This window comes from Chrysochloris asiatica, unplaced genomic scaffold, assembly GCF_000296735.1.
Source record: "Chrysochloris asiatica unplaced genomic scaffold, ChrAsi1.0 scaffold00014, whole genome shotgun sequence".
Classification (NCBI taxonomy): Eukaryota; Metazoa; Chordata; class Mammalia; order Afrosoricida; family Chrysochloridae; genus Chrysochloris; species Chrysochloris asiatica.
Genome location: NW_006408532.1, coordinates 15076702 through 15148790, shown reverse-complemented (window position 1 = coordinate 15148790; position 72089 = coordinate 15076702). Strand labels below are relative to the sequence as shown.

The 72089-nt window shown below is 43.2% G+C and overlaps 1 protein-coding gene across 1 annotated transcript; it reads left to right on the top strand.

The window, feature by feature from the left end:
- Positions 1-17370: 17370 nt before the first annotated feature.
- Positions 17371-55281, top strand: KLF9 (Kruppel-like factor 9). The gene is made up of 2 exons (XM_006834914.1): positions 17371-19054; positions 51761-55281. The coding sequence occupies exons 1-2, from the start codon at positions 18550-18552 to the stop codon at positions 51988-51990; spliced, it is 735 nt and encodes a 244-aa protein (XP_006834977.1). The 5' UTR covers positions 17371-18549; the 3' UTR covers positions 51991-55281.
- The last annotated feature ends 16808 nt before the right edge of the window (positions 55282-72089 follow it).

Here is a 72089-nt window from a genome sequence, read left to right as displayed (position 1 = left end):
AAACTGTCTTTATTCAGAGATGGAAGAAGTAGAAAATAAAATCAACATTTGGAAATGAAACAACTGGGTATTATTTGAGAAAAAAAAATTAAATTAGGAAATATCTCAAAAATACCCCAGAAAAAACTTGTCAATGAAATCATAAAGGCACTCAAAGAAATCACGAGACAATTATTTTACAATCTGAATGTAGAAGGTCTTTTTAACTATGATACAAAATCTTTTAGTATTTAAAAAAAAGACTAACAAAGACAAAAAATTCTGCATAATAATCAAAGTTAAATGACAAATGAGGAAAAATACTTGATTCGTATCTCAGATAAAGAGTTAATACTGTAATGTACAGAAACACTATAGCAAAAAAGCCAATAGTCCAAAAGAAAATGAGCCCAGGATCCAGATAAAAGCTTTCAAACATATAAAAAGATTCTCAACCTCATCCAATAAGAGAATTAAAATTAAAAGCACACTGAAATATCATTTTTTTATCATTTGGCAAATATGAAGCACATTTTTAACATACTTTTGAATTGTTGTTATTAAATGCTGTGGATTCAGTTTCAACTCATAGTAACCTTGTATAAGACTTTTGAGACTGTAAATCCTTTTTGCAGCAACAGAAAGCCTTACGGGTCCCCCAAGGAGCAGTTGGTGGGCTTGAACTGCCAACCTTGTGGTTCGCAGTCCAGTTTTTATCATATGGAGCCACTACGCTTCCTTGCTTATGGATGCAGATGTGCAAAAATGGGCACTTTTATGCATTACTAGTGGGTGTGTAAGCATGTAAAAGTTAGACAATGAATAAAGAAGACAGTAGAAGAATTGAAGCATTTGAGTTATAGTGCTGGAGGAGAATATTGAAAGTACCTTGGACTGCCAAACACACAAACAAATCTGTGTTGGAAGAAGTATAGCCAGAGTGCTCCTCAGAAGCCAGGATGGCCAGAACTGGTCTCTCATACTTCAGACATGTTATCAGGAGGGATAACTAATCCCTGGAGAAGGATGACATGTTTGGTAAAGTGTAAGGTCTGTGAAAAAGAGGATGATCCCCAGTGAGATGGACTGGCACAGTGGCAGCAGCAATCGGCTTAAGCGTAGCAACAATTGTGAGATTGGCACAAGACCGGGCAGTGTTTCATTCTGTTGTGCATAAAGCAGTAATGATTCACTAGCACCTAGCAAGAAAGTGAGTGTATAAATTGATGCAATCTCTAGGGAAGACAATTTGGCAAACTCTACCAAAATCACAAACAACAAACACATATACTCTTTATCCCAGCATTTACCTTTCAAGAACTTTATCCTCGAGGTGTACTGCTTTGAAGTAAAAGAAGCTTATTTAATGCAATATTGTTTGAAGATTCAAAAGATCCAAAGTATCCTAAATGTCAAGCAGTTAGGGACTTGTTAAACAAATTAAGGTACATGTATCCTGGAATTCTATGGCAGTCCTTAAACATGAGGAAGCTCTATATTGATACACAATGATCTTCAAGATATATGTGTTACTAAGTTAATAAACTCAGGTGAAGAGGACAGCTATAAAACACTAAATATTCGGGTAAAAATGGGGGGGGGGATATATTCATTTGTTTGGTATAGATAAAATACCTCTGGACAGATGCACAGAAAAATAAATAGATAAAAATTATAAATATGTGAGATAAATATGTTTTTGGGAGAGGTAACTGGATAACTGAGGGAAAGGATTGGGAAGATATTTATTATTACCTATCCTTTTTTTAATTTAACCATGTGAATGTGTAGTACTTACTCAAAAAATTATTTTGAGCATTATTTTTGAATGCTCCTAACTTTATAAGAAAGTTGCTATAGTTAGGTGTAGTCAAGTCAGTCTCAACTAACAGTGATTTCATGTGACAGAGTCCAACTGCCCTGTAGAATAGTCCTACAGAAGCAAAACACCAGTTATTTCTCCTACAGAGCTGGTGGGGGGGGTTCAAACAGCCAACCTTCTAGTTAACAGTTGAGCACTTAGCCATTGTGCTACCAGGACTACTTAAATAATAAGGCAAAGGTAACTGTTGTTCAGCACTGCCGACTCATAAAGATCCTATACAGGGTTTCCAAGTCTATAAATTTCTGCAAGAGCAGAAAGCAGCTGGTGAGCTCAAACTGCCGACCTTGAGGTTCTCAGTCCAGTGTTTATTGTACAGAGCCACCACACTAAGGTAAAGGTAAAAGAATGTAAAACAATATGGAGAGTGTTCATAGAAAATTATTAGCTGAGAAAGACAAATGATAAAAAATACATACAGCCTTATCTCATTTTTCATTTTAAAAAATGTATGTATATGCATAAAAAGGACAAAATCAATGCATACCAGAATATTAATCATAGTTACCTCTGGATTTATGGGATATGACTGATTTTTACTCATTTTCTTTTTGCTTACCTGTATTTTAAATTTTTCAACAATGAAAATGTATTCATTTTATAACAAGAACTAATGAAAACTTATTAAGAAAGCCCCACAAATGCATGGTTTCCTGTCTCAGCTGGAAATAGGCAGTCATGACTGTTTCACACTCTATTACCCACGGTGAGTCAATCTTTCTTCAAGCGGACTGTACCTGCCACCTGCCAGGCATAGCTCAGGGAGGTATAAATAAGGCCACTCATTGTGATGACAGGTATTCTAAACCTTTGCCACTTTCCTCTGGCCCTCTGTCACATTCTCAGTCACCTCACAGACTATGGTGCTTCTACCTCACAAAGAAAATAGATGCTACTAGGTGTGAACTCCCAGCCCTTCCCTCCCTTTTGTCTCATAACTTTGTATTTTTGCCCAGGTGGACATCTTTCTTTCAGCTTCAACGGGAGATGTGGCTTTCCTTCTGACCTCTTGAGACTCTGTTCCCTTTTGTACCTTGTAACGTAATACAATATAATGTACTGTAATTAAGTTCCAGAATGCAATCTGATGTCATTAATCAATCAATTCACTGAGGCTATACTAGGAGTTCTGGTGTGACTCCATTGGATAAGCATTGAACCGCAAGGTCAGTTTGAACTGTAAGGTGGTTGGTTCAAACGCCTCAGCTTTTCCTCAGAAACCCTATACAGAGTCACTATGAGTCAGAATCAACTCAATAGCACTTAACAACAACAATTTACTCAATGTTGTTGTTGTTAGGAGTCGGTTCCGACCCACATTGACCCTGTATACAACAGAATGAACTGCTGCCCAATCATCCTGTGTCATCCTCACAATAGCCACTCAATATTCAACAAAACTTACTGGGTGTTTAGTATCTGCCAGGCAATGTTCTAAGCATTAAGAATACATCAGTGAACAAAACAGCTTATACACTAGCAAGAGGAAACAGACAATAAACAAAATGCATAAGTCAGCTGTATCATATGCTAGAAAATGACAAGTGCTATCAAAAAAAGAAAACTAGAACAGGTTAAGGAGGGTTGCGGGGTGGGGGGGGGGGGGGGGGGCTACAGGATTTGTGATTATAAATGGGGCAGCCAGAGCAAAGGCTTGGGGAAGGCGAAGGGATGAGCTTTGCAGAGATCTCAAAGAGGTTTCCAAGTAGAGGGAACAGATATTGCAAATGTTCTAATGCAGGGGTGTGGCTGATAAGTTCTAGATAAGCAAGGTAGCTAAAGTGGAATAAGGAATGGGCATGGTCAGTGGACTTATTTCCCAGGGCTTCCGTAACAAATAACCACAAACTCAGTGGTTTAAAACAACAGAAGTTCATTTGCTCACAGTTCTGAAAGCTAGAAGTCCAAAATCAAGGTCTCAGCAGGGTCATGCTCTTGCTTAAGGCTCTAGCAGAGAATCCTTCCTCGCCTTGTGCTAGCTTCTGGTGGTTGCCGAACATCCTTGGCATTCCTTGGTTTGCAGCTGCATCGCTCTGACATTTGCCTCTGCCTTCACATGGCCATCTTCCCTTTGTGTGTGTTTTTGGGCATTCTTTCCTCATCTTATAAGAATACCAGTCATATTGGATTTGGGGGCCCACCTTAATTCCATATGATCCCATTTTAACTAATTACAACTGCAAAGACTTGCTTTTTAAATAAATCATGTTCTGAGGTTCCAGTTGGACTTGAAATTTGAGGGTACACTATTCAACTCAGTACAGTGGGAGACGAGGTCAGAGAGCTGGGTGGGTGGGCAGTCAGTACAGGACCAACAAGGACTTAGTGAGTTTTGCTCTGAGATGGAAGGCACTGCAGTAGCTTCAGCAGAGGAGTCACATGGCCTTGCATGTATCTTAAAAAGAGTAGCTAGCAGTTATATTGAGAAGACAACCAAGGGCCAGGGGTGGAAGCAGGGAGACTAAGCTTAGGAATGCCTTCATCTAAAATAGGGAAGGCTGAGAGCAGAGTCAGTTTGGGGAAAATGATCAGTGGTTCAGTTTTGATAATGTAAAGTTTGAAATACCTATTAGACACCCAAGTGGAGAAGATGAACAGGTGGTTGGATAGTCAAGTGTGAAGTTCAGGAGTGAGGTCTAGACTAGAGTTAAAATGTGAATGTCATTGGCACGGAGAAGACATTGATGTCTTGAGGCTGGATGAAATCACTGAGAAATGAGTAAAGATGTAGAAAAAAAACAAGGACAGGGCCCTGAGACTCCCCAACAGTCATAGAGCCAGGAGAAGCATTGAAAACAGCAAAGGAGGCTGACAAGGTGGGAACCTCCTTCGTTGAAACATGTTCTTCACTTGGCGTCTAGGACAGCAGAGTCTTCCATGTTCCTCTTACTTCCCTGAGCACTCCTTCTTAGCTCTCTTTGCTAGGTCCAGTTTTGCTGTAAAGTTGTTGTTGTTAAGTGCTATCGAGTCAATTTTGACACACAGAGACCCTGTATAGAGTTTCTGAGGCTGTAAATCTTTGCGGGAGCAGAAAGTTTCATCTTTCTCCTGAGGGATAGCTGGTAGGCTTAAACCACCAACCTTGTGATTTGCAGTCCAGTGCGTATTCTGCAGGGCCACCGCGCTGCAAGGTTGGATGAGTGAAATAACTTTCTAATAGATGTAGTGTGATGAAAGTCATTTGTGATCAGGACAAGAGCAGTTTTGGTGGAGTAATGGAAGCAGAAGTTTGATTGACTTGAGATCAAGGGCGACTAGGCCGTGACTAATTGTGACTGTCACAACTGTAGAGTAGAAGTTTTGTAACATAAAGGGGGAAGTAGTTAATCTTACAGTCCAGGATAAGAGAACCCTAGGGCCATCAAGGGAGAAGAGCACAAGCGGAATGTGGGACCCCGTTCAGAGAAGCAGCGACACTAGAGATGGAGGCAGAGATGATGACACAGAGAGTAGGAGCAGCTGAGGGCTTTAGACTCATGGAAAGAGAGAGAAAGGCTGTATGCTAGCAGTCAGGAGGCAGGCTTGCAGAATGTGCCCTTTTGATTGTTTAAATGATTATGTATTCCTGAGTGTTTTTGTGTGCTTCTCCCTACCCTCCACCCCCCCAAAAAACACCAGAGGGAATAGAAGCAAATACTGTTGAATAATGATGCACAGAGGAGATTGTAATCATTGCAATGAAATGATAAGTGTAAAACCGATATTCTCCCATGTAAACTATCACTCAATTCACAATAAAAACTTAAAAATAAAAAAAGGCAAAGGCAACAACAACAACAACAAAAAAAAGAGTAACACTAAGAGGTGTAGAAGGAAAGAAAATGAGTCCAGGTTACTGTGTTTGCAGGAAAGGCAAATAACGTAATACTGGAGGGAAATATGACGTGCCAAGGGGATACACACACACACACACACCAGGAGAGCTGTTGTTATTAGTTGCCATTGAGTATGAGGGAGCTTCAAAGAGTCTCCAGGAAAATGCTATGATCTTTTCATTACATTTTTTCAATGAACTTCTTAAAGCCCCCTGTAGATACTGGTTCATGGTGCCTACACCTATGTAAGAAGCTCTGGCATAGTGGTTACGAATTGGGCTGCTAACCGCAAGGTCAGCAGTTCGAACCTATCAACTGTTCTGCGGGAGAAAGATGAGGCTTTCTGCTCCCGTAAAGATTTACAGCCTTGGAAACTCTGTACAGGGTCACTATGAGTTGGATCTGAATCCATGGCATGCCACTTAACAACAAGCAGCTCTCAAGGATGGCTTGTCTCTCTGAACTTCTGCTCCTGCGTGATCGTCACCTTGGCTTGCATCTCTATTCCATCTCTGTTTCCTTGCTAGCTTGCTTAATCTCTTTTCTAGCTTAGAAGAACTTGACTCAAGACACACCCTACACTAACACAGCAAAGACAATTCATTCTCAAATGGGATTACAGTATAACCACAGGCATGTTGGTGTCCTTGTTATTAAATGCCATGGAGTCAGTTGTGACTCGTAGCGACCCTGTAGAAGGTTTCTGAGGAGCAGCTGGTGGTTTTCAACTGCCGATCTTGTGGTTAGCAGTCCAGTGCTTATCCTACAGTGCCACACCAGGGCTCCCTGGATTTATTTATAGCACTATTTTGAGGACACACAATTCAGTCCATAAGAGTGGGCAAAGGGGGGAGGGGTTCCTGGTGCCAAGTGGAAGAGTGGCCTTAGGTAGGAGTTGTGATCCCTCTATAAACAGGAGAGAAGGCAGAATCTGGACAGACAGGCAGATCTACAGAAGATATGGTGGCAGGAAGATGAGATATTTTTTGCCAAATTGCTTTTATTTTCTCAGTGAAATAAGAAGCAAGATTTGCAGCTCTGGGTGAGGAAGGGAGGGGGGTTGGATGTTTGAAGATACAGGTGCAATACAGTCATTCAGAGTGTGGAGAAGTAAACTGACTGGGAGATGCAGAGGGGTAATGTTGAGAGCCCACTGGAGAGTTAAGATCATACATTTAGAGTGAAAACAGTTAGCACTATTGTTTTGGCCCAGCACGTTAAACAGGACAGAACTGGGTTTTTGCGAAGTGGTCTGAGGACCAAGGGAGGAAGGGATGTATGCAAAGGAATGATGTAGTGACAGACTGTGAAATCAAGGCTGGGTGGGAGGAATTTGAGAACATACAAGCGGTTGTTGTTAAGAGTCATCAAGTTAGTTCAGACTCATAGAGCCCCTGTATAGGGTTTCCGAGAACAGCTGGTGGATCTGGATCACTGACCTTGCAGTTAGTAGTCAAGTGCTTATCCTACCGTGCCATATCAGGGCTCCATAGGGCAGTGTTGTTGTTGTTAAGTTGTCGTTAAGTCAATTCCGACTCATAAAGACCCATTCTAGGGTTTCTGAGGAGAGGCTGAGAAGTTTGAACCACCGACCTTGAGGTTCAAACTAATCTTGCGGTCCCGTGCTTATCTACAGTACCACACCAGGACTCCACAAGGGCAGTTGTTGTTGTGTGCTATCGAGTCAGTTCCAACTCATAGTGACCCTGTATAGGGTTTCCAAAGGAGCTCTGGTAGCGTAGTGGTTACAAATTGGGCTGTGAACCTCAGGATCAGCAGTTCAAAACTACCAGGTGTTCCGCAGGAGAAAGATGAGGCTTTCTGCTCCCATAAAGATTTACAGCCTCGGAAACCCTGTGCAGGGTCGCTATGAGTCAGAACCAACTCCACGGCACATAACAACAACAATAGAGTTTCCGAGGAGCAGCTGGTGAGTTTGAACCACCAACCTTGCAGTTCAAGCTGACCTTGAGGTAGAGTGCCTAACCTAACCTGTAGTGCCACGCCAGGACTCCAATATAAGGGCTGTTGTTGTTGTTGTTGCTGTTGTTGTAAAGTGCCATCTAGTCGGTTCTGACCCATAGCGACCCTGTATATAGGGTTTCTGAAGAGCAGCTGGTGAACTTGAACTGTCGACCTTGCAGTTCAAATGGCTTTGCAGTCTGGCGCATTAACCCACAGGGCCACCCCAGGACTCCATAAGGGCAGTAGAATAGTGAGAAGAAAAAAAAAGTGGCTGGGATTGGAAGTCAAAATAAGGTCAAAGAATTGTTCAAGTGTTGTTATTAGAGCAATTGAGCTGGAAGAGAAAGAGTGTTTGTTAGTGAGGGAGATACTTAAAATGGATAGGCCAGAGATTCATTCAGTTATTTGGTGATGGAAAGGTCTTGGATATTCACATGGCAGTAGTTGTTGTTGTTGAGTGCTGTTGAGTCAGTTCTGACTCATAGAGACCCTGTATAGAATTTCTGAGGAGCGGCTGGTGAATTTGAACCACCGACCTTGAGGTTCAAATTGACCTTGTGGTCCAGCGCATTAGCCCACAGTGCCACACCAGGATTCCTACATGACGGTTGTTGTTGTTAAGTGCTGTGGAGTCGGTTCCAACCCATAGCGACCCTGAACAGGGTTTACCAGGCTGTAAATCTTTACGGGAGAGAAAGCCTCATCTTTCTCCTGCGGAACAGCTGGTAGTTTCGAAACTGCTGACCTTGCGGTTCACAGCCCGATTCGTAACCACTACACTACCAGAGCAACTTTACAGGACAGTAGAGTAGTAGGAAAAATGGTTAGTTAAGGTACTAAGATTTCAGGTGGGTCATGATTCTCCATGGATGATAAATCCATCAAGATGTTAAGAGGGTTGCGGTGGAGGTAGGGGACTGTGAGTCAGGGAATGAGGGGGAGTACAGAAGAGACTGCAGAAGACAGCAACAAGGAGGGGGTAATATCATCTGATGGAAGATACTTCGGAATGGTATCTAAAGGGGAGAAAGTCTTGGGTAATAAGTCCCCTTCCATAAGTGGACCTGGGTTTTTTGTTCTGAATTGCACCCTCTTTTGGTAGTTGAGATGCCATCCAGGTTAAGGGATTTTTTTCAGTATTAGGGGGTCAGAAGGAAATCAGGGAACCGTCAGGAGTTTTCTTCCTTCTCCACTGCTACCCAAATACCAAAACAGTGTTTTAGAGATCTAAAAGAACATTGGAAGTGCCCTTGTTCATTTCTTCCTCTGTACAACATTTGTGCTTCCAACTGAAGGACAGGGAGCTGGTAACCATGGCAGTGTAGCAGAGGGTGGTGGTGAAGAGGTGGTTTTTAAATGGGGTGAACTTCAGGCAGGAGACACCCAGAGCTCAAACACTCATGGCCTCCTTTTTGAGTCCTTTGTTCATCCAGTTTACTTAGGGAGAGAGCTGAATTCTTCCCTGCTGAGATGCAAGCTTTTAGAGGCAAGGTTTTGCCCAACTCCTAAGGAGAGGGTGTGTCCCTGGGAGCCGCTTTCATGGGGGCTTATCTGAAAACCTCGGTCAGCAGGGAACTTTTGGGGGTCCTGTCATGAACAGGGCAGGCTGTAATGGAAAAACAAAACAAAACAAAACAACCACGCTCTGCAAGCATTACGGATGCAGAGTTCTGACGAACTGTCAGCCTTCTTGCTACCTCTCCCTGGACAGGTGGCCACTCATGAGGGTGGCCCAGAACCCGGCCAAAAAGACAGGCAGGGCCCCCACAGGATGATATCTGGTGCCAAGGGAGAAAGGGAGGGAGAAGAAGGGGATTGAGAGGTAGGGGGCCTGGAAGGAAGGAACCACATTCCTGGTTGGGGCGACCCAAGAGCCCTTCTTTCCAGGACAAAGAAATGGATTCGGGGCAGAGCAGGGCAGGGCAGGGCAGGACAAACCCGGGCGGCAGCCCGAGTCCAGAGCAGTCTCATGACTGCAGTGTTTTGCAGCATGCTTCCCAGCTGCTCAGGCCGGGAGGCAGCTTGGGGTGGTGGGGGCGGGGAGGAGGGAGGAGGAAAGAAGTAAACAGGAGACCACAGAGAGAGCCAGTTCCCTGCTTCAGAGAACACCAGCCGCCTCCGGTCCCCGGTGGGCGGCTGTATGTGTGGAAATGAAACTGGGAGGGGGAAGAGAGGGAAGAGCAAGCACGCACTTCTCGGCTGTTCTCCACCCACTTCGCCTTTCCCGACCCTCCAGCCCACTCCCTCTACGGTGGGGGGAGGGAGGCCGAGACGGTTCACGAATCGCCCACCCTCAAGTACGAGTAGCTGGTTTGACTGTCGGTGAATCAGACACTGTGAGCAGCTTGTCACCTGCTCTCGGGAAAGGAACTGGGGGCTGCCTTGGGGACTGGGGGAGGACTAAGCAAAAGATTCAGTACTAGCCCGGGAGTGGGGTGATGCCTGGGACTGGGAGGAAGGGGCGTCTACTTCCCAACACCTACACAGGTCTCACCACGTTCCCTGGACATCGTGGCACAAGGGGGCGCAACTTGTGTAGAGCAGAGGAGGGAGTGGATGTGTGCTGCGTTTGGGAGAGACTGGGTGCAGGTTAGCGGGGGCCGCGGCGCGGACTGCTGCCCGCCGCCTGCCCGCCCGCGCGGGGTTATACAAGGTAACCCGGAGCAAAGAGGAGGAGGGAGGAGGCGGGGGCCGCAGGCCGGGGTGTCTGGCGCTAGTTGGACAGAGATGATGAAACGTGAGCGCTATATTTACCGAGAGGGTGGAGACCGGGCGGGAGGGGGGAGGGGGTAAAAAGGACAAAGTGTTCCTTTGGAACAACCACAGGAAACAGCCCATCTGACTCACCGGGAGGGCCACGCAGACCCCTCCTGGGCTTAGCTGGAGGCAGGACCGGGGCTGTGGGCCATGGGCGCCCTTCTGGACTTCGCTGCACTGGGCGTTATGGTGAGGGGCGGGGGAGTAGACTGATTTCTAAATAAAGGCACTTTAGATCCAAGGGCTGTGTGTGTGTTGTGTGTGTGTGTTGCGGGACAGGCAGAGCGCGGTATGGCAGGAATGTCTTCTAACGCTGTGACCCGGCCTTCGCGGGAGAGATTTGCCTGCAAACTCTGATAGCCTGATTCCTGCAAAGTCATCTACAGTCCCGCCGTCCGGCCCGGCCCACCCCACCCGCGGACCACAGCACCCGGCTCCTCTGCCCCCGCCCCGATCTCTTGTGGCGCTCAGAATTGGGGTGCGGAGAGGGCTATGTTTAGAAGCTGATGTCATCTAGACACCCTACTCCCTTAGTGTTTCCGGGGGGACCGCAGAGCAGGTTTTCCTCTTTCTTGTGGGCGTGGGGGATGGGGAAGGTGGCCTGCCCCCTTTCGCACGCACGCACGAACACCCCACACCCATCGTACCTGGGAGATTAAAAAAGAAAAACCAAAGAAACAAAGCGGTGGGGGCGGAGCGCGCACGCCGGGCTCCAGCCACCTAGGGCCAACTGCTGGCCCTCGCCCCCTTCCACCCCCTCCTGCGCTCTCCAACTCCCTCCTGGGTGCGGGGGTTAATTTCAAGGTTAGCTCACGTGGGCACAGGCGCCCGGAGCTGCTTGCACGAGTTTGGGGCGGGTTCCTTATCCCCCAATCCAGGGCAGTTTGTTCAACTGCAGTAAAGGGAGCTTGATGTTCCAGCAGGGAAGGGATTTCTGAGAACTGGGGCTGTCCTCAGATGAACTTTCCTCCTCCGGCGGCTGCTGCGGCGGCGGCCGCCTGCGGAAGACTTTTTAAAAGGGCGATGTCAAGCCGAGGCGCGCGAGCTGCTAGTGGCTGCGCCGCCCGCCAGTCTGCGGCCAAAGCCCAGCGCCCGCCCCTGAGCGCGAGTGATTCACGGTGCGCAGAGCCGGGCTGTTCCGAGTGCTGGGGGCTGCGAGCTAAACTTATCTTCCTGCATATGCATGAACGGGTGGCCTTTCTGCTTGTCAAAGGGGAGGGCAAGGGTTTTGCGGTAGGCTGTGTAGCTGGGTGGGAACGAAGTAGGGCGTCGTACAAATTTTCGCGCCTGCCGGGGCTCCTTAAATTCTCTAGGGTGTAAACTACCATTATGGCCAAGGGCGTTTCACCTGATTGTAAATCAAATCCGGAAGCCTAGCCACAGACGGAAGTTCGAGTCCTTCAGCCCCACCTATCTCCTTCCTAAGAGGTCTAACCTATCCCTTCCCCAACTTTCCTTTAAAATGAGCAGATTCCCCCCCAAGTAAGTCCCGCGTGCCTGGGTGGGGTCTCTGGAAACCACAGGGCCTGATCCGGATAGGGAGGGGTCTGGATCCAGCCTAGAACTGAGAACGGACACGTGATCCGCTGCCCTGAGCTTGCCATCTGTTCTCCTTCCTTACCTCCTGGAAGCTGGCTGTTCTGCCCTGTGCCATCCCCGCTTCCCTGCAGGAAAGAGTAAGAAAAGCCAGAGTTGGCAGAACCCAATACCTACAGAGTGTGATTTTAACCAACTTCCCAGGGCCTTGGGCAGGGATGGGACCCCACTATTTTAAATCGAGTTGCAAGTGATTCGCTCCACCGAAAGTATGTGGAAACCCAGGGCTTTGAGAAAGTGACTTGGGAATCTATGCTGCACGTGCCGGTAAATACAGAGCATGGAATTAAGAAAGAAGGGGATTATAAAGTTTGGGGACACATTTGTGTTTGTATCTGCTGTCCCATCAAATATTGATTTAAGAAATTCTGACGTTTACTGCCATAGAAGTGTAAACACACAACAGATTATATGGTATTTAAAGAACCCAATTCTTACCCTGTTCCCGCCCCCAGGATTTTTTTTGGATCCCATGAAAATCCTTACAATGGGATCAATAAATAAGATCATGATAAATGGTGGCGTGATTGAAGCTCCATTCTTCTTGGACCACCAATCAAAGCCCAGAGAAGCAGCAGTCAAGAAATCAAATGATGCATTGCATTGAGTAAGTCTCCTGGTGGTGGTGGTTATGTGCCGTGGAGTCATAGTGACACTGTACATGGTTTCCGAGGCTGTAAATCTTTACTGGAGCAGAAAGCCTCATCGTTCTTCTGCAGAAGAGCTGGTATTTTCGAACTGTTGACCTTGCGGTTCCCAGACTGATTTGTAACCAGCTCTGGTAGCATAGTGGTTAGGAATCGGGCTGTGAGCCTCAAGGTAAACAGTTAGAAACTACCAGCGGTTCCGCGGGAGAAAGATGAGGCAGTCTGCTCCTGTAAAGATTTACAGCCTCGGAAACCCTGTGTAGGGTCGCTATGAGTTGGAACCGACTCCATGGCACTTAACAACAACAATGCTACCATAGCTCCTGCAGAGATGTCACTTTAATGACTAAATTCACCTGCCCCAAGCCATGCTTTTTTCATTCCCCTCATATGCATTTGAAAGGTGGACAAAGGGAAGACTATATAGAATTGGTGAGTTGTGTTGACAAAGAACACTGACTATACCACGAATGTCCAGAAGAATAAAGAAATTTCTGTTGGAGGAAGTACAGGCAGAATGCTCCTTAAAAGCAAGAATGGAGAGACTGATTGCTGGAGAAGGACATTATAGTTGATAAAATTATAGGTCCATGGAAAAGAGGAATATCCTCAATGAAATGGACTCATATGGCTGCAACAGTAATGGCTGAAACACAGCCAAGGAGTGTGAGGAAGTGCAGATCTGGGCCACGTTTTGTTTTGTTACACTAAGTTAGGAGTTTATCCAGCAGCACCTGACAACAGAGTATTTCTTTTGGACCAGACAGTTGAGAAGTATGAATTTAATTCCATCAATTCACAGCTAAGGAAATACAGTCCAGAATGTTGCCTAAAATCATACAGTTCATCTCAAGCTCAGAAGGCCAGCACTTTTGCCATGCTGGCCTAAATATCCAGAAAGAAACATCTCACTATAGGCACTAGTGTGGTGCTGTAGGATCAGCACTGGACTGCAAACCACAAGGTCAAGGTCGGCAGTTCAACCCCACCAGTTGCTGCTCAGAAACCCTATACAGGGTCACTATGAGTTGGAACCAATTCCAAGGCACTTAACAACTTGACAATAGAGATAATAATGATAATTATATCAGGATGCACACAAAATAAAAGGCTGGTGTTGAAGGAAAATATTGAAAGGGCCATGGGCTGCCAAAAGAACCAACAAATCTGTGTTGGAAGAAGTGCATCCAGAGTGCTCACTGAAGGCCAGGATGGCCAAACTTTGTCTTTCATACTTCGGACATCCTCTCGCTGGAGAAGGATAGCATGTTTGGTAAGGTAGAGGGTCAGAGAAAAAGAGGGAGACCCCCAGCGAGATGGTTTGGCAAAATGGCAGCATCAGTGGGTTCAAGTGTGGCTGCAATTGTGAGGTTGACCCAGGACCAGGCAGTGTTTCATTCTGTTTTGCATAAGATCGCTATGAGTCAATACCAACTCAATGACACCTAACAACAACAACAACATGTTCTGGCTCCAGGCCTATTAGTCATTGCTCTCAGAACTTGGATAATAGAACAAAGGCAGAGCTTAGATAGAGAAAATCTTTGAATTCTTATGTTCTTCCTAGTTAGTTTGTATGGCTTTGAAATGTGTGTTTACAAAAACAAAGTTAAGGAAAAAACAGAGTTCTTATACTTATCTGATATAATATATACTTTGCTAGTAAATTATTCATTTAATTAGGAATGATTCTTATTAATTTGGGCTATTTTATTTTGCCAGAATTTTAATTGAGACAACCACATGCTGGCAAAACAGCATAAGCTGATTTTAATCATAAAACTAATATAATGCACATCCCAATACAGCCAGGAAACCCTGTTTTTGAAAATACAAGGCAAATTCTGATGTTGGAATTCTTACTTGTTTTAATAGATATTAATTATTTTATATGTATTTATTTTTAACATAGTAATCCCATGAGGATAGGCTCTTTTCATTTCTGTATTCCTCCATGCTAAGCTCATTGTCAAGAACCTAAATATCTGGAGGATGACTGAGTGGAAAAAGGAGAAAACATTCTAGAATACTAGACTTTCTGGATTTTGAAATATATTCTGAATCAAGTCCCACAGTGCTTATGCTTGTAGATAGTAAGAGAAATTCAAGTGGGTGAAATTGTACACTTATTTTATTACTTTTATTATTCTGAATTAATGAGTTTAAGGTTCATGACCAAAATAATTCCTTTTAATTTGGAATGCTTTTTATTAATTTTGTCCAAGCAAAATTAAATGCATGAAAACTAAAGAAACAAACATCTAAGGTGATTGATTTATTCTGGTTCCTGGATTACAATCTTCATGAAAAGATAGACCTTCCTTCATCTCTAGAATAACCCCAATGTTAACTTTGGGGCTCTATGAAGGTACCAAGCTCATGGAGTCTGTTTCACAGATCAAATGCTGGTTAAAATGCAAATCTGAGAGGCCATAAAGGCCATGATCACAGGAATCCAGGAGAGATCCCACTGGTTTAGGGCTGCTCCCACTGCTATTTCTGCTGGGCCTTAAAGTGATGAGCAAAGGTGCAGTATTCTAAGTGAGCACGTTTCCTTGGGGACAAAGATTGTCCCAGAAAAATCATGAAGTAGGCAAACTCCCCAGGGCTTTAGTAGAGTCTTTTAAAAAGTGTAAACCAGTTGCCATTTAGTCGATTCTGATTCTAGGCAACCCCACGTGTATCAGAATAGAAATGTGCTCTATAGAGTTTTCAGTGACTGATTTTTGGGATGTGGAACAGGTTTTTTTCAAAGCCACTTTTGGATGGATTCAGACCTACCACTTTTTGGTTAGTAGTCTAACATGTTAACCATTTGTACTACCAAGGGAATTCTTTTAACATTAAGGTGGTTGAGATACCAGAACTCTAAGATGCCTTCACTTTTACATACTATGACGTATCTATTTTACAGGGCTGTTGGAAGTGTTCATTCATTCAGGGTGCTTGGTAGAGGGGCCTGGCACAGAGTAAGCCTGCCATAAAAGGAGGCAGGGTTAATGATGATAATGATGATGGTAATGGTTGGCCAGCATTCCCATTGGACACTTTACTTCTATGCATTTTCCCTGTACCACTTCAAAAGCAAAGTCAAAATAAACTATTATGGTCTCCAAACTGCGAGGATTAATTTGAGACCCTTCCCTTATAAACCAGAAACCTGGTGTAACTTTATCAAATCTCAGGCAACACCGATTAACAGCCAATTGGGCCATGGGTGGATCTTATTGGATCTACATCACAAAGACACAGGTACCGCTCACATGTGGGTTAACGCTCATTGGAAGGCAAAGTTGGTGTGGACTGCAAGGTCAGCGGTTTAAACTTACCAGGCGCGCCTCAGAAACTCTATACAGGGTTGCTATGGGTCAGAACTGAGTCAACAGCACTTATCAACAATAACATGCTCTGGTACAATAATGGTTATGTCCTGGGCTGCTAACTGGGAGGTCAGCAGTTTGAATTTACCAGATGCTTCATGGGAGAAAGATGAGACTTTCTGCTCTCGTAAAGATTTACCGCCTCGGAAACCATATACAGGGTTGCTATGAGTCGGAACCAACTCGGCAGTTCACCACCACCACCACCATCACGCTGTCACTATGCCTTCTGCACAAGACATTAACTAGCCTTAGATTCTTTTATTTTCTATCAAGATTGAAAACAACCCCATCATTCACTCAGAGGGAAAGGCAAACTGCATTCATCAGACTCCAATACCAATACTAATTGTTGATCAATATCAAAGGCTTTAAAAAATATGAAAAACTGGTTGGTCCTAGTGTCTAAGAACTTGTTGTTGTTAAGTGCTGTTGAGTCGGTTCCGACCCATAGAGACCCTAGATAGGGTTTCCAAGGAGCGACTGATGAGCTCTAACCAGTTGAACCAACTTTGCAGTATAATGCTTTAACCCACAACGCCACACCAGAACTCCAAGAATCTGTTTTGCACAGTTCATATATCACAAACCCAAAGGGCTCAGTTGTTTGTTGTAAAGCACAAAAAGCTAGATATCAGGAGAGTCTACTCACTTCAGCATTATCACTACCTACTAGTAAGGAGCTCTGGTAGCGTAGTGGTTACGAATTGGGATGCTTACCTCAGGGTCAGCAGTTTGAAACTACCAGCTGTTCCACGGGAGAAAGATAAGACTCTCTGCTCCCGTAAAGATTTACAGCCTCGGAAACCCTGTACAGGGTCGCTATGAATCGGAACCCTTTCCACGGCACATAACTACCACCACCTGATAGGGTGGACCAGTCTCAGTCCCCACATCTGTAAAGTAAGGGAAGAGAAACACTCACTAGTAACCACTCAAGGGTCTGTGGGGGTAAATACACTGAGAATGAGTGATGCTCAAAAGGTATACAGAGGAGTGTCCCCATTTATTTGAAGGTGGGTCAAAATAGCTTCAATACTAAACTCATTTAATTAAAATAAATTGCACCAGAAACATAGAGGGATTAAGAAGTATCATTAAAGCAAAGATGGGGTATTAGAATGTAAATCTAGTTGGACAATAGGAAGATGATGCTTAAAAAGAAGAAGTTTTTATCAGCTCACATTTTTAAGATGAACTGGATTGGATTGAATTGAAGACTTAAAAAATCTGCTCAAAAGTATGCTACATTGCACAAACTTTTTTTTTTAATGTATTCATGCTTTCTTATTTATTAGCTGACATAGTTAGGGTTTGTTCTTGTTTTGTTGTTTTTATTATAGATCCGTTTTACTATCAGCAACCCAAAATACAAGGTTGTGTGGTCCAGTTTCTTTAGAGCTCTTAGCATTTACAAGTGTTGAGCGCTTGCTTTTGCAACGCCGTTCTGATTGGCAGAGCCAATGTCAGTGACATCAACCAACTTACTTTTGATTGGAGGGCTGGTTGCTGGGTCTGTAGCGTGTGCAGGAAGTCACTTAACTATTTGCGATCTTGTAAACCCGAAACCGAAGTTCTTTTGTCAGAGGAACTAGCGCAACTGATTAGAGGATAAGTGTCTCAAAACTCTGCAAGTTGGAATGTGAACCTGGAGGCCCTGCCGGGCTTCCGGAAAGAGCTGCACTCACGGAGATGAGCGGCTTCTCACTTCCAGCATTCCGGCTATTACCCTTTTAAAAGTCGGCGTTCAAGGCTGTAGGGGTAGCACGAGGCATCGGAACGGAACAGTTGGATTGGCCGCCGCCTCAGTTCTAGACGCACCTCTCCACCGAAAGGCCGTTCTGACTGGCAGGGGGAGAAAGTAAACAGAGTTGAATCACCCTCCCCACTGGCCAATTGGAGGGGGTTTGGATTGTGACGTGATGGGATTCTGCGAAATTGTTACTGAGCAAGAGAATGCCGGAACGGTGCGGACCGGCAGGCACGGGGGCTCAGCCGTCAGTGGACTAGGGGAAAAGTGTCTTTTAGAGCTGGCTATCAATCCGGCCCTTCCCACCCGCGTCAGGGTGGTCGAGTGAATGCATTAGGGCTTTGGCTCGACGGAGAGGCTGCCGAGGGCGTGTGCCTTTCTTGCAGTTTCCACTCCCAACGCCTCGGGGGCGTTTTCAGTCGAATAAACTTGCGACCGCCACGTGTGGCATCTTTCCAAGGGAGCCGGCTCGGAGGGGCTGGCGCGCCCGTCAGGGGGATCGCGCCCGGCGCAGGGCAGGGGCGGCCGTGAGAGCCGGCAGCGCGGCGGAGCCGGGGGCCGTGGATGCTGCGTGCGGAGGCGCTGCCGGTTACGTAAAGATGAGGGGCTGAGGTCGCTTCGGCGCTCCTGCGAGTCGGAAGCGCCCCGCGCCCCCGCCCCCTTGGCCACCGCGCCGCGCCGCGCAGCGCTTGTCGTCCGAGGCGAGGGCAGGGCAAGCCGAACCTCCGCAGCCACAGCGAAGTTTGGCCGCGCCGCCTGGGCTGCTGTCGCCCGCACCATGTCCGCAGCCGCCTACATGGACTTCGTGGCTGCTCAGTGTCTGGTTTCCATTTCGAACCGCGCTGCGGTGCCGGAGCATGGGGGCGCTCCGGACGCCGAGCGACTACGACTACCTGAGCGTGAGGTGACCAAGGAGCACGGTGACCCGGGGGACACCTGGAAGGATTACTGCACGCTGGTCACCATCGCCAAGAGCTTGTTGGACCTGAACAAGTACCGACCCATCCAGACCCCCTCGGTCTGCAGCGACAGTCTGGAGAGTCCCGATGAGGATATAGGATCCGACAGCGACGTGACCACCGAATCTGGGTCGAGTCCTTCCCACAGCCCGGAGGAGAGACAGGATCCTGGCCGCGCGCCCAGCCCGCTCTCCCTCCTCCACCCTGGAATGGCTGCGAAGGGGAAACACGCCTCCGAAAAGAGGCACAAGTGCCCCTACAGTGGCTGTGGGAAAGTCTATGGAAAATCTTCCCATCTCAAAGCCCATTACAGAGTGCATACAGGTTAGCGGTGTCTCCCTTTCCCACCGAGGTCTGGGGTTAACCTCTGGTGGGACAAGTGTCCCTGGGCGTTAAGGACACTGCACTCGGCCTGAAGGGTGCTAGCGTTTTGGATGAGATGCTCTTTAACTCTTTAAATAATTTAACCGTGGAGAGACAAAACGCTCACTCGCTTCTTAATTATATCCAGCCCCTAGAAGCAACGGAGAGCATTACACTGGGGGGTGGGGGGTGGGGGCCAACGAGAGCTCAGTGCCAGCCCCATTGCGTGGCATCGCGGGGAGTGGTGCCGCCCCTTCCCTGCCCCGCCCCCAGGACTCCTGCACCCCGAGACTTTGGGGCCACCCCACCTGGGAAGACGTTTGCAAGGGGGGTGGCAGATGGCGTCTATGTTATTCAAATCCCCGATGGGATTGCAGGGAAGTGTCCAACCTGGGAAGAAAGTGGCACACTTTACTGAGATCCTTTTAGGGATGACTAGGTATTCATTTATCTGTATTCTTGCTACTTTTCCGGGCTTGCCAAGGTGGTTTTAAATTTGGCCAAAAGTCCCTAGAGGTTTAAAATAACAGTCTTTCAGATATCAGAGGAGTTCGGTCTGGTAAAGCTTGGTGGGTTAACATCACGACTAGTTGGCATTCCTTAGTGAGATTTCAAAGATGGGACTGAGGTCTCTCTCACCTTCCACCTCGGAATGGAGCAGTTAGCGCGGAGGTGTGGTCCTTGCCGGAGGTCAAGGCTCTGTAATGCATGTGGGGACCCGACCGACCTGGACTTTCGGGATGCTGCGTGGAACTGGCGCTCCCAGGGGAGCGCTTCAGGCAGGGCTGGACAAATGAATGTGGCTAAGAAAACATCTGCAGTATCAAAATGGGCTTTGTAGACTTTCGGGGATTTTAATGAACCAATTCTTTTGGTTCTGTTTAACATACCCAGAAAAAAAGTGGGGAAACGATCAGACTTGAACCTGTGAGTAAAGTTTCACCATCCTTAGGTTTTTTTACAACTGCTATTCTGATAACGTTTAGGGCGGGGTTTGGTCATCTCAGAATCACTCCCTTTTTCTTTTGCCCTATGACACTGTTTAAGAGCAGGTGGTTGGCGTTCCTTGGAAAAGTACGAATTTTTGTTGTTGTTGTTGTTTGTTTCTGTTACGAAGAGGCCATTGGTCTGTGATTTAAAAATAATTGGTTTTTGGTTTACTTTTCCTAAGAAAGGCCGCATAACTTAATCTCTTCGGTTTTCGATCCTTTTCTGGTGGAGGTGGCTGCTGGCACAGGGATGAAGCTGAATTTTCTCCGCTGTTATTGGTTCTGTTTGCGGTTGTCGTCTAGGTTGCCAGAAAACAGCATATTTTAAAGTTTAGCTCTGTATGGATGTCGAAAGACTTATGTGTGAATTGGAGGATCTGACCTTTCACGTGTCTCTGTGGGTGAAGTGGGGGGGGGGGGTGTATTAACCCAAACCCCAGGGCGTTACTCACCAACAGCTGTTGGGCGGGCCTAGCAGTGTCAGCCATGTACCCAGAGTTCAGTTGTTAGCAGGGACACCCACTGCCACCTTGAGCAAAGGCACTTTCTCCTTCAGAAAGCTGCCCAGTTGTGCAGTTGGGGGGAGGAGGGGGTCTACAGTGCCTCGGTGTGAGCCTTCTGTAGAACTCAAGAAAAGAATTCTGACGTTCTGGGCCTCACAGCTGAGTGATCTCAGGCATTTATAAGAAATGGCTGCTTGGGTGTGCATGCATGCGTGTGCGGCTCTTTAATTCTCCACAAGGCAAGTCAGCTCAGCTGTTTGCAGAGAGCCCTCTGCACAGTCAAGAGTAGACACTGAAGTGAAATGTTCATCCTATTTCAAATGTTACAGTCAGTTTTCTTTGAAAACTTTGTGATATAGTGATTACAGCTGTCTGATTTATGTATGGGGGCTCTGCCATCCTACCCCAGTGGTGGAGTAAAAAAAAAAAAAAAGTTGGCTTCTGAATGATGTCAGAAGCATACTTCTGCTATAAAACCAAACCAACGCTGTTGCTGTTAATTTGATCCTGTAATGCCCATCTTGCTATATAGGAGGTATGTTTAAAGGATACTCTAAATAAGAGACTTGTGGGAGGTCTCATGCATTTGGAATTTTCAGATGGAGCTTCAAATTAGATTCTTTTTTTAGATAGGGTTAGGAGCTTCCTGATTTTAATTGTTGGTGTTAAATCCAGAAGGTGGATAGAGCTAGCATTTGGAATGTCTGCATTCTGTGACAATTCTAAAAGCTCTAATTCCCAGCCCCACCCCCTTGCTCAGTGCTGTCCTACATGAATCACTCCCCAGCTACTTATTCACTTCCTTGTAGAGTCTCCTGCAGTGGCCACTTACATAGAACACGTGGCTGTGGCTTTAGGAGTTGACTCATTTAGACAAAATTTTCTTTAATTCAGTGCAACCCCATCTCTGGTGGCCTTAGGAAAAAGATATGTTTGAGACCCACTGAGCTGAGTTCTGATCTTTCCCAGTTTCCTAGTGGTAAGACCTTAAGGAAGTCACCCTAATTCATAGTTTGCAAACTAGAGGCCTCTTGCTGAATTTGCTTTGTGAATTTGACTTGGCCAACACTGGGTTTATAAAAATTTTAATTAGTTACCCTCTGCTGTTGAGTGGATTCCAACTCATAGTGATCAATCCTATAGGTAGAATTGAACTGCCTCATAGAGTTTTCAAGGCTGTAATCTTTATGGAAGGGGATTGCCACATCTTATTCCTTCAGAGTGGCTTGACTGGTAGGTTCAAACAGCTGATCTTTGGGTTGGTAATCTAGTGCTTTACCACTGTACCACCAGGATTCCAATTAGTTGCCAACATCTTAAAAAAAAAAAAAATCAGAGGATTCTGGCATAAATCCAAATTTTTTGCTTCAATGGAAAAATCGAAAGATCTAGCAATTCTGGGCCAGAATTCCTGCCTAGCAACAATTGGCTTGAACTGAACATTCTTTTTTTGGAGCAGTACTTTATGGCACTGGGTTTGGTTTCTGGTGTTTTACAGCATAGTTAGTTCCTAGGTGATAAAAACAATTTATTAACTGATAGGTTCAAACCCACCTACAGGCTCCCCAGAAGAAAGGTCTGGTAAGATTCTGCCTTGGAAAGGTTACAGCCTTGAAAATCCTCTGGAGCCCAGTTCTATCTACTCTGGCACACATGGGGATTGGAGGGTGGGGTACCATGAGTTGGAACCAAACTCCACAGCTACTGGTAGATAGTGGATTTTTGTTCTTTTTCAGATTAACAATGAAACCCATTGGTTTAAATGTATAGAACTTCACCTATAAACCTTGAGCATAGTATTAAAAAATGTAACTAATAGTAAGTGTATCCTGTGTCTCTTTGACTTGGCAGACACTTTGCACACAGAATATATGCATATTGTATATGTGTGTGTCCTTAATGGAAGGGTTGCATGTCTGTACCCTAATTCCAGATCAGAAGTCTTCAGGCATGCTAAATTGGGAACTAATGATAGAAGCCTTAAGTCTTATTTCTATGTCAATTGTAACTCTCTTTTTGTAAGAGCTTAACTTAAACTTCCTCGTGGTGGCAATTGGTAGAGTTGATACCCTGGTTACTGAATTATGAACATTTGGGAAGCCTGCAATCCTAACTATTACACCCCAATTCCATAGAAAAAAATTTCAATACCCACTTTTTAAAAAAAAATAGAACAGAAGGAGAGACTGGAATTGTACCAACTCCCAGGAGTGGCTGCTCTGTATTCTCCTTATCCTGTATTTAAACATCCCTTGGATACTTAAAATGCCTGTCAGAAGGGACCTGGACGGCCTCTGAGGTGGAAGTTGTCTTCCAATACAGAAAACAGACCTTTCAGCCTCTCTGAGAGTGTCCATCACAGGCCAGCTCTTCTAACTAAGGATGTTTCTTCCCCGAGACTAGAGAAACTTTCCAAGTTTTGCTTGCCTAGGTGCCAAGTCTGCCCTGTACCCTTTGCACTCTTTCTTCTTGACTCTGAATTACTGCAAGAACTTTGCAGTCTAGTCTCTGGTTAAAACAGCAGCAACAATGCAAAACAGAAACAGCAGAAAACAAAAAACACTTCAAGCGAGTTGCTGTTGAGTCTCTTTAGACTCATGGCAACCCTGTGTGTGTCTGAGTGGAAATGTGTTCTCGAGGGTTTTCAATAACTGTAATCTCTTGGCTATAGGTTGAGAGGCCTTTTCTTTTGTGGCACCTTTGGCTGGATTTAACTGTCAACCTTTTGGCTAGTAGCTGGGTTGACATCCTTTGTGCCTCTCAGAGACTCCATCTGGTTAAGGAAAATGAACTAGTGCCATCAAAGTTGTGAGAAAGGGACCTACTTCTGTGAAGAGGGAGCAGAGCAAGGTCTTACTTTTATTCCAGACCCTAGACTTAGCTCAGAAGAGGCCTTTGGGCAGCCCATTCATTAGCCTATACAGAGTTTGCTTCTCTGAATGGTAGACAAAGGCCTAGTGCCTTGAACTTCTGCCCATGGGGTAGTCCCTCTGCCCCATTCTTCCTCCCAAATGGCTCTCCAAGGGATCATGTATCATCTGAGATTTATTTACAAGTAAACTGAATGAGGTTTGCATAAGTGTCTCTCAACCCTTTTTTCATGGTCTCTTCCCTAAGGAGAGGTTAGGAGTCCCTGGGTGGAGCAAACAGTGAAGTAGTCAACTACTAATCAAAAGGTTGGCAGTTTAAACCCACCCAGAGACATGTTGGAAGAAAGACCATGAAGATTCGCTTTCAAAAGGTTACGGCTTTGGACATCCTATGGAGCCCAGTTCTGTTCTGAACCACACGGGGTCACCATGGGTCGGAATCAACTGAAGGGCAACAGGTTTGGTGGGTTTTATTGGTAAGAAAATGTTTTAGACTTTTTAAAAAATCAGAAATGCCCTCCCTCTCCTCAATGACATTTTAATACCACAAATCTCCTGCACAGCTGTTTATATATTGTACCCAGGAAAAATCAAACCAATTGCCAGAGTTGATTCCCAGTTTCTTTGTGTCAGAGTAGGCCTGTGCTCCATTGGGTTTTCCCTGGCTGATTTATTTTTCAGAAGTAGATTGATCTCCAAGCCTTTCTTCTAATGAGTCTCTGAGTGGACTTGAACCACCAACCTTTCAGTTAACAGTGAATGGGTTAACCTTTTGTACCCAAGACCACAAACCATTATAGTAGCTAAGATAGTTTTTAGCCAATTGAGGAAAATAGCCGAAAGATTGGCCGTTTGAACGTACCCAGAGATGCCTCAGAAGCCAGGTCTGGCAATCTGCTTCTGAAAGGTCACAGCCTTGAAAACCTCTTGCAGCAATTCTACCTGAGTTAGAATTTACTCCACTCAACGGTTACTGACCAACAACTGAAGTGAGACTGTGGTGTTGTTGTTGAGTGCCATCGAATCGTCTAGATAGAGTCTTACATATCTTGTTAGAAAACAAAAAACAATTTCCTTTGCAAAGGAGAGCAAAGGGCTGTAGATGGTTTTCTAAGATTGTCCATAAGGTTTGATTCTGGGTTTCAGACAAGAGACTAAAACCCCATCCAGTCCTCGGAAGGATGGCTGACCCAGGCCATTGCTCCAGCCCCAGCTCACTGCTGAAATCACATCCTAGAGGCAGGAAGGAATGTTACTGTTTTTTCTACCATGGCACCCTGGCTTTTCATCTTCCTCCTCCATCCATCTGCCCTAGCAAAGACAGAGAGTGGGTTTGCCTTTGAGAATCTTCTGCCCTGGCAGGATTCCTGTTCCTCAACAGAAAATAATAGTGGAGGAAAATCAGCGAATGAAAACATGGTTACCCCTTGATTTTCTTTTGTAGATGGTGAGGAGAGAGAAGGGAAGGGTGCAAGTGGGGGCAGAGCAGGGGAGGTGCCAGAGTAATTATACTGTTCCAATTATAACACCCCCATTACCTTCAGACACTAAGATGTAACCCGAGGTAAATGAATTCTTGGACTCCAAAACATAAGGTCAGATTTGCGTTCCCATCTTAATTGTTTATGCTTATCCCGGGAACTCGTCATTCTGCAATATCTGTGGGAAATTCCCAGATTGAACTTCCCAGGGAGAGACATCATATGACCTATTGGGAAAGTGGCTGACAATGGTCTTCTTTACTAAGTTCCTTGAGAAGAAAAGTAGGTGGATGATTTCCCAGTATTCACCCTTTCGGGAGTCCCTGAAAAACAACCCAGGTGCCTTGGGTGTAACCCTCTTTCTGGGCCACCAGTTTGATTTCTGAATACCTTATCATCATTGACATTCTTGATTTAAAAAAAAAAATCAGCTTTTTTGTGTTTCTAGTCTTGACTTTCAGTCTTCTGGTTTGTTTGTTTGTTTCTCTCTCTCTTTCTTTTTTCTCTCCTAGCCTGTTTCTCAGGCTTAGAGAAAATACTTGCAGTATTCCAGCCCTCCGCTGCTAGAATTCTCCCCCACATCCGACCCTCCCACCTTTTCTGAATGTTTCTCCACCAAGCCCAGCGCCCACCGCTGAAGAGCGTAAATTAGTGCCTAGTAATTGGTACAAAGGCACTTTCTGTTTCTATGCAACACACACAAAAAGGCGGGGCAAAAGGAAGAGGAAAAAACCCCACAGATGGATGGATCAGAAGGGAATGAAATGGGATCCTCTGAAGTGGTCTTTGAACACGCCTCTCTCCCTTGTTCCACCCCACTTTTTGTTGAGAAAAAAACAACACAGTCACAGACCTGGACCTAACTCTGAGCACTTGGTGGCAGCATTGTTAATACCGAAAGAATAGAATATGAAGGTTGGAAGTGACCTTGAGAGGTAATCCCATTACTCATTTTGTCTGTAAAAACAAGTGTGTGCCCACCCTCAGATAAATGAGGATTGTCCCATGGAACCCTTTTTGTGGAGACTTTGAAGATTTGGGAGCACACGACTAAGGTTCAGAAACTGGTTTTTTGTCTCTTGACTAGTGTGTGTGTGTGTGTGTGTGTGTGTGTGTGTATGTGTGTGTGTCTGTCAGAGGAGAACTGTGCCCATTGGGTTTTCAATGGCTGTGATCTTCTGAAAGTAGATCGCCAGACCTTTCTTCTGAAGGGTCTTTGGGGAGACTTGAACCTCTAAAAACTTTCGCCTTGGCCTGAAGAGCTGCTTTGACTGAACCAAGTGCAAGGGCAGAAGTGGAGCCAGCTCTTGTGGCCTTCATCCCTTTCTTATGGAGAGAGATCATACAAGGCAGAGCTTCTATGAGATTTCCTTCTCTTCCCGTCCTGGAACTTGTCTTAAACCTTTAATGCTTTCTGGTGCATTAAGGCCAAGAGAGAACATTGGTTTTATCCCAGCCTTGAGGATTCCCCTCCGCAAATGATAGGAGTAATGTTATTGTTCATTGAGAATGCATTTCCCACTAAGAGAATGAGATTCATCCATTTTTCATGCGTGGGGTCTTCCAAGGTATTCACATCCATTTGCACATAAAGCCTATAGACATGGTGTCTGCAGGCTTCCTTTTTCATCTCAGCTGATTGCAATTAACTGCCATTGAGTTGGTCCCTGACTCAGGATGGCCCTGTGCACTGTAGAACACAACACTGCCAGGTTCTACATCATGCCCATGACTAGCTGCAGTTCTACCACTGTGATCCATAGGGCTTGAGTTTGGGAAGTAGATGAGGCCTTTCCTTACAGTTTGTTCTAATCTGGGAGATCAGTTGAAGCCTGTTTGGCTCCATGACAACACCTGAGCCTCTACTGATGTATTGTGCTTGATGGGATTGTGCTCGTGCTGCGTTGAGTGGGGATCAAACCCAAGTCTTTGGCGTGTAAAGGTGAGAGTTCTACCGCAGAACCATCAACGCCTTGCTAATAATCTCAGTTTGCCATGAGGTTAATGCGACTTTGGAGTCCTGCGGTGAGAATTGAACATCTAAAGTTTCTACAACTGCCAAAACCACTTGGCTCACTGTCTGAGCCACTAGCTCTTTGTATTTATTTATTTTAAATGAAGTTGAGAATGATCACAAATTTGAGCCATAGAATAGGCTTCAATCCCTGACTGCACAAATTGAGCCTTTTTAAAAAGTGAGGACATCATTTAAACAGATTAAGATAAAGAGACTGGGATTTAAGTCACACGAAATGAATGACAAGGAGTTGAAATGCAGGCAGTGGTATTTTGTATGCTGCTAAATTGGAGCATGTTTCCATGCTGAGCCTCTGTCATCCTGGAAGCTAGGCTCTCTCAGAAGACCTCATTTCACAAAAGTGGGGGCTAGTGGTGGGCAAAGACACACAAATCCTGCCTAACAATCATGGAAGGAATCTACAGATCATCACTTCAAAGGCAACTAAAGAAGAAGAGTAAGGTCTGGCCCACCTATAGTATAGGCCCTGTGATGAGAACAGACCACTTCAAGGTACCTGAAGGGCAGCAGCGCCTCCAGGAAAGCTTTAGACTGTCTATAGGGAGGCAGGGTTCTATGGAGTCCTGATGTGGCACTGCGGGTTCATCTGAACTGCAAAGTCGCTTTGAACTGCAAGGTTGGTGATTCGAGCTCACCAGCCACTCCTTGGAAACCCTATACAGGGTCACTATGAGTCTGACCCCTGCTTCCCTCTGTTGTTATGATTCCATCAAGTCAGTTTCAAGGAACAGCTAATGAGCTTGAACCGCCAATCTTGCAGTTCAAGCCAACTTTGCATTTGCAGTCCAGCGCAGTAACCCACAGCACCCGCCACAGCAGGACTCCCGATTATCTCATCTGCAGAAACGAAACGGTGCTCAGTAATTAGAGACTCATGGAGTTAATCAACAGTAATGGGCGTTTTGGGTGAGAAGGGTTGAGGTTGTTATGAGGCTTCATTCACATGGGTATTTAAAAGCCAAACTCACTACAATCCAGTCCATTTCAACTCATAACTACCCTGTGGGACAGAGTTAAGGGGCCCACAGGGCTTCCAAGGCTGTAAATCTTTAAGGAAGCCGGCGGCCATCATATATTTCTCCCACAGTTCAAACTGCTGACCTTTTGGTTCATAGGTGAATACTTAACAACTGCTCCACCTGAGCCCCTTGCACTTAGCATAGTTTCTCTGTATACTGAGCCTTAGTCATTTTACATGGATTTCCCAGAAGCCCTTGAGATGCCTAGAGTTTAAGAATTCCAAATCAACTCACAGTGTCACAGACATTTAAATAATATTTGTTAAATAACTATTACATGCAAAGGCCTGTGCTACATATTCGAAGCAGGCATGATGAAGTTTTAGAATAATAGTCATCATAGTCATGCCATCAAACGTTTCTTATATGCCTGGTTCCAAACACTGAAATTCACAGCAATCCTAAGAGCTATGAAAGTACTATTATAGGTAAGATGACCTAGTTCCAGGTTACACCAGAATTTTTCTAGCATATGGTTCTAGGTGCTGCGAGTGTGGTGGGTTACCTGGACCACTCAGGTGGAAAGCATCTTGGTTTACATGCTTTCTTGGATTTAGTCAAACACCATTGATCTGTAGTTCTCTGTTTTTGTGTTCTGGTTTGCAGTCAAGTCTTCACGAGCCATGGTTAGGAGTATCTGTAGATATGATTATATTCCAATTGTTAAAAAGAACTTCAGTTCTGGATCAACCACTGACTGTTGGTTGTACGCAGATGAATCCAAACTTGAACTGACTTAACATATAAAATGGTGAAGCGCTGGGAGTGTAGCGGGTTCTGCGTTGGGCTGCCAACTGCAAGGTCAGCAGTTCAAATCCAACACCACTCCATGAGAGAAAGATGAGGCTTTGAGCTCTTGTAAAGATTTACAGCCTCAGAAACCCTATACAGGGTCGCTATGAGTTGGAACTGACCAAACGGTACGCCACCGCCACCGCCACCACCACCATCATCATCATCTTTGAACTCCTGTGTGGCGCTACAGGATCAGCACTGGACTGTGAACTACAAGGTTGGCAGTTGAAACCCACCAGCCAGTCCTTTGAAACACTACACAGGGTCGCTGTGAGTCACAATGGACTCTCAATGGCATGTAACAGCAATATGAAATAGAATTTTATTGGTTCAAGTTACAAACCCACCTAGGGGTAGCTCTGAGTTTCCAGTGCCTGTGGAAACAGGTACTCAGTACCCCAAGAATCAGCCTCTGTCTGGGGCTCAGTCTTGGTATCTTTTGCTTGGCTTCTTCCATGGGCAGGCAGGCTCTGAATCGTGGCAATATGTCTGCCAAAAGTTCTCAACTCCTGCCCTGGCAATGCAGCAAGCCCAGTGGAAAGACATTTTCTCTTTCCTAGTGGTTTCAGCACAAACTCCATGCTTGAAGCTTCATGACTGGGCTTTAATCATGTGCCTGTCTCTGAAATTAATCACAGTAGCATGGCTGCATCATATCTAACCTCTAGGGCTGGCGGGGAGGTCCTCTTGCAAACACATGGACTCAAGAGTGGGGAAGGGGTGATTTCCAAATGGAAACTCAGGGTGTGCTATCTATTTACCCAAAAGAAGGAATGGATACCAAGCGGGCAAAACCAGCAGTCCATTTAGAACTACAAACAGGAGACTCCAAAGAGCAGAGTTTGACCAAATGAGAGGTGAGCCAGTATGACATTTTTTCACCTCTCCATATTTCTCTTCCCTGTGAAGGGAAAACTCTCTGAACTGTCTCTGGAGATCAACCTAAAAGATAGGTTCTAAGTGCATATACAAAAGGACCTTTGTGGGAAAGAGGTTATTTCAACATGCGCTGTTTCTGCTCAGGCGTGAACTCATCGTCCTTTCGCTACAATTCTGGATGCAGGTACCAAAAGCCTCACGAGAAACAAGAGAGGCAGCAGCAGCATTGTGACCAGTACTGCCAGTCACTTGGTCATTTGTCCATTTTAATACCCAAAACATAGACTGTGTTTAAGTGAGCACTTGTTGCCCTATGTGTTAATAGACAAAGGCCTCGTCTATACAGAGATGAGCTGTCACACAATGCCCAACAAAAACACCATAATAAATCTTAAGAGGCAAAAATTAGGGCTTAAAAATAACTTACAAAAACACATATAAAAATGACTCCCACCGCTATGCTAACATAATTCAATGGTATTTTTGTGCCGTCACAGTTTTAATGAAAACAAGCAGAAGGACAACGCAACAGCTGGCTTTCCCCCTTTTGTGTTGTGAAATATATCCATTGCTAGTCACAAAATGCCTGTCTGCTGAGCCTCAGGATCTCACTGAGCAGGGGTGCCTAGTGTGAGAGCACATACGTTCTTTTCCCCTCTGACTTAATTCAGGTCATCTCAATGTCCTGCTTGCTCCCAAATTTCGAAATCCTGTCTGGGAATGCCTGCCCCAGGAAAGCTGCCGCCCTCCTCTAGAAGCTGTGAGAGCTCAGACCTGCGGTTCTTCACCGTATGAGTCCATCCCAGGAAGTTAAAACTTGAAAGACTTACTTGATGATGGGCACATGGTGTGGGTCAGTAGTAGGGCCTGTGGTCATGGCAACCTTGTATGCAGTAGAGGTTGAGCCCAATAGGAAACACTGGAAGCCATGCTGAATTAGTCCCATGAGGAGTGCTGCAACATCACCTGCAGATAGAGTACCGGCACCAGTTACCTTCAAGTCACTTCCAACGTAAGGCTGCCCCATGTGTCTTGGAGTAGAACTGCATTTCAGTGGCTGGTTTTTCTGTGTGTGTGTGTGTGTGTGTTTTTAAGAAGGTCATCGAAACTTTCGTCTGACATGCCTCTAGGTAGACTAGACCCCCCAACATTTTCATAGCCAAGTGTGCACTAACCAGGTCTCTGCCACTAGCCCTGAGTGTTTCTTTTTTAACCACCGTCTTTTCTGAGCAGCAGACTTCAGCTCTTTACTTGTTGCACTCAAACCAGAAGCTGCGGAGACAGCATGTAGTTTTAGCCAAGTGTACAAATGGGTGTTTGCAAGGATGCCAATGCCTCAGTGGTCCTCGTAAAACAACTACTGCGCTAAGTAAGCATTTCACTCACTGTCCGTAATCAAAATCAGCAGTTGCCTACTGGGAACTTTATCTTAGCTATTTGGGGTTTTCCAATCACTTCTGTATTAACTGTGGTCTCTTTGGGGTAAATGTTCACAAAACCAGAGTTCTCTCCCTTGGTTTTTCTTTCTCTGGGGTGTGATCTATTATTTGATGGGCAAAGGGACTTCTCTGTTGGTGGGCATCATGGGAGGACCACCAGCTTTTCATGTCACCTTTTGATTTCATTGGGTCCAATGTACCAACTGGGTCCCCATCCTCACATCATTCTGCTAGAGACAGACTCTGCCCAGGGGCTCTTGGTGTAGGGTCTTGTGCTCTGCAACTTTGGTTGTCCACTGACTCTCTCCAGCTACATGGTTTGGGGCTCTGGACTGTGCACTCCCTCTCACCACCCTGTTAAAACCCTACAAGGTTTAATAGTTGGTTCTGTCTCATCTTGACCCCAAGTACATTTGATAGAAGTGTGTTCCACAGGGTTTTCAATGGCTGATTTTTCATAAGTAGATCTCCAGACCTTTCTAACTGGATACCTCTGGACAGACTCAAACCTTTGGGTTAGCAGCTCACTACAAGGAGCTCTGGTAGCATAGTGGTTACGAATCGGGCTGTGAACTGCAAGGTCAGCAGTTCAAAACTACCAGCTGTTCCGCGGGAGAAAGATGAGGCTTTCTGCTCCTGTAAAGATTTGCAGCCTTGGAAACCCTTTACAGGGTCGCTATGAGTAGGAAGGGACTCCACGGCACATAACAAGAACAACCCATGGATACCCTCCTACCCTATTTTGAAGTGTGGAGATCTGTGAGACTACCCTGAGAGCCAAGCACCCATCACCAGGCCTTGTGGTCATAGAGAGTCTTACAAACTCCAGATGTGCCCTGGGAAGCCAGGCACCAGCCACAGCTCCTAGGGGACTTTCCCAAGCTTGTCTCCAGGGAGATTAAAGAGCGTGGGCACAAAACTAAATACAACCCTTCAGTCTGTCTTTTCCACAGCTCAGATCTTGGTGGGAATCTGTGACAAATCAAGAATCTAGGCTTGAGGAATTCTAGGTCTGCTTTACATATTAAAGCTATTTTGAAACACAAAGCTGAGCAAGTAGCTTATTAGTTCTAAACTGTTTCTGCCCTGCCCTGAGGAAATGCATTTGGGAAGAAGGGCTTGAGCACAAAAGAATAGAAAAATCTCTCAGTCAAAGGTCCTCTGTAGTCTTAGTTAGGATTTACTTCTTCCCCTATCTAATCTTGTTTTGTGCACAAAACTGAAGGCGGAGTTAGAAATTGGACCTTAATCCCATCACGTGGTAAAGTGCCGAAAGACCTTGGGCAAGTCACCCGCCCTCTAAATTGGCTTCATTTGAAGCATGGCAGGTTTGAGAAACAATATTCAGCAAAACCACCTAAAATAAATCTAAGAATCTAAGTTCTCAGGACAGTTTGGTCTTCAAACATTTATATCTGTTCAGTGCTTAGTACCTGCTGTTTTTCAGTTTAGCTGTATCTGTATTGGTTTTTAAAGGGCGACTATGACCTGGCATGGCATTGTAGGATAGGCACTGGACTGCTAACTGTAAGGTCAGCAGTTCAAACCCACCAGATGCTCCTCAGTGGCTGTGAGTTGGGATTGACTGTAGAGCACTTAACCACAGATATACGTGTACACATGGCACTCACACATTAAAATACATATGTTGTTGTTAAGTGCTGTGGAGTTGATTCCGATCTATAGCGACCCTGTATAGGGCTTCCAGTGAGCAGCTGGTGAGCTTCAACCACTGACCTTGCAGTTCAAATAACTCTGCAGTCTGACACATTAGCCCACAGTGCCACACTAGGACTCCTAAAATATATGTTGTTGTTGTTGTTATGTGCCATGAAGTCAGTTCTGACTCCTAGCGACCCTGTACAGGGTTTCTGAGGCTATAAATCTTTATGGGAGCAGTAAGCCTCATCTTTCTCCTGCGGAACAGCTGGTAGTTTCTAGCTGTTGACCTGAGGTTAGCAGCCCAATTCGTAACCACTACACTAGCAGAGCTCCTTCCTAAAATATATAGAGAGAGGCAAAAAAAAAAACACCTGGGAGCGCATATACAATACATTCATCATTGTCTTTAAATTCTGGGTTCTTTAAATTTCTAATTTAAAAAAAAAGTTTGAGGGAAGGGTGTACTATGTATAGAGAACCGGAGGCAAGAAAAGGTGTTAGAGTATTGATCCCCGGCTAATCAATTGTTGTTGTTGTTGTTGTTAAGTGCCATCGAGTCGGGTCCGACCCATAGCGACCCTGTACAGGGTTTCCGAGGGCGTAAATCTTTACGGGAGTAGAAAGCCTCATCTTTCTCCCGCGGAGCGGCTGGTAGTTTCGAACCGCTGTCCTTAAGGTTCGCAGCCCGATTCGTAACCACTACGAATCAATTGTTAAGTGTCATCAAATCAGTTCTGACTCGTAGCAGCCCTGTATAGGGTTTCTGAGGAACCTCTGGTGGGTTTGAACCACCAGCCTTGCAGTCCAGTACATTATCCTGTAGCACCACACCAATTATTAGATATTAAAGACACTGACATTTGGCAAATTGTATGTAAGTATCTTTTAGGGTTTAAATGTAAGGTCCTTGATACATAGAAGTTGGAATTTTTTATGGTTATATTGTTTATTTTGGTTCTTGACCTACAGTATTTAACTCATAGTGTCTGCCCATTTTAAACCATGACTTTTATCAAACAGAGCTTCTCTCTCTATCCCACCTCGTTCCCTGAACTCCTGGAAACCACAGATCTTACTGTTGTTGTTTGGTGCCCTCGGTTCAGTTCCAACTCATAGCAACACTGTCTAGGGTTTCCAAGGAGCAGCTGGTGGATTTGTACCACCAACCTTGCAATTCAAACAGACCTTGTGGTCCAGTGCTGATCTTACAGCACCACACTAGGACTCCATAGATCTTACTACTCTCTACATAATACAGTTTTGCTGTTTCCAGATGTCATAGCTTTGGAGTTATATTGTCTGTAGCCTTTTCAGACTGACTTCTGTGGGCTAGCCACAAGGTTGGCAGTTCAAATCCACCAGCTGCTTCATGGGAGAAAAATGAAGCTTTCTGCTCCCATGAACATTTACAGCCTCAGAAACCCTATACAGGGTGGCTATGGGTCACAATTGATTCCATGGATTGGGTTGGTTTGGTTCGGTTCAGCTTCGAAACATTTTGGTTGTGAGTTGAATTGACTTGCTGGTGTAGCAGGCTTTGCCTGGTTGGGTTGAGTTCTCCGACTTAGCAACATGTGCTTCAAGATTCACCATGGTGGCTTGAAAGCTCATTTCTTTCTATCACTTAATAATACTCCATTGTATGATATGCAAGGAGCCCTGGTGGTCCTGGCCTAAATAAGTGATAGATAAGCACTGGACTTCTAATGGCAAGTTTGGCAGTTCAAACCCATCAGCAGCTCTGCGGTAGAAAGAGAAGGCTGTCTACTCCTGACACTGGGCTAAAACTCAAAGTCAGTTTGAAGCACAGCTGCACTTCAAACTCATCAACCACTATTTGGAAACTCTATAAAGGGGTTGCTATGAGTGTGAACTGACTTCATGGCAGTGGATTTGATTTTGGTTGGGTATGGGTATACTGGAGCCCCGGTGTGGCACTGTATGATAAGCACTGGACTGCTAGCCGCAAGGTCAGCAGTTGAAACCCACTAGCCACACTCCTCAGGGTCGCTGTGAGTCAGAACTGACTGAATGGCACTTAACAACAACAATGACTATACCCGAGTTAGTTTATACATTCACCTATTGAAGGACATCTTCATAGCTTCTAAGGTTTGGCAATTTTGAATAAGAAGAGAGAGAGAGACCCTGTCTCTGGACTGTTCACAGGAGAGAGGCACAGGACAGGAGAGTCCTTGTAGGGGCGTTACTGCAAGAGAAGCCACAGTGGGCTCCTAAGAGAAACCACGCCTGATTGGATTTCCGGGTCTGTTTTGGGTGTATCACAGCAATCTATGAGACCCTCCGTTGTCTGGGTGGAGAGAGACAGAAGAGGGTTGTTATATAAAGCCAAATCCAAACCTACTGCCATTGAATAGATTCCAATTCCAATTCATAGCCACCCTATGGGAGCAGAACTGCATTTTAGGATTTCCAAGAGTAAATCTTTACAGGAGCAGACAGCTTCATCCTTCCTCAGCAGAGTAGCTGGCAGATTTGAACCACCGACCTTGTGTTATATAACGGTCTAATGCTTAATCCCCTATGCCACCAGGGCTCCTGGGTTGTTAATAGTTGCCATCAGGTTAGCACCGTCTGCTGGAGGATCTTATGGGCAGCAGAACAAAATGTTGCCGAGTCCTGTGCCCTCTCCGTGGTCAGTGGTATGTTTGAGCCCATCGCTGGGGCCATTGTGCCTTGGAGTTGATTCATAGCGATCCCATGTGATTAGTAGAATCGCCCCATAAGGCTTTCTAGGCTGATATCCAGTGGCTCCATGGGAAAAAGACTTGGTGATCTGCTCCCAAAAGACTGCAGCTTAGAAAACCCAGTGGGACATTCCATTGTGTCACGTGGGGTTGCTATGAATTGAAATGGGCTCCATGACACGTTGACCAGTTTTTACTGAAACACATTTCTCCCACTGAGCCAGTGGGTGGGTTCGAACTGCTAAGCTTTTGTTTAACAGGCAAGCACTTAACCATTGCACCATCAGGGCTAATACCTAGTTGTTGTTGTTGTTGTTATGTGTCGTGGAGTCGGTTCCGACTCATAGTGACCCTGCACAAGGTTTCCAAGGCTGTAACTCTTTACAGGAGCAGAAAGTCTCATCTTTTTCCCGCGGAACAGCTGGTAGTTTCCAACTGCTGACCTTAAGATTCACAGCCTGACTCCTAACCACTATGCTACCAGAGCTCCTTAAAACCTAGTTGTTGTTGTTGTTGTTGTTGTTAGGTGCCACTGAGTCAGTACCGACTCATGGTGACCTTATGCACAGCAGAATGAAACACTGCCCGATCCTGGGCCAACCTCATTACTGTTTCCACGCTTGAGTCTATCCATGCTGGCACTTGGCCAATCCATCTCGATGGAGGTCTTCCTCTTTTTCTCTGACTCTCCACCTTACCAAACATGATATCCTTTTCCATCAACTGGTTTATTATAATCTTTTCCCGCACATCACTGGCAGAGGCAATATGGTCTGGAATGGCAGGAAGAATGCTAATTTGGGAATCCACTAATCTGGATCTGAGCCTAGATGTATGATTGTGGAGAGGTCATTTCACCTCTTAAACCTCCAACCTCTAGGTTAGCAGCTAAGCGAGAACTCTCTGTCCATTTAAGGTTCTGCATTAGCCTCTGCATGCTTTCAGAAATGCTGAGTTGTGGGCAATGTAACTGAGACCTTAAAAGTGCCTAAGGGTGGGTGGTCTGAGAGCCTTGGGAAGTCAAAGATCTTGTTTACATTGTCCACCATCTTCAGTCTTGAGTTCCCGGCACCTGAAAAATCTCACAGATGATCTAAGGTTGGAGATATGCAAGCAATAGTTAGACAGGCTGTTTTCCAGACACGAGTGTGCCTACATGGGGCCATGCTGTACCACAGATACCACACCACAGACACACACCCACCTCCCATTTCAGAAACAGAAGTCTGGGATGAGCTAGTTGCTTCCCACAGATAAACACAGGAGCCAGGAAGCAACCTTTCCTGCTCAAGTTCTATAGTGACTGTGTTATACCAACAAATAAAACATGAAAGGAAGCCAGATCGCAAGAAGGGTTCTGTGACAGCTCAGGAGCAAATGTAATGACATTCAGGCAGAATGATTCTTTCACAGCCTATCAAGCATGTTCATTCTTTCAGAACATCTCCATGAGCAGCAATGTTTCTGGCAAATGGGCGGCTTTTTATTTCTTGATTTTTTTTTTAATCCATTATTCATTGAACAATGTATGCAGGCAAATACAGAATTCTCTGCACCCACTGGCCTGCACAACCATCTCTGCCAGGTTGGTGCCTTAGTGGCTTTGTACTGGAAGACTCTGGTGAATGATAAAAAAGCAACCACTCATGATTTGTACCTGCAAATCCATGGTGATTTCACATAGGGAATTAGGCCAGAAGGTTATGGCCTGTGGTCTGCAATCTGAGCAAGTCTGTGGCCCCACCGGCTTCCTCCAGGAGGAAAACTCCTTTGATCTCTGGTCTCTACACCTTTCCCAGCTCTTGTTCCCTGCTGCTTCTCCACAAGACTGCTCATTGGTAAGGCAGCCCTGGCATTACTATGGGTGTAATTCAGCATCAGAAGGAAGATTCACTTCTGTTCTTTAGGGCCATTTCCCTTTCACAAATGGAAAAACTAAGAGAGGAAGGAGGTAGAAGAGAAAGGAGAAAACAGATGTAGTGTGTTTGGGAAGTTTGTCTCTTCCTGACAACTTGGTATGTGCAGGTGGCACAATCTTCCTGGCTGAAAGCAAAGGAGACTTTAAGATACTTACTGATGCAGCTCAAAGGCCAGAGCCTTCAGTATGGATTGCACCTCAATGTAAGGAAAACAAAAATCCTCACCACTGGACCAGTAAATAACATCGAAAGAAAGGATTCAAGTTCTCCAACATTTCATTTTGCTTGGATCTACTATCAACACTCATGGAAGCAGCAGTCAAGAAACAAATGATGTGTATTGCATTAGGCAAATCTGCTGCACAAGACCTCTTTAAAGTGTTGAAGAACAAATATAGCAGTTTGAAGACTAAGGTGTGCCTGACCCAAGCCTTGATATTTTCAATCACCTCAGATGCATGTGAAAATTGGGCAATTGGATAAGGAAGACTGTCGAACTGATACATTTGAATTATGGTATTGGAGAAGACTACAGAGAGTACCATGGGCTGCCAGAAGAGCACACAGGATTGTATTGGAAGAGGTACAGCCAGAATGCTCTTTAGAGGCAAGGATGGTGAGACTTTGTCTCTTATACTTTAGACATGTTATCAGGAAAGACCAGTCCCTGGAGGAAGGACCTCATGACCCCCAACAAGATGGATTCGCACAGTGGTGGCAGCAGTGGGCTCAAGTGTAACAATTGTGCGGATGCTGCCGGACAAGGCAGTATTTGTTGTGTTGTACATAGGGTCGCTATGAGTCATACAGCACTTAGCAACAGCAACCTATTTGAAAAGGAAGCAAAATGAATCGTCTCTCTTCTTTGATCTTGGACTCCTGGGGTGTCCCAATAAATTCTTAATTGAAAGTAAATCTCATCCAGTAGAATATATTCTTCATGAGTCCATTTGGTGGAAAACTTAAAATCAGATGCATCCATTGTTTTCCTTGTTTTCAGTGGCATTTTGTTAACATAAGAAAGTAACTTTTTTCCCTTGACTTTGTATCACTATGAAAGGAGTGTGTGCTCACTGTTACAAGTCAGGACCTATAGACAAAAAAAGAAACTGTTCAATCCTCTCATCATCACTATTCATATTTTGTATATGGTATTCCAGAATTGTCTTCTCCATTCGATATTCACACAGGCATAACAGATTGGCCCTTGCTCTTTACTGATGTTTATTGCTAACATCTTTCCATTTCATTATACAGTGAAACCTATAAGAGCCAGAATTTGACGAGGACTGCCTTATTTTTTCTGGTATCGCATGTTTTCTTCTGACTTTTAAAGGGTACAGTCTTAATCACTTTTCTCTTCTATCACTGCAGTCCTGGTGTGGCGCCATAGGTTAATCACTAGACCATTCGGTCGGTTTGAACCCTGAGGTCGGTGGTTCAAACCCACCAGCTGCTCATTGGAAAACTCTATACAGGATCGCTATGAGTTAAAACCAGCTTGACAGCACTTAACAACAACAATAATCATATCACTACTAGTGAAAACTATATGAGCTTTACTTCTTGGACTGTTTTCCATCTTACATAGGCTCCAGTTTCCACAGGTTTTACTGGATGGCAATCTAGTACATTTCTGACTGATACATATTACAATCTAGTACATTTCTAATTGATACATATTACAATCTAGTACATTTCTAACTGATACATATTACAATCTAGTACATTTCTTATTGATACATATTACTTATTATATGGCTACAGTATTGTTGGACATTTGTTATCAACTGATAGCTGTTAATAAACAATGCTGGGAGCCCTGTATACTTGTGTGTTTGTGTTCATATCTAATTATTGCTAAGATTAATTTCTCAAAGGCTAGATTGCTAGATCACCCTGATTTGCAAGTAATTTTTTTGTATTACATATTTAAAACCTTTTGTCATATGCTTCAGTTTCTTTATTATCCATCATTATGGGTTTTTTTTTCAACAAAGATGCAAAAATTTCACATGTTTATATATTCAAAAGTATCCGACTTAAAGGATTCTGCCTTTGCTTTCATGTTTAGAAAGTCCCATTCCAGATTTCTGAAAATATTCACCTATATTTTCTTTCACAGTCTTTATGGTTCTAGGTTTTACATTTATACTTAAAGTCTACTTGGAATTTATGTATGTGAAAAATATAGAGGGATCCAGATTTATTGTTGTTTTTTAACCAGATTGTTCAGTGCCATCGAGTTGGTTAGAGACCCTATATAGGGTTTCTGAGGAGCAGCTGGTGAGCTTGAACTGCTGACCTTGTGGTCCAGTGCTTATTCTATAGCACCATACCACAGGACTCTGATGCCATTTCTTAAACAAAGCATCTTTTTCCTGGCTTATTTGAAATACCACCATTTACCATATAGTAGTCAAGGCTCAGAAACTTTTGGGTGTATTTTCACAATCTACTCTGTTCCCCTGATTGTCTTTTCCTGTGCTGGTATCTCACTACTTTTATTGTTGTTGTTATTATGTGCCATGGAGTCGGTTCTAACTCTTAGCAACCCTGTACAGGGTTTCCAGGCTATGAATCTTTACGGGAGCAGAAAGCCTCGTCTTTCTCCCACGGAACAGCTGGTAGTTTTGAACTGCTGACCTTGCGGTTCGCAGCCCGATTCGTAACCACTATGCTACCAGAGCTCCTTACTACCTTTATTATTACAGTTTTAATCATACATTTCAATAATTGGTATTGCAAGTGCTCACTTATTTTTCTTTGGCAAAAATTTCTTTGCAAGTCAGACATGTTTATTCTTCCATAAGAACTTTAGAATGCTTTTGTCAAGTTGAAGAAAAAGATTCCTTCAGTGTGTGTTAATTTCACAGATTCATTTGTACAGCTTTGCCAGTTTTACACTATTAAGCCTAGCATCCTAGAATGTGGGAAACTCAATTTTCTTTTATATCAGCATTTAATAGCATTCTTCATGCAGGTCCTGAACTTATGTTAGATTTTTCTGACTGATTATAGTTATCATATAAGAAAACCATTTATACATACACTCAATCCAAATACACACATAAAAATGGTGGTAGTGGTTGTTTGCCTTGGAGTTGGTTCTGACTCCTAGTGACCCTGTGTAGGGTTTCTAAGGAGCAGCTGGTGGGTTCATACTGCCAACCTGTAAGTTAACAGTCTTGTGCTTATCTTATAGTGCTATACCAGTTTGACTCATACATATTTGAGTGTATATGTGTATATATATGTAGTGTATATATGGAGTCCTGGTGTGGTACTGAAGGATAAGCACTGGACTGAAAACCATAAGGTTGGTAGTTTGAACTCACCAGTCGCTCCTTGGAAACCCCGCACAGGGTTATGAGTTGCAACCAACTCAGTGGCACTTGCTGGCAACAACAGTGTGTGTATATATAGGTATGTTGTTGTTAAGTGCCGCCGAGTCGGTTCCAACGCATAGCAACCTTGTATAGAGTTTCCAAGGAGCAGCTGGTGAGCTTGAACCACTGGTGTTGAGGTTCAAATGACTTTGCAGTCCAGCACATTAACCCATAGTGCCACACCAGGACTCCATATCACACTCAAATATGTATGTATATACCTGTTGTTGTTGTTAAGTGCCATCGAGTTGTTTCCGATTTATAGGGACCCTGTATAAGGTTTCCAAGGAGCAGCTGGTGAGTTTGTTGTTGTTAAGTGCCATCGAGTTGTTTCCGATTTATAGGGACCCTGTATAAGGTTTCCAAGGAGCAGCTGGTGAGTTTGAACCACCTACCTTGCAGTAAAACCAACCTTGTGGTCCAGTGCTTATCTTATATGGCATATAAGGATAAGCAGTGGACTGCTAACTGTAAGATGAGTGGTTCAAACCCTATACAGGGTTGCTATGAGTCGGAAGCCGACTCAATGACGCTAAACAATAACAACTCACTGCGATTCCTGGTGTGGACCATAAGGTAAGCACTGGACTGCAAATCACAAGGTTGATTGTTCAAACCCCCACCCCCACCCCCGCTACTTCTCAGAAACCCTACACAGGGTTGCTAGGAGTGAGATGGCACTTAACAACATCTCCTCACTAATTAACCAACGTTAGCCTACATTTTACATTTACGGTAGTAGTCAAAGATCTCCTATCTGACTATATTGCTCATTAATGACGTAAGTCTGGAAGGGCAATAGTGAATGCTGGGGTGCTAGGCCAGAGTAACACTGGCTTGATGGTTAAGGTTAGGTGTCAGCTTGGCCTGAACATGATTCTCAGTAGCTTGGCAGTTATGTAATGCTGTCACTGGCCAGTTAATTTTGTGATCTGAGGTGGTTGTCCTCCATTCTCATGTAATACCGATTTTCAGATAACAACTGAGTCTTCAGAATGCTAACCATGTTGATAAATGAGGTGTGTTTGAGGTGTGTGTGTATGTGTATGCATGTGTACATACATTTATGCATGGACTTTTCATTTATATTAGTTTTTAAAATGATTTATCTTGCATTTTTTCAAATAGAAAGTTGTAGCAATTGCAAATAATTCTTAGTTCACTTCATCTCATCATTTACTACTACTTATTTTGTTATCTAATCGGGCTGCGAACCTTAAGGTCAGTGGTTCGAAACTACCAGCCGCTCCGCGGGAGAAAGATGAGGCTTTCTACTCCCGTAAAGATTTACACCTCGGAAACCCTGTACAGGGTCGCTATGGGTCGGAACTGACTCGACGGCACTTAACAACAACAACAACAATTATACTTGCTAGCATTTCTTGAAATGAGCTCTGGTAGCAAGTCGAGCTGCTAATCTCACAGTCAGCAGTTCAAAACTACCAGTGGTTCTGCAGGAGAAAGATGAGGCTTTCTGCTCCTGTAAAGATTTACAGCCTTGGAAACCCTATGCAGGGTTGCTATGAGTCAGAACTGATTCCACAACACCACCACCACCATTTCTTGAACAACGTAAAATAGCCATAATTATAAGGAAAGTTGGCCATTTGTGCCTTGAAATGCTATCTTTATGTGGTGTTGGGGGTTCATGTGCTGGACTGCAAGTTCGTTTAAACCTCAAGGTCAGTGGTTCAAACACACCAACTGCTCCTCAGAAACCCATACATGGTTCATAACTCACTCCACAGCACTTAACAATAACAACAGCAGTAAGCCTATATTTAAACTTGGTGGTGGAAGATTTCAGAGCTGTTTTTTTGTCCTGTTAAGGAATTGTTATTCTACTTTCCTAAAAGCTTCCATTAGGGATGTGTGTTGAATTTTATCAAATACAGTTTTGCATCAATCAAGGCAAGGGTGGGATTGTGTATATTTGTTATGTGTGTCTGTGTGTATTAGTCTGTTAATATGGGCAATACCATTGATAGGGTTGTTAGTTTCAAATTCTCCTTTCATCTGTGGAGTTCTTGTTGCTTTTTTACAATCCAAAAGCACTGTATTTTTCTCAAGAAGACTTGATTTTGTACATCTGTGAAAGCTGTGATTCTTAATTGGCACTTTTTTGTTCTATTCTGAGAAGGATGTTTCATTCCCTTAGTTTTGTTTTATGGTTTGTTTTTTTAAAAAACCAGACAGAATGGTTTCCTTTTGTTAGAAGCAATCTTTACGTTTTGTTCTTTTAACCTTCCTGCCTTGATTAAGATAAGACCTTTCCCAGGCTCTCCGCTAGATCTGAGGAGGGGAAGGTGAGAAGAGCCAGGTAGGAGGGAGGCCTCTCGGTTCCAGGCCAGAGCCTCAGAGGCAGCCTGTCTGAATTCAGGGGGCCTGGAAAAGGGTCCCTCACTCGACAGTAAAACCTTGGTCCTTCTCTGTGGAGAAATGTTCATCTTAGGGCATTACTGAGAAGAGTAGTCAACAGGTAGAATTACACCAAACCAGCTCCCTTGGTATCACTTGTGTGTCAGAAGAGAACTGTACTCCCTAGCATTGTTATTTTTTAAAATAAAACTTTATTTTAGAGCAGTTTTAAGTCTGTAGTAAAATTGTGAAGCTAGTTCCCATATACCCTATGTCCAATCTCTCATCTACCTATATAATTTTATTTATTTTGCTGTTATTGTTAAGACTATACATAGTAAAACATATGGCAAGTCAATAGTTTCTATGGGTACAACTTAGGGGCTGATGGCATTCTTTACATTAGTCTCATTCTCATCCTTTTTCTGAGTTGACCCCCCCATTAATTTGGACTCACTGTCCCCTCAGGGTCCTCTTAGTCTTTTGAGTTGCTGTTTTTACTTTAGCCCATGTTGTTGTTGTTGTTGTTGTTGTTAAGTGCCATTGAGTTGATTCTAACTCGTAGCGACCCTATATAGGGTCTCAGAAGAGCATCTGGTGTTTAAACCGCCGACCTTGGGATTCAAACCGACCTTGAAGTCGAATGCTTATCCTACGGTGCCACACCAGGACTCCCATGTAGATACTTCTTAAAAGAGCAGAATGTTCAAGGCAGACAATCTTTGCTAGGTAAGCAAAACTATTGTTTGGTTTTAAGAAGACTTCAGAAGGGATTTTTGGTTTAAGGTTTAAGGATTACCTTAGGGCAGTAGTTTCAGGGGTTCATCTACCTTTCACGATTCCAGGAAGTCTGGAATTTATGAAAATGTGAAATTCTGTTCAGTGTTTCCTCTCTCTTGATCCTGATTCTTCTGTAGACTCTTTGGTCAAAATATTATGTCATGGTAGCCAGACACCATCCAGTTCTTTTGATCTCTTGGCAAAGGAATCAGTTATTCATGGAGGCAATCAGCTACACGTTCCACAGCTTTCTCCTCCATAGAGTTTCCAGTGACTGGTTTTTCAGAAGTCAATTGCCAGGTCTTTTTTCAGAGGCACTTCTGAGTGAATTCGAACCACCCATTGTTTGGGTGCTTAACCATTTGCGCCACCTCAGTACTCTCGGTAGATTGCAGGCTCCTTTGAAAAGCAGCGAAGTCTCCTTCATTCTGGATTGACAAGTACAGAAACAACACACCTCACTTCAATTCTCTTGGACTCACTGCAGGGCCCGAGAGGCTTCTGGAGGTCAAATCAGTCTCTGCAAAGAGCACCTTTTTACACATTCAGTGCAGTATCCAGCAGCCTTTTTGATCAAGTCTATTTTATACTTTAAGCTGAGTCTATCAGTGAGAGGTGCTTGGTTTGTTGCTGAAAGGGGAGGGGAGTGGAAAATAAATAATGAGAAAGCAGAGAGACTAGTGCTGTTAACAGCCCCATTCCAGTACTGCAGGGTTTATTACGTCACTGCCTCTGTGTGTGTTTTCCTGTGAAAACCAGAAATAAAGCACTGGTACATGTCTGTTTGTCCCCCCAGGAGGATGGTAACTCTTTCATTAATACTAAAGACAGGTTTAAAGAGTCTTTAATTGATAGTGGCTTGCCATACCATTAGTTTGGTAGGGGATGTTGACCCTTCTCCTTCCGTGCTTAGCACTAGGATGATAAGACAGGTCTGGCTTGGTTTTCCTTCCTGGCTTGTGAGTTGAAGGGCAAGTCACAGCCTCATTAGCTGGGCCTCTCTTCCTCCTTTGTAAATCATCTCTGCCCCGCCTCATTCAGTCTTTATATTCTGTCCCTTCACCACAGATGACTGAGCATTCTGTCCTTTTTTCCCTGTCCCCACACTGTCTTAGGTGCGAACCATATCTATTTTGTGATGCTATGCTCTGGTAGCGTAGTGGTTACGAATTGGGCTGCAAACCGCAAAGTCAGCAGTTCGAAACTACCAGCCGCTCAGTGGGAGAAAGATGAGGCATTCTGCTCCCGTAAAGATTTATAGCCTCGGAAACCCTGTACAGGGTCGCTATGGGTCGGAACCGACTCAACGGCACTTAACAACAACAACAACATACCTTGTTTGGCTCAGTAATGAAATGCTCACCTTCGCCGCAGGAAACTTGGGATCGATTCCCGGCCAGTGTGCCTCAGGTACAGCCTGCACCCATCTGTCAGCGGAGGCTTGCTTGTTGCTATAGATCTTAGGGGACCATCCAAACTAAGAAGGACTAGGAAGATATGTCTGGAAATCAATTTCTGAAAACCAGCCCATGAAAATCCTGTCGATCACAATAGGAGACCTGGTGTAGCATTGTAGGATAAGCACTGGACTGTTAACCACAAGGTCAGCAGTTCAAACCCAGCAGTCAGTTTTTGAAAACCCTATACGGGTTTGCTATGAATCAGAGCTGACTTGATAGAGCTTAACAACAGAGCACAGTGGCCTCAATCTTCACCCAGTCAGGGGAAGGCATGAGACCCGGAATCACTGTTTTCCACAGTACGTCAAGTCGGGGGCCGACTTGGTAGCAGCTGACAACAATAATATCAATCATTGCATTTTATTTCTGACTTTCAGTTTTCCTAGATTCATACTTCCCCAAATGAAGGTCCCCAAAGCTTTTCTCCACCCACTTCACTAAAACCGACTCTACTTTGAGGAGAGAGCACCATGGCTCCTTAGGATAAACACTGAACTTCAAACCACAAAATTGGCAGCTCGAGCCCACCAGCCGCTGTTTCGAAAAAGATGAGGTTGTTGCTCCTATATGATTTTGAATGCCTTGGAAACCCTAGACTGGGTCACTGTGAGTCGGAGCCAACTCGACAGCACTCAACAACAACAACTACTACTTTGAGGAGGCAGCTCTTCCTCACTTGTATTTTGACTGCCTTTCAACCTGAGGGTTTCATCTTCCATGTTTCACTGCTATTCATAAGGTTTTCAGGGGCTAATCCCTCAGAAGTAGACTGCCTACTCCTTCTTCCTAGTCTGCTCTTAGTCTGCAAGCTCCACTGAAACCTGTCCACCATGCTGGTATCTGAAATATCAGTGGTATGGACTGCAAAAAAAATGAACCGAAGATTCCTCCCACAGAATTCCCTACTGCTCTACTGGGTTCAGTAATTCATTGCCGTAACCATACAAGACTCAAGACACCGTGCTCACAGTTATGGGGTTATGAGAGGAGGTTAACAGATTTTAATTTGGGATCAGAAAACGCTCAGGGCAGAGTTCTTCCAGTCAGGATAGCCTCTCCCGGAGCAGTCATTTCTACAGGCAGTCCTCTTTCTGTCGGGGCAGTGTTATACAAAGCTTTTTAGAACTGCTGATAAATGCTCACAAGGCACACCATTCCACTGCAAGCCTGACCTGAAGATACTCGGCTCTAGTAAACCTGGCTCCCCCATTGAAATGCCTGGAGACACGCCAACTCTGCAAGCAAACCTCCTGTCCAAAGGCACTACGCTTTACTTGCTCTGTGGACAGGGAAGCCCCCTGCTCTGTTTTATGTTCTGGGTCTTAGTTCTACTTTTGCAAATCCTCTGTTACTCCTTTGATATCGCAGCTTTCTGTTCCTGGGTCAAAGAGGTTCAAAGCACACAGATCTTGGGGTTCAAAGGACATGCTCCACTCCTTGCTCTTCTTTGATGGTACATTTCCTCCACTTCCTGCTTCTGAGATGACTCATTTTAAGCCCACATTAGAGTTCCAAGTTTTTACAATCACAATAACTCTTAAAGATCACAACAGAATCATATTCTCCTATTAGCATCTTCTCCCATCTTTTCTTACCCAGGTCTGTCAGGAAAACATCACTTGGTGGGAGTTACAAGGACTATGGGTAGAAGAGCCACATGAAGTAATCCACTACCCTGCACATAGCTCCCAGCATCACAGCAACACACAAGCCACCACAGTACGGCAGACTGACTGATGTGTGGGATGTGCAAACTCTCCATTGGGTTGAAGAGGCAGATGACTTCAAATGACTGCAAAATGTAGGTCCACAAGTGGACTCCAGCTTTCAGACTCACATGCGTAGCCAGCACACTGCTTTATGAAGTGTTGACATTGAATGCCTGAATGTGGGGGAAGGTGTTCTCTAGTGGGCTCTGGAGCCTATCTCTACCCATGATCAAATACACCTGGCCCCTCCTTCACCATTTTTATTGCCTGCCTGGTTCTGAAAGACATTTGAATGTATAAACTCTGGTGTACACTAAGAAGTTCAAATCGTCTGACTTTGATCAGGGCCCAGCCAACCTTTTCTGTAAAGCACCAGACAGTAAATATTTTAGGTGTTGTGGGTTATAATGTCTCTGTTACTCAGCTCTGTTTATTGTAAAAGGAAAAGCAGTCAAAGACTGTAAATAAATGAAGGAGTGTGGCTGTATGTCAATAAAACTTGATGTATGGACACAGAAATTAGAATTTCAGATGATTTGCTCATGCCACGAGTTAATTATTTTTCTTTTGCCCAAGCATTTGGTAAAAAAAACAAATATAAGAATGGCATAAGCCATCATTAGTTTATTGTCTCTAGGTGCCGTCGAGTTGGTTCCAACCCTATGTACAATAGAACGAAACACTGCCCGGTCCTGCTCTAGCCTCATAATTGGTGATACATTTGAGCCCATAGCTGCTGCCACTGTGCCAGTCCATCTTGTTGGGGGTCTTTCTCTTTTTCACTATTCCTCCACTTTATCAAGCATGATGTCCATTCTTCTCTAGGAACTGGTCCCTTCTGATGATATGTCCAAAGTATGAGAGACTAAATCTGATCACCTTGGCTTCTAAAGAGCATTCTGGTTGTACTTCTTCCAACAGAGATTTGTTTGTTCTTCTGGCAGTCCATGGTACCTTTCATATTCTTCTCTAATGCCATAACTCCTTAGTTTATGGACCTTACAAAATAGCAGACCAGATTTGACCTGTGAACTATAGTTTGCCTCATCCCTGATTGAAGTCATTGACCAAAATCACCTAATGCTTTCCCAGAGGATGCCAGAAGAATCGGAATGAGCCTGGGGCTTTTGCACTAGTGGCACACTTTCAAGCAAATCTTTTTTAAAAAAGTATATGGAAACGTTTAAATTGAGGTTTAGACAAATTACCCAAGTGTAATCAGGTCTGCTGTGGCCCTGTTTTGCTCTGGACTCTGTGGGTATCCCTCTTCTCTCTGTGAAGCACTTGAGGGATAAGGTTGATAACGACATCTGGATTACAAGCAGTGGGAACAATCACAAAAGGACAGCTAGGAAGGTGGTCAAGAGAACGCAGTCATACACTAGACAGCAAATTCACTGCGAATGGACCATGCTTGTAGGAACCTATAGAACTCCTAAGCATAAATAAATACTTGATTGTTTTTCTGTACATATAGCTGATTCGGACAATTTTCCATGATCACAGCTGTAAAGCCATCTTCTTGAAAACAGAAAACGTGTCTTATTTCTTTTCTAATCTTAGCCCACAGCAAAGTGGTCTCCTGGCCCATTTTCCCCACAGTGGACATAGTGCCACTTAAATAAATTGAACTTCTCCACTCCTGACACACTTGAAAGAAATAAGTTCATGTACCGGGGAGTAAGCTCAACCACATTATCACTCACCCAAGAAAACCACCTCTGATGTGTTCATGTCCTAACAAGCATTGAGAAAACAGTGAGCTTTCTCTTGTTCATCATTTTCCTCCCATGAATATTACCAAAGCAGTGGCAAGCAGGTTCCGAAAATGAGAGGGAAGAATGGCTTATTATATTCGTGTTGTTGCTAGCTAAGTTGCTGTCAAGTCGGCTCCTACCCATAGCATCCCATGTACAACAGAAGAAAACATTGCTGGCCCAGAATCATCATCATGGTTGGTAATATTCAAGTTCACAGTGGTGGCCACTATGCATGCGAGTGCTTTTCAGTTTAGGGAGCTCATCTTTCAGGACTGTATGGGATACTATTCTTTTGTGATCCATAAGGTTTTTGTTGGCTGATATTCAGAAGATCACCATGTCTTTCATCCATGTCTGCCTGAGTCTGGAAGTTCTGCAGAAACCTGCTCATCATGGGTGACTTTGCTGGTATTGAAATACTGCTAGGCATGGCTTCTAGCTTCAGAACAATGTGCAAGCCACCACGTTGACAGGTGGTGAATTATATGATTTTTTTTTTTTTTTCAAATTGTATTTTCACCATGACATATTTCTTCTATAAGCACTTCATTGGCGTTACAAAGGACCTACTTACCATGGAAGTCTGGAATAGGCCAGAAGTTTCCCCCAGTAATCCTATTATTTCAAAGCAGGCTTTGGTCTGTATGAGTATCCTAGGCGTGCACAGACTCAATGTACTTTTTTTTTAATTTTTTAAATTTTACTAAACACTTGGCAGCATGTTGGCACAAAAGTCAGACATGATATTGTCCTTGCCTCAGGGAGCTCAACCTTGTTGCCTCTGGCAATTGCATTCTTCCTTTTGCTAGAAGGTCTGCTGAACTGGGGAGAATTGCTGTTTGACCCAATAAAGGCAAAACCAAACCCAATTGCCTTGAGTTGATTCTGACTCATAGTGTCTTTATATAGGGTTTCCAAAACTGTCAGTCTTTACGGGAGCAGACAGCCTCATCTTTCTCTCACGGAGCAGCAGCTGGGTTTGAACTACCACCCTTGTGACTAATTATCAACTGCATGTTGTTGATTTGTTTTGGGCGGGTGGGGGATTCAGTTTAAAGCCTTTTAAAATTTCTGTTTGACCACCTCACAGAAGACTTGGAATATCCTCATTCATCACCAGCCCTGGCCCTCACCCACCTACCTTTGGCTGTCATTGGCTCTGTGTTGGCTTTTGCTGTTATATGTAGCTTTTCAGCCCTGAGCTCAGTAAGGGATGGTTTTTAACTAGACCTGCATCTAACAAATCTGTTGCCAAAGCTTTATTTTGCCCACCTTGGGTTTCCCACAAGAACAAGTGGGTTGTAGCAGATGCTGAAATCACTGCTTAGAAAACAACAAATGAAAGCTTTGTCGTGCATACAGCGCCACTAAGGGGATCGAGGTTGTTGCATTGTGATCATAATTCCAGCCTCTCATTAGTACAGAGTAGGAGAACCTGAGGGAAAAAAAGAATGAATACTCCTTGCCTGACTTAGCTGCACTGGGCAGCACCCAACCCCCACGGCTCTGAGTTCCAGGCAGGTGGAGACAGGGGTGAGAAAAATTCACTCCTCACACCTACCCAAGGAGCGTCTGGAGAGTTGGGTGGAAATGAGGAGTCTGTGTGCCCTGTGTCTATAAAGCAGCTGCTTTTGGCTGTGCTTGGAAAGGTGTGAGGAGTAGACAGGCGGGCTCTCAGTGAAAACGAGACTGCTTTTCAGAGCTTCTTCAGCCTCTGCCTGTGTGAGCCCTCACCTTTATCCCTGAGTACAGGGAGCTGTCTCCTTGTTAGTGCTAAACTGATCATATCTGGTGGTCAGGACTTAACAGCCTCTTCGGTGGCACAGGCAACAAGAGAGTGAATCAGAATGGGAAAGGATTTGGAAACAAGGCCACTAGAGGCTGGACAGCCCAGTGGCTGAGAACATGGCCCCTGGATCAGCTAGATAGGGTCATTTCCTGACTCCACCCCTCTTCTAGCTGTGTGACCTCAAATAAGTAATCTAACCTTTCAAGCCTCGGTTTCCACCTCGGTAAAATGGGCCACCTTGTGGGGTGTCCAGTGAACATGCAACAGGATAATCTATGTGGAATTCTTGGTGCTACACCTGCAAATAAGTTTTGTTATCATTATTTTATGAAAAAAACAGAAGAGGCTGTAATTGTTGAGTCTGGAGAAGAGCAGATTAGAAAGACATGATAGCTGTCTTCAGATATTTAGACATTTACCATGTGACAGAGGGAACAAACTTAATTTTAGCACAAAGACAATATGACTTAAAATACGGACTTGGCAGGAAGGCAGATTTCATGTCAATAAAAGAATGTTTATGACAAAGATGCTTAAGCATAGACCAGGCTGTCTTGTCGGGAATGGGGCTCTCTTCACTCGCCTTGCTCAGACAGAGACTGGCTGGCCCCAGCACCCAGGAGATCAAGGGAAATGTCTTCCAGGAGGGATGAGATGTTGGCTGGACTGGAGGCCTCTGGTCTCCTCTATTTCTAAGATAACAACTTTAGCAAAAGTCAAAATTAGTTAAACCCGGGAGAGAATGAGTGAAACCAACAACTGCATAGAACAGAACCAGAAAAAATAAGTTATATATATGCGTGTGTGTTGTTGTGTGCTGTCGAACCAGTTCCGACTCGGTGTAGGAGCAGCTAATGGGCTTGAACTGCTGACCTTGCAGTTAGCTATCCATGCTTATCCTACAGCGCCATGCATATAGGAGTCCTGGTGTGGCGCTGTATACCTGGAGTCCTTGGGGTGGGGGATCCATTGGGTATAAAAGAATTGCAAGTGTATTTGCTCAGAGATGATTATCAGCAATTTCCTTATCGACCACGGGTTTGTCCTTTGTGTGTACAGCCTTCAGAATCGTTTTTGAAGAGCCCTTTAACTGTATCCTGTCTTGCTTCCCTTCTCTTAGGTGAACGGCCCTTTCCCTGCACTTGGCCAGACTGCCTTAAAAAGTTCTCCCGCTCAGACGAGCTGACCCGCCACTACCGGACCCACACTGGGGAAAAGCAGTTCCGCTGCCCGCTCTGCGAGAAGCGCTTTATGAGAAGTGACCACCTCACAAAGCACGCCCGGCGCCATACCGAGTTCCACCCCAGTATGATCAAGCGATCGAAAAAGGCGTTGGCCAACCCTTTGTGAGGTGCTACACAAGGCTGCCAGGGAGGGATGGACCCCGAAAAGACAAAACTATTCCCGGGACACAGACAGACACATGGAAACTAAGGCCCGGAAGAGACACCCTGACTCACAGAAGTCGCTGCTCTTTGGTCAATATCTTGAGTTTCCTCTCCCTGCATTGTTTTTAAAAGCACATTGTAGCCTAAGATCAAAGTCAACACTTGGTCCCCTTGCAGAGGCAACTATCTGAACCCGTCTCTGACTGTTGAAGGGAAGACAAATGCTGTTTTTTTGTTGTTGTTGTTGTTGTTGCTGGCTTTTTTTTTTTTTTTTTTCCTTAATTTTCTTGGGAATGGGGTGGGAGGGTGGGGGAAGGGGAACACAGCCAAGACTGGGGTAGGATTTTAAAGATTCAACACTGGTGTACATACGTATGTCTGACTGGGTAAGTTGACCTGCGGTTACCACACAGTGATTCCAGGCCCTTTATGCTTGCTGTCTCTCTGAATTTTTTTCTTAACCTTTTGATGTAATGACGGAGTTTGCTTCAGTTTCCTTAGCAAAACCACTCTCTTTAAATCACATTAACTTTTGAGATTAAAAACGCCATAGCACAGCTGTCTTTATGCAAGCAAGAGCACATCTACTCCAGCATGATCTGTCATCTTAAAGACTTGAAAACAAAACACAAGTTACTTATAGTCAATGGTATGCAGAGTCTGAATTTATACTAATCAAGACAAACCTTTCACAGGTTACACTAAGTACCGAACTTTTAAACCTTGCTTTGTATGAACTGTACTTTTTGAACATAAACTGCACTTTTGTGTTCTAATGCAGAGGATGAATAAGTTAAATACATGCTTTAAGGATAAAAGCAGCCATTCTGTTTGGCACCATGTTATAATCTTTTTTTTTTTTTTCACAGTATGCAGGTTTCCCTAAGAAATCATGGCAGAGATGTGAGGGCAGAATACACATAGCAGATACTGAAGGAGAAGGAGGGTCATAGTAAAACAAAACAAAAAGGACAAACAGAATTTTAACTCTATTAACTTTTCCAAATGTTCCGGTCTTTTCAGTTAACTGTATCTGATACCATCATGCCACTAAGGAACAGGGATTTTATTGCTGGGTTTCATTTGAATGGGTGCATAATACGAACTAGCTCGGGAAATGACTTTTTTTTTTTTTTTTTGGAAAAGGTTTGCTGGTGGCCTTTCCATGTTCCTACAAAACTCCCACTAACAGGTGCAAGAGGTATGCAAAAGGAAAGGGAGCTGAAATCTGAAATGAAACATATATATACCCCTATAGTAGCGAATGCCAGTGGAGAAGACCACTGTGATTTCAGAAGAGGCTGCGTAATCGTCCCTTCTGGAGAACATAGGCCAGTGGAATATGTACGAAGGAAAACACATCACCGTACCTTTCACATCAGAAGCCTCACCACTCTATATCTCATATCTAGGTGTCTACAGTGGCCTAAACCACTACATTCATAATATGCCATTTACCTGAAAACTTAATTTTGGCCTCTACGTGGCCAGAAAAAAAATGAACTGAGTTTTCATAGTGAAGGAAAAACAAACAAAAACAACCTCAAATGAGGGGAGTCAGCAGTGATGGCGGGCGGGGGGTGGGAAATGTTTACATTTTTTGTTTTGTTTTTTCTTCAGAAATAATGCTTTCTGACAATTTTATCTGATATTTAAAGCAGGGAACTGTGGAACACTCTAGTTTATACATGTGCTATCAAATGTGTTGTGTAAACTGAGGGTGTGTACCTATCAGTGGGCTCATTTTCCCACCTGACAAATGCACATTTCAGCATCAGTGTGGGCTCCTGGAACAGACTTGGGTTCACTACTGACTCCCACTTCCAATAGAACAGCCATCATTAGCACGGTGTTTTTTTTGTTTTTTTGTTTTTTTTTAATTTTTAACCAATATAGTTGTATTAGTGGTTCTGTAAAGAACTGCTTTTAACATTAGGGACTGAGAGCAGTCCAGGGGATAAAAGGAAAGTGTTTTCTCACGGGAAAACATGTCAGGAAAACAAAGAACACTTTCTACCTCTGTTTCAGATTTTTGAAACGCTTATTTTAAACCAAATTTTGATTTCTGTGTCCAAAATAAGTTCTAAGGACATCTGTTCTTCCATACGAAATAGGTAGGCTGCCTATTTCTTACTGAGCTCATAGAATGGTTCTGTTTAGGACACTCTGCACGCTGCCTTTTAGTGAGTGAGGAGTTTGGGGTTGCCTAGCAACTCTACTAACTTGTAAAAACTCATCTTTCCCTCACAGAAAAAAAAAAGAAAGAAAGAAAGAAAGAAATGAAGAAAAACAAAGCAAAGTCCGTGAGAGACAATCTTTACAGTGTCAGGAGTCAGTCTATGTGTGGCTTTTGTCAAACACTTAGATGGCTATAAATGCAGCAACTTGTTTAAAAAATGCACAATTTATTTCCCAAAAAAGTTGCTACTTGCCTTTTTGAGGTGTTGAAAAAACACACATTTGATAGTCTCTTATATGTTATAGTAATATAACATATAAACTCAAGGCTTTTTATTCTTTGTGATAAATCCTGTTTTAAAAAGTCACAAAACAGGAACCAGCATTCTAATTAGATTTACTCTATTCTATCAAGATATGGTTCAAATAGAACTACTAGAGTTCATTGAACACTAAAACTATGGAACAATTACTTTTTATATTAAAAAGACCATGGATTTAACTTACAAAAATCCAAATGCAGGATAGTAATTTTTGTTTACTTTTTTAACCAAACTGAATTTTTTTGAAAGACTATTGCAGGCATTTAAAAAGAAAGAGATGTCGTTTTATCTAATATTGTAAGTAGTTGTCATACTCTGGAAAATTTAATAGTTTTAGAGTTAAGAGAACTCTTCTCCTTGGTTAGGGAAGCAGAAAGCCCTTCACCATTGTGGAACGATGCTTTGGCTTTAAGGTTCCACTCTACATCTTGCTTCTTTTGAGAATTATATTCGGTAGTTATAATTACAGAAACCGATTAGTTGTCAGTTTGCAGATAGATTTAGCACAGAACTCATCACTCTGGATAAATTGAGATCTTTCACAACAGATAAATGATCTGTAACCCTGTAAGATACTGATCTTTACAACTGTCTAATCAGTTTTATTTTTGTACAGTACTAGTGACCTAAGTTATTTTGCCGTCCAGTTTTTGTAAATCAAATGAAATTATAAAAGAGGATTCTGACAGAAGGTATTTTGTACATATGTATATATGTTGTCCAAATAAAAATAATAAATGATGAAGATGGAATCGTCCCAGCTATTACATGTTTTTAAAGGAGCTAGAGGATGTGAAGGGAGCGGGGGGTTGTATTTTACCATAATGGAAGTTGTCACTTCAACCTGCGTTCTCAGGAATTTCATGATAGATGATTTTATGTGGTGTCTTTCACCTTGTGCAGTATTTGAATAGACTTGTGTATACTTATTACACTCAGACCCTGGAAGAGATCTGTGCTGTGGAAGGCAGTTGAACCCATTCCATTCTGTTAGAGAAGAAAATTTGTATTTTTAGGAAAATCACATAAAGAATTTTATAACGTTTATAACTGTTCAGGGGTATAGTAGTAATTGGTCAGAAAATGTTAGCAACTCAGATTTTGCTTTTGATATTGATAAGAACATACAGGCTGGGGTCTTAAACGTAAAGCAACAGAAACATTAAGCCAAGTCAAGATGAACATCAAAGGATGTGAGTATGTGATTTATATAGATAAATGGTAGCTTCTTGTTGTTACCTGTGGTTGAGCTGAGCCCTGTCTCATGGTAACCCATGTGTTATAGAAATACTAGGTAACGATCAAGCTCACCAGCCGCTTCTTGAAAACCGTATACAGAGTCACTATGAGTCAGAGCCGACTCAATGGCACTTAACAACAACAACAACAACAACAACAACAAGGGGAGCCCTGGTGTGGTGCTGCAGGATAACGCACTGGACCACAAGAGCCACAGTTAAAACTCACCAGCCGCTCCTCGGAAACTGTGGTCATTGAGTCTGAACCGACTCAACAGCACTTTTGGTTGCCTTGGTAGGACCAGACCAAATGATTTTGAGGGTCTTATAGAGTCCTGGTGTGGTGCTGTAGGCTAATGCACTGGACTGCAGGGTCGTTTGAACCACAGGGTTGGTGGTTCAAGCTCACCAGCTGCTCCATGGAAACCTTGTACAGGACCCCATGCCTATGGGTGGGAATTGATTCAATTCCTTGTAGTTCAAACCGACTTTGCAGTCCAGCGCATTACCCACAGCGCCATACCAGGACTCTAGCTATAAGAGGAGGTCGATCTCCATTTTCTTTGCCCCATCAGGACTTCGGAGATTTACTGGAGTGTAGTATTCATTAAGTCCTGGTGTGGCACTGCAGGATAAGCACTAGATTGCAAGGTTGGTTTGAACCACAGCATCAGTGGCTTGAAGTCACCAGCTGCTCCTCAGAAACCCTATACAGGGCTGTTATGAATCAGAATCAACTCAAAGGTGCTTAGTAACAATATTCATCTAACTAGTTTTGCCACCCACCTATTAGTTCCAGGTCCTATTGTCTCTGAAGGAGCTCTGGTAGCGTAGTGGTTACAAATCGGGCTGCGAACTGCAAGGTCAGCAGTTCGAAACCACCAGCTGCTCCGCGGGAGAAAGATGAGGTGTTCTGCTCCTGTAAAAGATTAACAGCCTCGGAAACCCTGTACAGGGTCGCTATGAGTCGGAACCGACTCCACGGCACACAACAACAACAACAACATTGTCTCTGAGGATGCAAAGGTGAAAAATAAAACCAAATGAAAACCAGACAGAGCCCCTGCCTTCAAGAAGTTTATATGTTGGGGGGGTGGGGGGGAGGAACACATAGTAAACAAGTTAGCAAATCAATGATCCATATAATTTCAACAGTAATAAATATGATCAGGATAGAACAGGGTGTCGTGCAAATGATTCAGGGGGATGTGGAGAGGTTATGTTAGATTGAATGGGTCAGCAAATGTCTCCTTGAGGGGATTTAAATGTTGAAGCTTGGAACCAGAATGACTAGGGAGAGCTGGCCCTGCAACGAGGCCAAGGAGGTCGGGATACAGAAGTCTGGTAGAAATGAAATCAGCATTTTGGAGGAAATGCAGGAAGGCTCGGTGACTGGGATATAAACAACAAAGAGGCTGAGAAGAGATGGGTTGTTGTTGTGTACCATCATCTGAGTCGGTTCTGACCCATAGCGACCCTGTACAGGGTTTCCGAGGAGCAGCTGGTGAGCTTGAACTGCCAACCTTGCAGTTCAAACAGCTTTGCAGTCTGGCACATTAACCCATAGTGCCACACCAGGACTGATGGGTAGTCGGGTAGTTTTCAGGGGCTAAATTATGAGGACCTTTGTATTGTAGGTTATGGCGTGGTATTAGAATTTGATTTTAAGGGCACAGGGAATCCATTGGAGAACTTAAAGCTGAGGACTGAAATGATTGTATTTCAGTGAGTTCATCCTAGAAACTGTGAGGAATATAGATTTTCGAGGGATAAGAATGGAAGCTGGTAGACTAGCCTTTGGTTATTATTGTTCAGTACCATCAAGTCATGGTGACCCTGTATCTGAGAGCAGCTACTGGGTTTGAACTGCCGACCCTGTAGTTAGCAGTCCATTGTTTATCCTACAGTGCCACACCAGGAAGACTAGCTAGCAGACTCTTCTATTTGTCCAGGCAGGAGATGGTGATCCGGTGGACCAGTGAACAGTTTCAAGAGAGAGTTGAGGCAGAATGAATTGGAAGGTAAGATGTAACAGGTAAAAAGATTAAAGATTCATCAGTGATCCTCAGGTTGATGGCTTGAGCAACCTAGTTAACATTAATGCAGGTTAATGAGGTGGGAGGGACCCTGGGCTGGGCAAACAGTTAAGCACTTGAAAGGGTAGCAGTTTGAATAGATGAAGAGGCACCTCAGAAGAAAGACCTGGTGATCTGTTTCCAAAAGGTCCCAACCTTAAAACCCTGTGGAGTGTAGTTCTACTCTGCATCTAGTGTCGTCATGAGTTGTAATAAGACTCAAAGGCAACTAGGGTTTTTAAAATTTTGTTTTCTTCTTTCGCTCCTCTTTTATTTATTTACTTAGTTTTGGTCAGTGAAGGGAAAAGAAAGTTGGCCTGAGTGAAAAGTCATTAATTCATCTTTGGACATATTTAAGTTGAGGTCCCTCTCAGATATCACATGGAATGTCAAGAGAATGATAGCATTAACTTCAAGCTCAAAAAAGTGCTCTGGACTGGAGATTTGGAAGTCCCAGTCATGTTTGAAAGGGTGGCAGAGTGATTAAGCGTTTGGCTGCTAACTAAATAAAACCTAGTAGTCTTTCCTGGAGAGCAAAGGACAAAAAGAAAATCACAGGGTCATAGAGCAAAGGGAGGTGACTAGTTGTGTTGAATGTCACTGAAGGGTATAGTAAGACAAGTGGTGAAAATTGCCCCTTTATTTAGGGATGTCAGGTTATTAATCATTTTTTTCACAGTGCCATTTAAGGATAGAATTGGACATCTCATGGAAGTAGGCTGAAGACTAAACAGGGAAAGAAGAATCAGATAAGTAGTGTAGTCAAGTCTTGCATAGTTTAGTAAGAAATGAAAGCAAAATAAAACAGATTTAATCAGTGCACAGGAAGACAGGAAAAAGAAAAGAGTCAGAAAAATGAAGATAAAAATAAAGATAACCCACATGTCGCTTCCTAAAAAAGTCAAACTCATTGCCACTAACTTAATTCCGACTCATAGCTCAGATTAGCTGTTGGGATCGAACTGCTGACCTTTCATTTAGCAGCAGAGCACTTTAATCATGACACCTCCGAGGCTCCTATATGTCCCTTAAACCTCATTAAAAGTTAGATTCTCGATTTTGCTCAAATTTTAAATGGTGTGTGTGTGTGTGTGTCTTAGTAGACTAGAAATCCATGTAAAATGAGTTGACAGAGGTTAATCAAAGTGATTAATGAAGAAAAACTAGGCGAAGGCCAACAAAAATAATTTAGAAGTAGTTATATTGACATAAAGTAATAGATTCTGAGGAAAAAGTAATTGGGTCAAAGAGGGGATTACTTGATATCAGCATTTACCATATGAAGATCTGAGAGCTTAGAATGCCATTTCATGAAAATATTTAAAGCAGAGGAGAAACTGATGGAAATCATACTCTTACTGAAAAAAGAGATTTGAGTAATATACAAATTCTTTTTTAACTGTCCAAACCTTTGAAAACTACAAAAAGACAGATTATGATAAAAGTATAAATTTTATATCCTCTGACTACCAGACAATAAAACTCTTAATAAGAAAAAAGATGGCGGTGGTGGTTGTGTGTCCTCGAGTGGTTCTGCCTCACAGCGACCCTGTATAGGGTTTCCGAGGCTGTAAATCTTTACAAGAGCAGAAAGTCTCATCTTTCTCCTGAACAAAATGATAGTTAAGACAAAAAAACCGAAACAAAACAAAAAACACTTAAATGTAAATGATGAAAAAAATACCAGCTTAGCTTAACTTTTGGATCAAAGAGAAACTACAACTCTTATTCACAGTTTAAGGCACTAAAGATAAAGAAATCTAAGCTGTGTTGTTGTTGGCATGTGCCATCGAGTCAGTTTGGACTCATAGTGACCCTGTGTAGGGTTTGTGAGTTGCCGCTGGTGAGTTTGAACTGTTGACCTTGCGCTAGCAGTCTAACTACAGTGCTCCACTAGGATGCCATAGACCAGAGTAGAACTGCCCAGTAGGGTTTCCTAGGCTGTAATCTTCATGGGAGCAGAATGCTAGGACCTTCCTCCAGCATCCTAAAGGTTGTTAGAAGCCATTCAGTCTTCTGATTCAAAGCAAACCTGCGCACAACAGAATGAAACACTGCCTAGTCCTGTGCCATCCTCACAATTGTTATGTTTGATCTCATTGCTGCTGCCATAGTGTCATTCCATCTTATTGGGGGTCTTCTTCCTTTTTGTTTACCTTCCCCTTTACCAAGCATGATGTCCTTCTCCAGAGACTGGTTCCTCCTGACAACATGTTCAAAGAATGAGAGACGAAGTCTCACCATCCTCACCTCCAAGGAACATTCTGGCTGCACTTGTTCCAAAAATAGATTTGTTTGTTTTTCTGGAAGTCCAGAAGTCCTACCGTGGCACTGCAGGACAAGCACTGGGCTGCTAATGGCAAGGTTGACAGTTCAAACCCACCAGCCACTCCTCAGAAACCCTGTTCAGGGTCCCTAGGAGTTGGAACTTACTTGATGGCACTTAACAGTAACAACAACTTCAGTACCATTGTTCTCCAACACCATAATTTGAGCGCATCAATTCTGTGGTCTTCCATATTCATTGTTCAACTTTCACGTATAAGATACTTGAAAATACCGTGGCTTGGGTCAGGCACACCTTAGTTCTCAAACTGACATCTTTGCTCTTTAAGACTCTGAAGAGATCTTTAGAGGCAGATTTGCCTAATGCAATATCGAAGGTGGTGTTCTTGGTGGTGATGTGCCTTACAGTCAGTTTTGACTCAATGTGACCCTGTAGAGGGTTTCGGAGACTAAATATTCATGAAAGCAGAAAGTCTCATCTTTTTCCCTCTGAGCAGCTAGTAGATTGGCGCTGCTGACTTTGTAGTTAGCAGTTCAACACATAACACACTATGGTGCCAGGGCTCTTTAATATTAAAGGTAGAAACCAATATTTAATAAATATAACTACTTACAAATGTGAAACTTCTATGAATTAAAATAAAAGTAGCCTAAGCAAAGTTAAAGAAGTACATTAAAAACATGGGAAAACTCCTGTCAAGAGGATTAACCCAAAGCTAACCGTACTGCCATTGAGTAGATTCTAATTCTTAGCAACACTATCTACACAGAGAACTGCCCCCACAGGGTTTCCAAGACTGTGAATCTTTATAGAAGCAGACTGCCGCATCTTTGTCCCTTAGAGTGACTAAAGGGTTCCAACAACTCACCTTCTGGTCTGCAGCAGAGTACTTTAACCAATGCGCCACCAGGACTCACATCAAAAACTTCTTACAAATATATATGAAGAAGTGGCCACATGCTTAGAAAAATCTAGCAGATATTGTAAGCTGGCACTTTACAAAATAAGAAATAAGAATAGCCAATAAATATGGGGGGGGAGTTTCAATATGCTACCAAAGAAACGCAATATAAAATAATGAGGTACATTTATTTGCTACACAGTTGTCAAAGATTTTTTAAAAAAAGAAAGCATCCAGTTTTTCCAGAATTGGGGGAAATGAACATACTGCTGGTGGAATCTAAACAAGCAATGATTGGGCCACAAGCATAAGCAGTTGATAAAGCAGTTCCATGCCTAAGGAATCTTCAAGAATGTTTGCAAAGACTAAGCTACAAAAATGTACATGGTAGTATTGTTATTACAGTGAAAATTTTTAAATGATCTCCAAGTTCAACTTTAGTGGACTACTTAAACTACAATGGAATATTGTTAAGTGCTATCGAGTTGGGTCTGACTCATAGCAAATCTGTATAGGGTTTTCAAGGAGCGGCTGATGAGCTTAAATCGCTGACATTGTGGTTCAAACCGACCTTGCAGTCCAGCGCATTAACCCACAGCGCCCCACCAGGATTCTAATGGAATATTATGCATCCATTGTAAATATAGAACAGCTGTATTCTGTAGAACATTTTCCATATACTACATTCTTGAAATTTTTCATGGTTAAGTAAGTTTGGGATAGCCTGTATGGTGAACCAGGTATCTCCATTGGAGTTATTTTCAGTCTTTACTATACCTATGCTGTTGTTGTGGTTAAGTGCCATTGAGTCGGTTTCAACTTGTAGCCGCCCTGTATAGGGTTTCTGAGGAATGACTGGTGGGTTTCAGCCACCAAACTAGTCCAGCGCATTACCCTGCAGCACCACACCAGGACTCCTGTCTATACCTATAGGCATTGTGGATATCTGAGGGGGAGATGCAGAATTACACAAATTTATTGAACTATAGAATTATTTTGCTTATTGTTGCTATTAAGTGCCATCTACTCAATTCCGACTCATAGCCACTTTGTATAGGGTTTCAAGGAGCAATTAGTGGGTTTGAACCACCAACCTTCCAGTTAGCAGTCCAGTACTACAAGGACACCAAGCTAGTTTCAACTCCTAGCAACCTGATGTACAACAGAACCAAACCCTGCCTGGTCCTGTGCCAGCCTCACAATTGTTGCTATGGTTGAGCCCATTGTTGCTCCCACTGTGTCAATCCATCTCATTAGGGGTCTTCCTCTTTTTTGTTGACCCTCCACTTTACCAAGCATGTCCTTCCCCAAGGATTGTCCCTCCTGATTAGATGTCCAAAGTTCCAGAGACGAAGTTTCACCAGTATCACTCCAAGAAGCATACTTCTTTTAGGACAAATTTGTTTGTTTTCTGGAAGCCCACAGTACTTTCAATGTTCTCCACCAACACCATAATTCAAATTGATTGATTCTTCTAAGGTCTTCCTGATTCATTGTCCAACTTTCACATGCACATGAGGCAGTTAAATATACTATGGCTTAGGTCAGGTGCACCTTAGTCCTCAAAGTGACATCTTGACTCTTTAACACTTTTAAGTGGGCATTTGTAGCAGATTTGTCTAATGCAATATGTCATTTGATTTCTCTTTTTCTTTTCCTATAGTGGTGATTGAAAAAAAAAAAAAGTTTTAATCTCGTAATCAACCACTAGAAAAGAAGACCATATTTTAAGGGTTATTCCCAGAAGTAATCACAATACCACCTTTTTAATGGTTATTCCCAGAAGTAATCACAAATAGCATACTTTTACTTTTGTGGCTCATTCTCCCCAGATGATTTGCATATGTTAGTTCATTAGTCTGTCTATGAAAAAGGAGCAGGACTCAGTGCCTAAACAAAGAAAAATTTAGAAACTCAAGTCCTGCCTTTGCTTCTGTTCCCTTATGGCTAAATACAAGTAATTTACATTTCTTGTACCTTAAAATCCTTCACGAAAACAAAAATGAATAACAGACATGTTGGGTAATTGTTGTTGTTCTTAGTTCCTGTTGAGTCACCTGTGATTCGTGGCAGCCTTATGTATAACAGAATGAAATTTTGCATTGGTCTTGTGCTATCTTTATAGTCCATGGAACGTTTGTCTCTATTGTAGCAACGATTGTGTCAATGCATCTCATTGAGGGATTCCCTGTTTTCACTTTATCCAGAGAGTAATTGTGGTTGTTAGGTGCCATCAAGTTGGTTCCGATTCAGAACAACCCTGCGTACAACAGAACGGAACACCACCTACTCCTGCACCAGCCTAATTGCTGCCATGTGTGAGCCTGTTGTTGCTGCTACTGCCACTTTGTCAACCCGTTTTGTTGGGTGTCTTTCTTTCTTCTCATTGATCCTCTACTTTTACCAACCATGATGTCCTGCTGGTGCTTCCATGCATGTTGATTGTGGGTCCAAGCAAAATGAAATCATTAACAACTTCAATCTTTTCTCCATATCATTTATATTTATTAGTATGGGAGTCCTGGTATGGCGCTGTGGGCTAATGCGTCGGACTGCAAAGTTGTTTGAACTGCAAGGTCGGTGGTTCAAGCTCACCAGCTGCTCCTTGGAAACCCTATACAGGGTTGCTATGGGTCAGAATTGACTCAACAGCACTTAACAACAGCAACAACATTTATTGGTACGGTAGTGAGGATTTTTGTTTTCTTTACATTAAGGTGCAATCCATACTGAAGGCAATAGTCTTTGATCTTCATCAATATTTCAAGTCCTCTTCGCTTTCAGCAAGCAAGGTTATGTCATCTGCATATCGCAGGTTGTTAATGAGTCTTCTTCCAATCCTGATGCCACATTCTTCTTCATATAATCTGGCTTCTTGGATTATTTGTTCAACATACAGATTGAATGGGTATGGTGAAAGGATACAACCCTGGTGCATACCTTTCCTGATTTTAAATCATTCAGTATCCCCTTGTTCTGTTCCAACAACTGCCTCTTAGTCCATGTACAGGATCCTCATGAGCACAATTAAGTGTTTTGAAATACCCATTCTTCTCAATGTTATCCATAGTTTTTATGACTCACATAGCTAAATGCTTTTGCATAGTCAATAAAACACAAGTAAACATTTTTTTCTGGTATTCTCTGCTATCAGCCAAGATCCATTTAACGTCAGCAATGATAGCCCTAGTTCTATGCCCTCTTCTGTAGCCAGGGTGAATTTCCGGCAGTTCCCTGTCGATGCACAGCTGTGATTATTTTTTAATTATCTTCAGCAAAATCTTACTTGTATGTGATATTAATAATACTCTTTGATGATTTCTGAGCAACATCATCTCTCTTTGGAATGGGCACAAATATTGATCTCTTCCAATCAGCTGGCCAGGTAGTGGTCTTCCAAATTTCTTGACATAGATGAGTGAGTGCCTCCAGCACTTCATCAGTTTGTATTTCAATTTGTATCCCATCAATTCCTGAAGCCTGTTTTTCTTTCATGTCTTCAGTGTAGCTTGGGCTTCTTCCTTCAGTACCATTGGTTCTTGATCATATGCTACCTCTTAAATGGTTGAACATCAATTAATTGTGGTATAGTGACTTTGTGTATTCCTTCCATCTTCTTTTGATGCTTTCTGCATCATTTAATATTTTACCTATTGTTCCTATTGTTAGTCCCATTGAATTGGTTCCAACTCATAGCAACCCTGTATTGCGTTTCTGAAGAGTGGCTCAATTTTGCTCATATGTTGTTTTTAAGTGCCATCGAGTCCGTTTTTATATGTTATTTTTAAGTATCATCAATAGCTGATAGGATTTCTGAGGAGCAACTGGTAGGTTTGAACTGCCGACCTTGCTTAGCAGTCTAGTGCTTATCCTACCTACAGCAATACACCAGGACTCACAAACTGCTTCCATATTGCAAAGAGAGGCTTGAATTTTGTTTTAAGTTCTTTCAGCTTTAGAAGTGCTGAGTGTTTTCTTCCCTTTTGGTTTTCTGACTCCAAGTGTTTGCATACTTCATTATAATATTTGACTTTGTCTTCTCGAGCTGCCCTTTGAAATTTCTGTTCAGTTCTTTTATTTCCCCATTTCTTCCACTTGCTTTAGCTTCTATATGCTCAACAGTAAGTTTAATAGTATCTTCTGACATCCGTTTTGGTCTTTTCCTTTTTCCCATCTTTTTAGTGACTGTTGGCTTTCTTCATGTATGATGTATGTATGATGGCATCCCATAACTCTTCTGGTGTTTGGTCATTAGTGTCTAATGCATCAACTGTGTTGTTGAGGTTGTCTCTAAATTCAGATAGGATATATTCAAAGTTACAGTTTGACTTTAGTGAACTTGTTTTTATTTTCTTCAGCTTCAGCCTGACCTTGCATATGAGCAATTGGTAGTCTGCTTTACAGTCTTCCCCTTGCCTTGCTTTTGCTAATAATAGTGAGCTTCTCCATGTTTTCTTCTTACAGATGTACTCAATTTGATTCCTGTGCAATCCATCTGATAAGGTCCATGCATATAGTCAGTCACCTTTTATGTTGTTTAAAAAAAGTATTTGCAATGAAATCATCATTGGTCTTGCAAAATTCTACTATGCACTCTCCAGCATCATTTCTATCACCAAGACCATATTTTCCAACTATTGATCCTTTCTCTTTGTTTCCAACTTTCACATTCTCATACCCAGTAATTATCAAGGAATCTTCATTACATAGTTGATCCGTTTCAGACTGAAGAAGTTGGTTGTTGTTCTTAAGTGCTATCAAGTTTGTTCTGACTCATAGCACCCCTGTACAGGATTTCCAAGGAGTGGCTGGTGGGTTTGAACCACTGACCTTGCAGTTAGCACTCTAGTGTTTATTGGACAGCACCACACCAACAAGTTGGTAGAATTCTTCAATTTCATCATCAGTGGCTTTAGTGGTTGGTGTGTAAACCTGAATAATAGTGGTACTAACTGGTCTTTTTTGTAGTCAAATGAATAGTATATCACAGACAGCATTGTACTTCCAGATTATTTTTATCCGTGAACATAATGCCATACCTCTTTAGTCTGTCCTTCCCAACACAGTAAACTATTTGACTGTCCAATTCAAAATGGCCAATACCAGTCCATTTCAGCTCACTAATGCCTAGGCTATCAGTTTTTATGCATTCCATTTCATTTTTTACAACTTCCAATTTTCCTAGATTCGTATTTCATACATTTCACATTGCAATGATTAATGGATGTTTACAGTTCTTTTGTCCCATTTTCAGCTTTCAGATTTGCTGTGCCCCATCAGTAAATGAAGGCCCTGAAAGCTTTGCTCCATTTACAGCATTGCCGTCGACTCTACTTTGAGGGGGCAACTCTTTTCCAGTTGTATTTTGAATGCCTTCCAACCTGAGGCGCTCATCTTTTGGCACTAGATCTGATAATATTTTGCTGCTATTCACCAGGTTTCCCGTGGTTAACCATTCAGAAGTGGTCCTGCTCTCCTTCTTCCTAGTCTGTCTTAGTCTGGAAGCTCTGTTGAAACCTGTCCACCATGCACGACCCTGCTGGTATTTAAAATACCTGCGGCATAGCTTCCAGCATCACAGCAACCTGCAAGCCACTACAGTAGGACACACTGGATATTTTGTAGTTCCGACTATGGGAAATGACAAAGGAATAAGTTGAAGCTATAGCAGGTGCAGAAAGCAGCATGCACAGCATGGTACCACTTTATGAGATGTTGTGTGTTTAGAGAAAAGACCAGCAGAATACTACACAAGTATTAATCATGATTGAGTATCTCTGAGCCTAAGAACATACATGATATTTATTTTGTGTGTGTTGTGAAATATACATAAGAAAACATTTGCCATTTCAATCATTATTTACTTATACAATCAGTGGCATTATTTATGTTCCCCAAGTGCAACCATTACTACTGCCCATTTCCAAAATACTTCACCGCCTTTAGCAGAAACTCAGTCCCTCCTAGGCAAGACCTCTGTGCTTTCCCCTTCCATCTGTTCTCAGTAATCACTAATCAAATCTGGCCTCTGCATTTTCCTATATGCACTTCATACAAGTGGGATCATGTACTATTTGTCCTCTTATCTAATTTCTTTCAGCAGTATATGTATATGCATTACTGTTATTGTTGTTAAGTGCAGTCTAATCATTTCCGACCCATAGCAATCCTGTATAGGGTTTCCTAGGAGTGGCTGGTGAACTTGAACCACCAACTTTGTGGTTCAAATTACTTTGCAGTCCAGCGCATTAGCCCACAACACTACAGCAGGACTCCTTGCATATGCAGTAGATGATTTAAAATTTGCATTTCATATCTATTAAAGTTTCAACAGAGTGACTAAGGATCATGCTTATAAAAAGAGGAGGAAATACCCAAAGTCAATCTGAATCCTTCCTCCCAAAACAGCATCATTAAACATCTAGCTGCTTTCGTATGAGTGTTCGTTTGCTATATGGTCTGGCCTTAAGGAGTCCTAGTGACACTGTAGAATAAGCATTGGACTGGTACCACAAAGTTGGCAGTTCAAAATCACCAGCTGCTCTCTGAGAGGAAGATGAGGCTATCTGTTCCCATAAAGATTTACAATCTCAGAAACACTATATAATAGGATCCCTGTGAGTTGGGATCATGGTGTGGTACTGTTGGATAAGCACTGGACTGTTCACATTCACCAGCTGCTCCTCAGAAATGCTACAAGGCACTTAACAACAACAACATTAAGTCGAAAGGCATCAACTCTATGTCACTGGGTTTGGGGCAGAAGGGGGCGCTGTGGGGAGAGAGGTGACACTAATCGTAATTAGATTTGTTAGTAGATGACTTCCAGACTGCCCATCCCACCATGACCTGGCCACTCTGGGGGCCACAACCTGATGTTGGTGTGGGTTGATTTTGTGTGGCCTCTGGGTCTGCGTCCAGCAGAGCGGTGACTTTTCCAGGTCCTTTGTCTGAGGTCTGTTTCATGATGCCATCTCTGCTCACCCTGGCATTGAAGCTCCTTCTTCTTGCATTTCAACTCTGGGTGCAACTTTTGCTCCTCCCATGTTCCACTATCAACTTCCAAGGGTCAAGATAACCACACTTAAGGTTTCGGAATAGACTGACCCACATTCAAATCATAGCTGGCACCAGGCCTGGGTAAGTTGCTTCATTTCTGAGTCTCTGATTCCTCACTTATGACAAGAAAGTATGTAGGTATATGTAATATTCCATAGCACTGCTGTGAGGATTAAAAACATAAAATAGGGAAAGCACTGGCATAGTGTCTGGCACATTAGATTTGCAACAAATACTTACTCTTTCTATTTCTTACTCCAAGAATTCATATGACCATTAATAAGAATGACATGCCATCTTCTTCCTCACAGGTGAGTCCAGTTTTCTGATTTCAATCTTTGTTTCTGGAAATGAGCTAGGGCAGTGAAGTGGCAGCAAACTATAGCCCCTGCTGTTGCAAAGTCAGTGAGCTAAGAATGATGTTTATATTTTATTGTTGTTGTTGTTGTTGTTGCTGTAAAGTGCCATTGAGTTGGTTCTGACTCATAGCAGCCCTATATAGTATCTCCGAGGAGTGGCTGGTGAATTTAAACCACCAACCTTGCAGTCCAAACCAACCATACGGTCCAGTGCATTATCTCACAGTGGTTGAAAAAATAGAAAAGAGAAAAGAATCTGTATTGGACACATGAGCATTTTACGATGTTCAGATTTCAGTGTTCTTAACTAAAGTTTTATTGTAACCTAGCCATTCATTCATTATATCTTCCAGCACCCTGTAGAGCCCTGGTGGTGTGGTGGTTAAGCACTTGGGTGTCTGAACCCATCAACCTCTGCATGGAAGAAAGATGTGGCAAGCTGCCTTCTTAGAGATTTCCAACCTTGGAAACTCCATGGGGAAGTTCTACTCTCTCCCACAGGAGTGCTACGAGTCAGGACCAGCTCAACAACAGTGGGTTAGGTTTGTTTTACTGTCACACTACAAAGACAGAATTGTGTAATTTCCACAGGGTCTGTACAACCCGCAAAGCCTAAAAGATTTATTACATGGTCTTTACCAAAAAAAAAAAAAAATTCTGACCATTGCTGTATGCTGTTATGTGGGTTCCAACTCAGAACCACCCTGTATAGGAGTTCTGAGAGTGACTGCTGGGTTTGAACTTCTGGCCTTGCAATTACCAGTCTGGTACTGATCTTACAGCAACCCTTACTGATAAACTTTAAAAGATAAGTTTTAAAAATAAGAAAGGTATTGTTTCCTAGATGGAATTTTTAATTTTAAAAAATAAATGTCTTTTGAAGTCTGAAATGTGGAAGTCCCCATTTCCTTCACATTTCTTCAATCCATATGACCTCAGAAATAGGTTGGGTCTAAGGGTATACATTTCTTTCTAGAGCCTCTGCCTTTGCTTGCTGTTGTTAAGTGCCGTCCAGTTGATTCTGATTCATAGTGAGCCTTTATAGGATTTCTGAGGAGCTGCTCGTGGGTTTGAACCACTGACCTTGTGGTTCACAGTCCAGTGCTGATCCTACAGTACCTCACAAGAAGGCCTTTTTTTTTGAGGAGCTTTCAGATTAGTAAGGAACTCTGGTAGTGTAGTGGTTACAAGTCGGGCTGATAACCTCAAGGTCAGCAGTTTGAAACTATCAGCCATTCCAGGGGAGAAAGAAGATGGCTGTAAAGATTTACAGCCTCGGAAACAGCAGGGTCAGTATGAGTCAGAACCGACTCCATAGCATACCACCACCACCAGATTAGTGGTCATGACTACCCTTAAGATTTACATTTTTAAGTTGCACAACTCCATTTTTAATAATGATCACTTCAGATTTGCCTTATGATGTTCTAATTGATATTTAATGTCTTGGAACACTTTGTAATTGACCTTTCTTTATTATGTGATGATTTATAAACATCTGAGAAGATGCTACTTTAAAGGGACTCTGTGGTCCTTGTATAATGTGAGGATTCCTTGGAAAGTGTGGCTATCTTCACCTTGTTAATTCATCTGTAGGTAAGCTGCTAAGATACATTAAGGATTCTGCTTAACACTGCAAAGGAGCCTGTTTAATATTGGAAGAGGAACAGTGGAGTCCTTTGGGTAGAGCCTCTGCAGAAAGATTGCTTTGTTCTCCTTTCCTCTCTGGGAGTGGGTATTTTGTTGGAGATGACCTGGCAACTCAATCAATAATGGTGGTCTAGATTAGGTTTATGTTGAGTCCTGATGTGGTGCTGTAGGATAAGCATTGGTCTGCTAACTGAAAAATCTCGGGTTCAAACATACCAGTCACTATTGGAAACCCTTTACAGGGTCACTATGAGTTGGAATCGACCAAAGGCACTTAACAACAACAAATAATTGAAGGGCAAATCCATTTACACCTTTTCTAAAATAGTAAGGAACTCTCTATTAAAAGCAATTAACACTTTGGTACAGTGATCAAAACAGCCTGGTACTGGTACAATGAAGGATACATAGATCAATGGAACAGAATTGAGAACCCAGAAGTTAACCCATCCACATACAGTCAACTGATCTTTAACAAAGAGCCAAAGTACGCTGAATAGGGAGGAGATAGTCTCTTCAATAGATGGAGCTGGAAAAACTGGAAAGGGATATGCAAAAGATTGAAACAAGACCTTTATCTCACACCATATCCAAAAATCAACTCAACATAGATTAAAGACCTGAACATAAATCCCAAAACTATAAAGATCATCAATGAAAAAGTAGGGACAAATTTAAGGGCTCTAATACAGGACACACATAGATTATCAAACATTGTAAAAATTGCACAAACAAAAGAAGACAAAATAGATGATTGGGTCATACTAAAAATTAGAAACTTATGTGCATCAAAAGATTTCACCAAAAGAATAAAAAGGGAGCCCATAAAATAGGAAAAAATTTTTTTGCAGTGACAGATCATACAAGGGAATAATCTCTAAAATCTATAGAAACTACAACACCCCTATAAGAAAAAGACAAATAACCTAATTAAAAAGTGGGCACTGGACATGAACAGACACTTCACCAAGGAAGACATTTGGGCAGCCAACAAACACATGAAGAAATGTTTATGATCATTAGCCATTGTTGTTGTTGTTAAGTGCTGTTGAGTTGGTTCTGACTCACAGCAACCCTGTATAGGGATTCTGAGGAGTGGCTGGTGAGCTTGAACCACCAACCTTGTGGTTCAATCTGACTTTGCAGTCCAGTGCATTAACTGACAGCACCACAGATGCAAATCAAAACAATAACAAGTATCATTTCACATCAGCAATAACAGCGAAGTTCAAAAAAGCAGAAGGCAATAAGTGCTGGCAAGGGTGTAGAGAGACTGGGGCCCTCCTACATTGCTGATGGGGGTGTAAAATGGTCCAACCACTCTGGAAAATGGTATGGCACTTTCTCAGAAAGTTGGAAATAGTAATACCTTATGATCCAGCAATTCCTCTTGGTATATATCCACAAGAAGAACGAGCCATAACACAAGTAGATATATGCACAGCAATGTTCATAGCAGCACTATTCACAACAGGAAAAAGATGGCAACAGCCTAAGTGTTCATCAATGAAAGAATGGATAAACAAACTGTGGTATATACACACAATGGAATACTATGCTATCTTGAAGAGTGGCAATGATGGCAAAGCACCTCAAAGCAATGAGCACTAAACAAAACAATGAGAACAACTGTATCTGGAAACAATGTTTCAAGAACAACTACTGCTGAGACACACATGCTACCCTCCTATCTTGTTTGGATGGTGAATCAGTACCACACCAACCTCCATTTTGCTTGTACTAAGAAACAAAGGAGCCCTGGTATGACACTGTGGATTAATGTGCTGAACCGCATTGTCGGTTTGAACTGCAAAGTTGGTGGCTCAAACTTACCAGCCACTCCTAGACAGGGTCACTATGGAAACTCTATACAGTGTCGGAACCAACTCGACAGCACTTAACAACAAAAACACTAAAATGTCATCAGGTCAACTCTGCTCATAGCGACCCTATGTGTGTCAGGGTAGAACTGTGCTCCATTGGGTTTTTTC

Excerpts from the sequence above, each read along its gene's own strand:
- KLF9 (XM_006834914.1), top strand. The coding sequence starts at position 18,550 with ATGTCCGCAGCCGCCTACATGGACTTCGTGGCTGCTCAGTGTCTGGTT. Across the intron at positions 19,055-51,760 it reads CCATTACAGAGTGCATACAG|GTGAACGGCCCTTTCCCTGC; the intron begins GTTAGCGGTGTC and ends CCCTTCTCTTAG.